Source organism: Cryptomeria japonica, chromosome 4 (genome assembly GCF_030272615.1).
Source record: "Cryptomeria japonica chromosome 4, Sugi_1.0, whole genome shotgun sequence".
Classification (NCBI taxonomy): Eukaryota; Viridiplantae; Streptophyta; class Pinopsida; order Cupressales; family Cupressaceae; genus Cryptomeria; species Cryptomeria japonica.
In genome coordinates this window covers 47881211-47953299 of record NC_081408.1, presented here as the reverse complement: position 1 = coordinate 47953299, position 72089 = coordinate 47881211, and the positions used below count along the sequence as shown (strand labels likewise).

The following is a 72089-nucleotide window of genomic DNA, read 5'->3' as shown; positions in this document are numbered from 1 at the left end:
ATTGTCGATTCATATTCCGGAGATCAATATGGCGGCAAGTGGTAACCACTAATGGGCCAACCATTTCAATGGAAATTAATAGTCACTAAAGGTGATACACACGAGGAGCCCACATAGGTGGAATCTAGGGAGGGTCAACTAACGAGGGATTTGGTGGAACTGTGGGACTTTTTCATCACCCAGTACATGCAGAGGGAAGCTCGGGAGAGAGCAGTCCCTGAGGGCACGATACATGAGGAACTCGTAGTAAATTTTATCATGTTTAATCTTTTGGGGAGCTTTCCTAGACTATTGGCACGGAACCTCATTGAACGAGAAGAGAAGAGGTAAGAAACCAGTTCTTATCCCTCTCATCGGATCGAGGAGATCCCTCCTGTCCACCCATCACCCTACCAGAACCAGCAAGGTGACCTGGCAACAACTAGAATTCCCTCGGGGTGGGTGGGTGGATATAGTTGTAGGAATGTTGTCGATAGAAAATCCTATAGCAGTACAAAGAAAGGAGCCATAGGGAAGAAGAAGAGAGGGATACGAGCAGACATTGTACCCCCCACTATTAATGCCCCTACATCCCAACAAGGATCGATGGTGTACTATTACCCAAGGAGAGGTAGGTGATGGGTCCGTACAGAGATCCCTACGGATCAGAGAACAAAATGAATGCAGATGTCAGCTGTGAGAGATTGTCGAAGGGTCAAAGAGTCTGGAAAGGTGAAGCAAGAGTCAGAGTTGTAGTCAAGAGAGACAGAAACCGTGTACGTGGAACGAGTTGGTAGGATTTTCCAGGACCTTGCCACTGTCAGACGTATCGGAGGACGATCTCACCGACTAGGTCGCTCACTCAACATCTAGTGAAGAGTCTTGAACTTAGTACAAGAGCAATCTATCAGAGCACTTTGACCGCGATGAAGGGATCATACAGGACTTGCAGGGTGATTCCATAGAACTCTTGCTGAATAATCTGTACCGAATTGGAAATCTATCGCTCAGGGAAGACTCAAAAATAGGAGGTTCAAACCCAGAAACCCCAGGAAGGAGGGAATATAGGACTGAGGGTGACCAAGGCACGGAGGACGTGGGTGGACGCGTAGAAGGATCATGGACAAAACAATACTATATGATCCAGTCGAATGCGCACGGTAACTTCCAAACATATAATACCTTCCAGGCAGTACATAAAACTCTCCAAATGAAGATAATGACACACACCCTCTAGAAATAGAAGCTTCCAAAATTCATGGGAGACAAGTTGGAGGACCCCATATGACATTGCAAGACATGCATAACCATCTAGGATGCAAATGGCCAAGATGACCAGGATTACTAGCTGAAGGCATTTCCGGCCACCCTTCGAGGGATAGCAATTGACTAATACACGGACCTTGATGCTCAGCATAAAACATCATGGAATAATTTGAACAAGGCCTTCCAGGAGGAATTCAAACTCCTACGTGACGACAATGAAATTTTAGCAGAGATTTACAATATCCAGAGGGAAAAAGTGAAAGTGTCTGGAGTTATAACCGAAGGTTGAAGGAACTACTGAACAAAATGGAGAACCAGCCAGCAGACGGGCTAAAGAAGAGATGGTTTGTCGAAGGGTTGGTACCATCCCTTAGATAGAAGATGAAGGTGATCCCTCTGCCATCATATGATGAAGCTTACATCCACGCGATGGATATTGAAGTGAGAGTAAAACATCGAAGGGGAAACAGAGGGCAAGTGACGATGACAGTATGGACGAAAGTAGAGACAACGAGTCCAAAACCATACAAGCTCTTTGGAAGGACATGTTGTGAATGATGAAGGAGTTGAAAGCTGATAAAGAAAGTGGCAGAGATGGCAAGGAACTTTGGTGCACCAACTATAAGGCAAAAGGGCATATGAAGGGGACATGTTCAAAGAAATATTTTTGTGACATCTGTCAGGTACTAGGCCATTCCACCAAGGAATGCTCGTACAATTTAAAAACACGGAGCACACAAGTTCTCTACACTCAAGGAGAGAAAACTACTCCACCAGTCACACCACCTAAAGAATCAACAAACTCGGAGGCTTCGCCAGGAGGATACCGTAATAATCGGCATGGAAACAACCGTTCCAATAGTAACACGCCAAGGAGTAAAATTCAGTACGATGCAAAAGGGTGGCCCATGATCCAATGTCGAAAATGTAATGAGTGGGGCCACTTTTCTTAGGAATGTCAGAACGGGAACAATGGTGGAGGATTGTTGAGAAAATGGTGTGGTCCTGGAAACCATTAGGACACTGACTACCCCAAACAGAATGGAGTAAACATGTTGGACGTAAAGGAGGTACTGACAATCACAAGGTTGCAAAGTAAGAAGGCGGTATACCCCAATCACTGTACGGAGAAGGAGAGACTCTGGGAAGAAAAGGATGATATGGAGCGGGCAATGGTGGAGGAGCGTAGGGCCTCACACAATACTGTTAGTACCCCACTCAGGTCAGAGCTCAAGAAAACCATCATCAAACAGATGTTGCAAACCACCGTACCTGTACGCGTGTCTAACCTTCTGCAAACAATGCCACAATTGAAGATGGCTATTACAAACATAGTTAATGCCAACACTGCCAACTAGGAACATCTTCAGATGGCAGCAAAACCATCTGGAACAGACCCCATGCTACTCACTGTAAGCATTGGTCAAAATTTGATCGTGATCGAGATGGAGATAAAGAAAGGAGTTGTGAATGATGAAGGAGTTGAAGGCTAATAAAGAAAGTGTCAGAGACAGCAAGGAACTTTGGTGCACCAACTGTAAGGCAGAAGGGCATACAAAGGGGACATGTTCAAAGAAATCTTTTTGTGACATCTCTCAAGTACTGGGCCATTCCACCAAGGAATGCCTGTACAATTTTAAAATATGGAGCACACAAGTTCTCTACACTTAAGGCGGTCAAACTACTCCACTAGTCACACCACCTAAACAATTAGCAAACTTGGAGGCTTCACCAGGAGGATACCATAATAATTGACGTGAAAACAACCATTCCAATAGTAACACACCAAGGAGTAAAATTTAGTTTGATGCAAAAGGGCGACCCATGATCCAATGTCAGAAATGTAACGAGTGGGGCCACTTTTCTCAAGAATGTCAGAATGGGAATAATGGTGGAGGATTGTTGAGAAAATGGTGTGGTCCTGGAAACCATGAGGACACTGACTACCCCAAACGGAAGGGAGTAAACATGTTGGACATAAAGGAGCTAGACAATGAGGTACTAGCAATCACAAGGTTGCAAAGTAAGAAGGCGATATATCCCAATCCCTGTACGGAGAAGAGACTCTGGGAAGCAAAGACTGATGTGGAGCGAGCGATGGCGGAGGAGCGTAGGGCCTCACACAATACTATCAGTACCCCACTCCGTTCAAAGCTCGAGAAAACCATCATCAAATAAATGATGCAAACCATTGTACCCATACACGTGTCTGACCTTCTACAAACAATGCCACAATTGAAGATAGCTATTACAAACATAGTCAATTGCAACACTGCCAACTAGGAACATCTTCATATGGCAACAAAACCATCTAGTACAGACCCCATTGTGGCAATAGAATTACATGGTACGTCTACTACACACCCCATGCTACTCATCGTAAGCATTGGTCAAAATTCGATCGTGGTCGAGATGGAGATAATGGGACTGAAATTGATGAACACCATCATTGATGATGGCTCCAGAGTGAATGTGTTACTGGAGGAGACATGGAGGGGTCAGGGAAATACAACTCTCAGGCCACCAACATTTCACCTAGTCGGTGTCGACCAACATGGAATCAATAACCTGAGGATACTCATGGCACAAAAATTTGTTGTTGGTACCCAACACTTTTTCCTTTACTTCATGGTCATGTCGTTGGAGAAGAAGGCCTATGACACACTTCTGGGAAGGGGTTGGCTAATTATGGTGAAGGCGAACCACAAATGGAAGAAAAACACACTGTCCATCAAGAGTGAAGGCTAAAAGTACGTGATCGACTTGAGGAATCAAATCATAAGCGATGAATTAGCATCATCCGATTCAGACTCAGATGACTCTCGCAATTGGGAATGGGGCTCACAAAACGGTCGGGAAATGATGGAACCTGATGATGAGGGGGTTTTGGAACTGGAGGAATTCTTAGAGGATGAAACAAGTTCCCTCACCGGACTCTTCCATTGGTAGATGGAAGACTATGAAGTATTTCACCCTGATTGCCACATGTTGCAAATCTGTGAGATCGGGGAATCAAGTGCAAGTACAAAAGATGCAACTTTTCCTCTAGAGTATGGGGAGTACCATGAAGGGGTAGCACAAGTGGATGATACACCCACACACCAGTTGGAAAGGGACAAAGTCATCAAGTATGAGGATCCCAACGTGAAAAAAGTGATATTGGGAAATGATGTCAATCTAAAGGTAATTCTAGTTAGGGATGATTGGAACCCCATGCTGAAAGCAACGACATTTTAAATCTTCCTGGAGTACAAGAATGTGTTCACGTGGACATACAAGGACCTGAAAGGATACCCCCAAAATTGTGTGTACATAGAATACCTCTCGTACTAGGTGCCCAACCCATACGAAGGAGGCCGTACAAAATGAATAAGAACTATGCAATAAAGGTAAATGAAGAAATTGAAAAGATGTTGGAGGCCGAAATCATCTTTGAGGTAGAAACCAGCAAATGGGTATTGCCAATTATCATCTCCCTAAAGAAGGAGGAAAATCAGATCAGGATATGTGTGGAGTTTCAATGCTTGAATGTCGTGACTATCAAGGATCCATTCCCAATTCCGTTCACTGACAGCATTTTGGAGGAGGTAGCAGGCCACAAGATTTACTCATTCCTGGATGAATTTTCTAGATATGACCAGATCAGCATTGTCGAAGAAGATAAACTAAAAACATTTATAATGGAGGATGGAGTATATGCATACAATCACATGTCGTTCAGACTGTGTAATGCTCCGGCCACCTTCAGTTGATTATATTGCACATCTTTGATGGGATGTCGGTCGGAAGCTATAAGGCATTTTTGGATGATTGGTCTATTTACAACAAGAAGGAAACTCATTTGAACGCACTTGAGGAGTGCATGGAGAGGTGTAGGAGGGCCTGGCTGGCCCTGAATCCCAAGAAGTGTCGATTCATGGTATCACAAGGTAAGTTGTTGGGGCACATTTTGTGCAAGGAAGGGTTGAAGATGGACCCCGACAAGGTAGGGGTAATTGTAAATATGGAGAGTCCAACGAATGTCATAGGGGTAAAAACCTTCCTGGGACATGTAGGTTATTACAAGAGATTTATCAAATGTTTTGCACAGGTGTCATGCCCTCTGGATAAGTTAACGAGAAAAGGTGAACCATTCACATGGGGAGCAAAACAGGAGGAAGCATTCAAGGAATTGAAATCTCGATTGGTGAGTGCACCAATCCTAGCATACTCGAATTGGAACAAGGAGTTTCATGTCCACGTGGATGCCACAAACTTCACCATTGGTGCCACTCTGGCACAAGTAGGCAAATAGGGGCTAGACCACCCTATTTTCTTCACTAGTCGCCTGCTCTCCAAGGCCAAATAAACTATAGTATGACAAAGAGGGAGGCACTTGAGATGGTGTACTTAGTGCAGAAGTTTTGCCACTACTTCTTGGCAACACCATTCACCTTCTACGTAGACCAACAAGCCTTGATGTACCAGGTGAACAAACTGATAATCCAAGGACAAGTAAGTCGATGGTTGTTACTGCTCCAAGAATTCACCTTTACAATCATCATATGCTCTGGGAAGAGTCGTGTCATAGTAGAACAACTATCAAGAATCAAATCCAGAGAGTATGGGGAAGGAGTAAATGAGGATTTTCTCGATGCCCACTTGTTCCAAATAGTCGAACTACCTCCTTGGTATGAGAGCATTGACGAGTACCTATCTACCTCTATGTTTCTACGGGACATGCCACCAAAGGAATGGTGTAAGTTGGCACTAAAAAGTAAAACCTTTCAGCTGATCAATGGCCTACTGGACAAGATCGGACCAGACCAAATCTTGCGAAGATGCGTGATGTAGGAAGAAATTCCAAGTGTACTGAAGGAATCTCACGACGGATTGGTCGGAGGCCACATCGGGTTTGATGCTACCACATGTAAGGTTTGTTGGTAGGACAAAGGTGGTCAACCTTGCACACTGATGTGCGGGAATGGGTGGTTGGATGTGACACATACCAGCGTACGAGGAAGCCTCTTAAATGGGACTTCATGCCCCTATTCCCCTCCCAGCCGCAAGAACTATTTGAAAGATGGAGATTGGATTTCATAGAACCTCTTAAGGTAAGCAATATGCATAGATGTCGGTACATTGTGCTAGCCACGGAGTACTTGACAAAGTGGGTCAAGGCTCGAGCTTTGTTAGACAACACTGCCATAAGTATGGCAAGGTTCCTGTACGAACAGATTGTGACCAGGTTCAGGATTCCAATTCAAATCACAAGTGATAGATGGGTTCACTTTGTTAACTAGGTCATCTGGACAATGACAGTCAAGTTTAAAATTCTTCACTACCTTTCAAGCCCCTACTACCCTCGAGCGAATGGCCAGGCGGAAGCCACAAATAATGTGCTCATGTCTATCATTTATAAATCATGTGGAGTGGAACGGGAGGATTGGGAAAAACATCTACCAGTGGTACTATGGGCATACTGTACCACATACAAGGTGGCCACGGGCCATACACCGTTCTAGCTCATGTACGTCCAAGAGGCAGTGGTACCGATGGAGTACACCGTGCCAAGCCTACAGATTAATGTTGATAATCGATTGGGAGATGCAGAAAGTTTGCATGCTCGACTTATAAACCTCACCAAGATAGATGAACGTCGGATGATGGCCCAATGGGTGACAAAAGTGGCCCAACATCAATGGAAGCACTGGCACGGCAAACATCTCCGGTGGACAAACTTTCATCCCGGATAGTTGGTCCTCAAGTATAACGGTCGCAACGAACTTCATCCTAGGAAGTTAAAAGTTTGTTGGTTGTGGCCCTATAAGATCAGGGAAGTGGGGAAGAATGGAGCGGTAAAACTATCTACCCTGGATGATAATCCCTGTCAACGGCTCAAAGTTGAAATTGTATCGAGAGTGTGATAAGCCAGTCCTATCAATCAAAATGTTGGGATATGTCATAAAAGGAGAGTGAACTATTCGAAGAAGGAAAGAAATAGAGGAGGACCCTGTAGCTGCTATAGAACCTTATAGACATGACGAAGACTGGGCTAAGCCATTTATGTTCATAGAAGAGTGACTAGTATCGAAGCAAGTTGAAGGCATCGCAGTGCCCATAATTCACAAGCACCTAAAAAACGCCCATTTTGGTGATCCAGCAACATGGATAAGGATCACAAGACACTAGAGAAAGAGGGCCCCATATGAAGGACTCTGTGAAGGATATATTGTGTATGATATTGATGAAGAAGCAGAGGCCAAACGGAAGGCAGAACTTCCTAGAAAGGAAGAGGAGCTAGTTGACCTGGAGGAGGAGGTAGACTTGGAGGAATACGATGCAACCTTGGGACCATGCCTGAAAATGGTACTAAAATCTGAAGATCTATTTGTGATAGCGCTACAACCTAGCGAGCTGGAAGTCACCCCAATGCACTCTACCGGGTGATCCCCAACCCCACGGGCCCACTGCAGGTGGATGGCAAAAAATTAACATGGTACTAACTGTATGGAGGTCGGTACATAGATGGAAGATATAAAGGGGTGGGACCGGCACCATTGGTAGATAAAATATGGGACCTGGAATATGTGGGCACATGTTGTCCCGAGGAATTTTACAGGAGACTACCGCACGTGTGTGCATGGCTCCACGACGCAGATATTAAAGTCTAGCCTCAGGAAGATCCGATCGGGGTAAAGAGGAAAATGGAGGATTCTAATGATGAAAGTGATACTAAAACATCTAGCAAAAAGACAAAAAAAGGAGAAGTAGACAATTGGATAAAACCAAGTAGAAGAGCCAAACATCCAACAATAAAAGCCAAATTGTGTAAGCTAAGGATGATAGTAAAGACACCAGAAAAAGAGGTGGGACCCTCAAATGTACAGAAAAGCAAAAAAGGCAAGCAATCGGGGGATCCAGTACCATGACCACTTAAAGGTATGAGAATTGAAATTTAAATATATTTGCCAAGATACAAAATTAAAAATGTATTTTAAAAGAATAATACTAAAAATAGAAAAAGTAAGGTGTGACTTGAAAATTAAAGAGAAGGGGTTAGAAAAAATTCAAAAATTAAAACAAAGGACAATTATTATAAAGTTACAAAAAGAAAAGGTGTATGAAGTGGGAAAAAGATTATTTTATAAAAAATTGACAAAGTATGCCCTAACCCTAAATATCAAAAAGTTGTATAAGAATATCTACCCAGCCATTCCAAGCACATTGCATAGGAAAGAAGTAGGAGGAATTGGGAAGCAAGACGATTTCTTTCTACGCAACATTGGGAAGGTAGCTTTGTACGGATCCGTACAACCTGAACCAGCATGATGCAAGCAATCGTACATATTCCATACAAAAAAGACAGCGGCAGAAGAATACCTGTACGAGACTTTCCGTACAGAATTTGGCACACGGGGACATTCGTATGGGTTTTGTACGACCTGCATTGCAGGGGGAGAAACTCAAAAGGACTCATACAGTGATCATACAAGGAGGACGGAGAGAGGTAAATTGCATAGCATGAAAAAAACCGAACACTTTAGCACAACTTTCGTACAACCACTACCAAAGACAGAAGTTAGTACAATGTCCATACGACAATGCAGGAGGTAGAGGTCAAGGGAATTTGTACAGTTCCCGTACGAAAATCGCAAAGGAAGGGCATAGTCTATCTTAAGAAATTCATACAGATTTCGTACAGAGATAGCTAAAGGTCATACGACTATCTAGATCAAATGCGAGGAGGTAAGGAGACACGTTGAAAAGATTCGTGCAAAACTAGGTGAAATCCGTACGTGGTTGGTCGAAGAAGGAAGATCGTACACTGCAAATTTGTACATGCAACATATGTACAGGGAGTGCACACTGTATGATTGAAGGCAAGAAAAAATTCAGTGCGCCAAAAACAATTGGCAGAATTCAATCGGTTACGAAAACAGTTGGACTAACGGATTTGACAGCGACAGGGTAGGTTCGAAGGGAGAATTGAACAAGGAATTGCAACTTATACAAATTGATCCAAGTATGTCACGAATGAGTTTTGGAAACCCCAGTGACAAAGGCACGATCATTTTCCTAGGGAAGATGGCCACACTAGGAAGCAGCAAAGGGAAGAAGGTGCGAGCGCATGTGCAGAGAGATGAGCCCATGACTATGCAATCTTTGACATAGGAGGGGTTGAATGGCAACGACTACAAGACATGGTGGGAGGAGACGGACGACAACAATATTATTAAAATGAATTTGAAGAGGGCAGGAGTCAACCACATTCTAACCATGCCAATCTTCAACATTAAGGAATTTGATCCTGTACTGAAGGGAAGGGTGGCAGGATATGATCTGCATACACATAGGTCTATGGTACTCTATGGTGGATATCATCTCACCATTTCTTATTCTGCCCCTAAGTTTGCCAGAATTTTTGGGATTTCCAACAAGGACATCCCTGTCATTAAAAGTAAGATGACATTAGAATAAAATCAACAATTGGTTCGACGAGTTTGTCGAGGGGACCTGACACAAGGCAAACAAGACAATATATGGAAATCTGGCAGTAGTCGTAGTGTGAAGCAGACATTTCTGGCGAATGCAGAGTGGTGATGTATCATGGACATCATCAAAAGAAGACTAACAAGAGTCAGTCGGGGGTCAAACATCGTCGTGTGGATGTTGTATTTCATGAACGGGTTGCAGAATGGCACAGTCTTCAATTGGGCATCATTCCTTGTTGAGCACATCCACGAATGCTTAGGGCTACAACACAAGGTTTTTTATATGTCACATCATGCCATTGCCATGTTTTTAGATGTTGTTCATATAGGAGTGCCACCTGAGAAGAGGGGTTACTTGTAACCGTTAGCCAGACTAGAGCCATACAAACCCCCCATCTTTTACTGGATGCATTTGGGCATCATGACAGTCGGCGAGGAACCACAAACGAAGAGGTGATGGAAAGATGTGGGGAAATATCCCAGTGTAGGCAGCGGGGATAGTGAGGAAGATGTCATGGAGGCATCCTTGTCAGATGATGAGAATGGAGATGATGACACTTTTCGCTTGGCTCCAGCCTTAGGCTAACTGCCAGTCAAGGTTGGAACAGGGGGTGGTGATAATTCAGTGTCCAAGGAGGTGACGGAAGGGGTAGGAGATAGTAGCATGGTCATGGAAGTGATGGTGGTCGAGAACCCTCTTGACAGATCATATGTGGTTGAGCAAACGAAGGATGTACCAACCCAGGTGATTGATGTAGTGGATGTGGAGGCATCACCGCCACCACCACCGCCACCTAGGGTGACCTCTAGACAAGAGGAGGTCATCCCATAGTTGAGTCCCACTCATGTTGATGACCACCAGGAGAAGACAATTGATTCTTGGCTGCTAGAGATCCTAAGGGTACAGGTGGAGAAATCGCTAGAACTGTCGCTGTCACCTAGCGGGGATGGAGGACTTGATACCAGCAATCTACAAATTGGTGGTGTGAAATATGACGGAGGGAGGGATCTCCAGACTCATAAGATTGTTGGAGAGCTTGCATTGCACATGGAAGTTCAGGAAGGGAGGGGGGAATCTTCCTCTCCTCACATAGAAGAACTGATACTTTAGTTGGAGAAGCACGACCCATTTGGTACTTTGTAGTGATGTGCGTTCCAGTTGGAGGGAATGGTGAATTTCTTGAGTGTCGTTGGCCATGTTGTGAAGAGTGTGGAAGTTGGATAGGATTTGAGGATAGCTTAAGTGGTCGAGCACCTTTTGTCCTTTGTCAAGGAGGACTATGAGGGGGGATTTTTTCTATGCTTCACGGCCAAAGGATGGCCGAAGTCAGAGACCTCGGAGATGACGGATGCCTAGATGAGGAACATGATTGTGAGAGAAGAGACTGGGATTTATTGTTCCATGTGTGGAATGGAGATGGCCTTCTGGGACCTAGTCTTAAAGTATCGAAGGACGGCAGTGGTAAAGATGGAAGCTATGAAGGCCCAACAAGATCAGGCAGTGTGAGAAGCAAAGGGTGTCAGGAAAACATTGGCCCACCACATTTAGCAAAGTCAGTCACAACTGGCTCAGGAGCACTCTCAGATTACTGTGTTGGAGGAGACAGACGCCAAGAATGTGCAAGAGTTGGAAGTAAGTGGCAAGGCAAAGGATGAGATGACAGCTAAGGTAGAAGGCTTGGAGGCTAGAGTGGCCGAGAAGGAGCATCAGGGACAGAAGCTTCAGAGAGACCGCAATAAAATTGTTGAGGCTGCTCATATGGTTAAGTTGGCACGAGAGTGAAAACTGGTAGCCACACAGCGACTCCAGTGAGTAGGCACATCTGAGTCATCTGTACTTCGAGGGATGCCCTCTCATCCCTCTTCACATTATTTTCAGTTGCTTCCATCAGCTTCCATATTTTTGTCATTTGGAAGACAACTTCTTTTTGGGGGGGCTGATGTTCGGCCGTAATTAGGAATAAACTTTTAAATTATTTTTATGTCCTTTTGTTATGTTTTGGAGTTAGCCTTGTGGGTTCTCGTGTCAGTTACGGCAGTTGGTACCTTGGCCAACCACCAGATAGTATATATTGCCATGTAAGGGAACCTTGACAATAATGTTGATGTACTGAACATTTTGGGATGCAATAAAAGAACATCTTCCTGCTATCGAATTGTTACTTCCATGCTTTGTAGATAATTGAACTATTATCATATGTTATGTGCTTATTTCTTGTTCATTCTGGAAACTTAATTAACTTGCGGTAGGGAGTAAACAGGTATCTCTCTCCCTTGTAATGGTGTGTCATGAATTTTCATTTTGTTGATGATAATATGTTTTTTCTTCAAAATTCAGAAGAAGAGATTTCAAATGCTATGGATTTTATTAACCTTTATTGCCTATTTTCAAGGTCTAAATTAGCATATCATAAAACTAAATTCCTCATGACACAAATTGATAAAGCTCCTGCTTGGATCCCCTCATAATGGAAGAAAACTAAACATGGTCAAATCTCTCAATACCTGGATATCCCTTTTAGTTTGGGTGTACATCTCTTTATGAGATGTCAAAATGGTTCCTTAATAAATTGAGAACTAAGTTGTTTTCCTCTGCCGGTCGGCAAGATTCAAGTGGTCACTCATCTTCTTGAATTCCCTCATAAAAAGGTTGTTGAAGATTTATAGTTGTGATAGAGATCTAAGATAATATCTAACTCCTCCTCTCCACCATGGAGTCTCTTCACTTTCCTGTCGCTGACTCTTCCTCTCCATCATGGAGTCTCTTCACTTCTCTGTTGTTGACTCTTCATGTCTATGTGGTTGATTGTGTAGTTGTGGTTGTCGGTGAAGATGTAATTGTTGGTGTCTTTTATTCTTCCTTCATGGTGTCTCTTCACTTGCAATTCCAATTCTTTATATTCATTGCTCTTCTTCTTCGGCAAATGGATAAATATATGTTGTTGGCTTCTATTGTTTTTCTGTAGCAAGTTGAGAAAATTGTGTATGTAGTCTGTCATATCAAATATACTATATGTTTTATGTGTTCTGAATTTTCAGACTCTTGAAGGTTTATAGAATGTATAAGAGATGTATCATTTGACTTCATTGTCAAGATTGATTTGTGGAGAATCAAACTTATCTTATTGAGATTGATAGTAATTTGAAACTATCAACAATTGTATTCATTTTCAGAGATATAATAAAGTTCATTTTTGAGTGGGTTGGGTTTTTCACCCTTAAGTGGAGGGTTTTCCCAAGATAAATTTTGTGTATTTTGTTTCAGATTTATGTGTTGCTAAAACATTAACATGGTATCAGAGCCAGATTACTTCTATAGATCCTAACCGCTTGAAGGTAGATCATGTGCTTCAGAGGGAGTCTGACATATCGTCATAAGTAACCTTGGACGAAGAGGTCAGAAGATTGATTTCAGCTTCAAAGGGAGCTTGTGGAAGCCTTACATTTCAACTTCGGAGGGAGTTTGGCATTTCAACTACAGAGAGAGCCTGACACTTCAGCTTCAAAGGGAGCCACATTATCATGAAAATTTGGTTAATGCATTTGTCTGTGATGGAGAAATTTGAGGTGAAATCCCTTGTTAATGAGTTTGTTGGTATTATGGATGTGTTGCATTGGTTTTGTCATTGATGTTAACACTTGTCAACACTTGAGAAACACTTGAAGATCCTTGGTTATGTTCACCGGCATGATCATTGACTTATGCACAGTCATCGGTATCTAGTTCACCGACAGGTTATATTGTTCACCAGCACTGAGGATGATCGGTTATCATCTGGATATTACTTGGTTATGTCGAAGACATTGTTTGGACACTTGGTTTTGGTGATTTGTTCATTGGTCTAATCGTGTTTGCATATTTGTTGTTATCGGCAAATAGGTCCAGGATATGCACCGGCAAGCATATCTATTCCAGATCAGCACGGCACGTCATGAAGATGATTTGTTATTATTGTAAATGCATTGAGTCGACATCATGCATCGCATACTAATTCATTTGTAATTGATTTTATTGTAATATCTTAGTGAGCCGACCTAAACATTTGGTCTTAGGTTTTGGTATATATGTAAGATCTCATTTATGAGATTGTGTGGTAGAAGTGGAAAAGGATTGTAATAAGGTATATGCGAATATAAGCAGAGCTATACGCACGGACATCATTTGAAGATTCAAGGAAGGTTTGAAGAAGGCAATCAGAGCTTAACCGGTACTGAATCCAGCATATGAAGATGTTATTTTGAGCAGTACATTATCATTGGATTTAACCATCCAATTGTAGTCAGCGTGACTCTCATTTTGTGATTGAGCAGTGAGCTCTAGCAGTTGGCCTTTCTGCATGTGCAGACTCCATATTGTACACACATACTATCTGCAATAGTATCATCTGATTGTGGGTAAGGTTTCCCACCGTGGGTTTTCCCCTTACAAATAATTGTGTTATGTGTTGTGTATGTTATTTGTCTTTCTATTTCATGCATTAAACTTTACCGATACTGCAATTAACTGATAAAACTGTCTACCGGAATTAAATTTTGGTTTACCAGTATTAAGCATTAAGTTTGGTTAAGTTAGTTTTGGTTTGTATTTATTGACAATTGATTCACCCCCCCCCCTCCCCTCTTAGTTGCCTCCGGGACCTAACAATTGGTATCAGAGCCTAGTCCTGTTTTTGCATAAGCTTAACAACTTGAGGAGATCCAATGTCTTCTAACTATTTCAGGAAGGACAGTCTGAAACGTGATGGAACCAATTATGGCATATGGAAGATCAGGATGGAAACACATCTGAATTGCATTGGGAAGGACATATGGGATATTACAAAGAATGGCTATGTTGTTCCTATTCAAGGTCAACCTATTCCACCAACCTTGGCTAAAGATGAGGAAAATGATTGCAAAGCAAGAGAAGCACTTTTGAGCGCATTGTCAGATCAGAAAGTTATGGGATTATCAGCCCAATCTACTACTAAAGTTATTTGGGACAAATTGGAAACATTGAATGAAGGTGATACCACAGTCAAAATTGCAAAACTGGAATGCTTCTGGGTCAGGAATGAAAATCTGAAAAATGGAAGAAGATGAAAGGATTTCTGCTTTATGGAAAGAGTAAATGAAATTTTTTTGGGCATACAATATTGTGGAGGAACCTTAAGTGAAGATGACATTGTTTCTAAAGTTTTAAGAGTTTTGCCACCGGCATATAAAATGAAAGTTACTACTATAAATGAATTGAGAACAATGCCTAATACATCACTATCTAGAGACACTTTGGTTGGAAAACTTTCAGCTTTTGAACTTAAGGAATTTGGACCTATTGCTACTATTAAGATAGATTTAGCTTTCAAGGCATCATCTTCATCTGCAGCATCATCATCATCATCTGAGAAATCTGATTGGAAAGTCTTTTATGCAAGAGAACTTGAAGAAATTAGAAAGGAGAATGAAGAACTGGAAGAGCTTAAAGCACTATTTGAAAGGGAAATGCCTAAAGGTCCAGTTGGAAGTAAGTATGAAGGTAAAGCACCATTTAAATGGTTTAACTGCAATAAGATTGGCCATATGGCATCTAGGTGTCCTGATAGACATGCAAGATTGAAAGAAGCTAAAAGAACATACAAGCCTAACCCTGAATATCAAAGGTACAGATTTAAGAAGAATAGAGGCAAATCATGTTACTATGTTGATGAAGGAGTTACTGATGATTCTGATGAGGAACCGGCAGACAATGGATGGGCTTTTGTTGCTATAACAGAAGATCAATTGGCACCTACTATTCAACTGGTAGAGCAGGCCCTGGCAGCTAAAATTGAAGATAAGGATGAATGGATTATTGATTCTGGATGTTCATATCATATGATTGGTGATAAGAGTAAATTTTTAACCTTTCAGGAATACAATGGAGGTCTAGTAAGATTTGGAGATGACAAATCTTGTTTGATCAGAGGAAAAGGCACTATATCTTTTGATGGTAAGCATAATACTGATAATGTTTACTATGTTGAAAATTTGAAGCACAATCTTTTGAGTGTTGGTCAATTAGTTGAAAAAGGTTTTCAGTTACAATTCAAGAATGGTAAATGAAAAATCATGAACAGAACTGACTTAGAAATTGCAACCAGTAATCAGACTAGAGGTAATATCTTTCATTTGAATAACAATGAGAAGACATGCTTGATTGCACATATTGATGAAAGTTGGCTATGGCATAAGAGACTTTGTCATATAAATTTTGATTGCATTGTGAAAATCAGTACAACTAAGGCAATAAGAGATTTACCTAAGATTGTTAAGCCTCACAATCCGGTATGTAAGGAATGTCAATTTGGAAAGCAAGTTAGAGCATCTTTTAAGAGTATACCAGAAAAATCCAATAATGTTCTTGACTTAATTCATACTGATTTATGTGGTGCAGCAAGAACTAAAAGTTTACAAGGAGATGGGTTATTTATGCTAATCATTGATGACTATTCTAGAATGTGTTGGGTTACTTTTCTCAGGGAGAAATCAGAAGCTTTTGGGAAGTTCAAACTATTCAAGGTGATGGTAGAGAATGAAACCGGTAAGAAAATCAAATGCTTGAGATCAGATCAAGGAGGTGAATTCACATCTAAGGAATTTAATACATTCTGTGAAGTGAATGGAATTAAAAGATAGTTATCGACACCTCGGACACCCCAGCAGAATGGAGTTGTGGAAAGAAAGAACAAAACTATTTTGGATGCAACTAGAAGCATGATATCAGAAGCAAATCTACCTCATGTGTATTGGAGAGAAGCAGTCAATACAGTTGTGTATACATTCAACAGAAAGAAGGAATTGATTATAATGAAACCTTTGCACAGGTAGCTAGAATTGAGGCAGTCAGATTATTCTTAGCTTTTGCAGCACACAAAAACTTTAAAGTATATCAAATGGATGTTAAATGTGTATTTTTGAATGGTGATCTGGAAGAAGAAGTTTACATTGAACAACCTAATGGATTTTCATTGACAAATGACAAAGATGTGGTTTGCAGGTTAAGGAAAGCTTTATATGGACTAAAGCAAGCTCTTAGAGCTCGGTATGCTAGATTGGACAAATATTTTTTGAAGATTGGTTTCACTAAAGGTAATGCTGACAGCAATCTATATTACAAAGTGACTAATGAAGACATCTTGGTTATAGAAATTTTTGTTGATGATATAATCTTTGGAGGAGAAGATGGATTGTGCAAAGACTTTTCTAATAAGATGCAGGAAGAATTTGAAATGTCTATGATTGGGGAGATAAAATTATTCTTAGGATTGCAGATCTCACAGACTAATAAAGGTATATTCTTAAATCAATCAAAGTACATGAAGAAATTACTAAATAAATTTGGCATGAAAAACTCTAAACCGGTAAGCACGCCTATGATTACAACTGATAAACTATCTTTGAAGGATGAATCAGCACCTGTTAATCCGACTAGGTACAAGTCTATGATAGGAGGTTTGTTGTATTTGACTCAATCCAGACTTGATATTATGAATGCAGTATGTATTGTTTCAATATTTTAGAGTAATCCTAAAGAAAATCATGAATCAGCAGTAAAAAGGATTTTCCGGTATCTACAGGGAACTACAAATCTTGGTTTATGGTATCCTAGAGATGAAAACTTTGATTTATGTGCATACACCGATGCAAATTGGGCAGGAGATGTAGATGACAGAAAAAGCACCACTGGTGGAGCAATCTTTCTTGGTAGCAGATTAATCTCTTGGTTGAGCAAGAAACAAAGTTGCACATCTTTATCAATAGCAGAATCAGATTATGTTGCAGCAGCAACTAACTGTACACAAGTATTATGGATTAAGCAAATGTTGAAGGACATAAAGGTAAAGTGCAAGGAACCTATAATCATTTACTGTGACAATATGGCAGCAATTGATATATCAAAGAATCCGGTATTTCACTCAAAAATTAAACATGTTTCTATCAAATTCAATTTTCTCAAAGAGAATGTTGAAGCAAAAGAAGTGAAATTGGTTTATGTGAATACTAAAGAGCAGATTGCAAATATCTTTACTAAACCTTTGCCCAAGTAAACTTTTGAATATCTTAGGGAGCAGCTTGGAGTTATACCCTCACTGGTAGAAACTTAGACAATTGGAGCATGGCATCAGACCGACAGAATTAACAGAGAAAAAAAATTTCCGGCTTTGATGAAGGAGAGCTATTTCTCAAGGGGAGTAGATTGAATAAATGTGGTTATAAAAATTGGTATCTGTAACAAGATTGTATTTGGTTTTGTATTGTTTTGGCATTTGATGTCAAATGGGGAGAGATATCTATGGAAAAACACATTATCTTTTAAGGAGATATTATTCATTGGGGAAAAGATTGTTACTCTCTGTATCTGTATTTTGATGATCTCTTTAGGAGATTGTTGGTTTTTGGTTTTTGGCATTTCTACTTTGGCACTAAGATGGTTTTTCCATCTTGTGTTGCCATCAATGCCAAAGGGGGAGATTGTTGGTATTATGGATGTGTTGCATTGGTTTTGTCATTGATGTCAACACTTGAGAAACACTTGAAGATCTTTGGTTATGTTCACCGGCATGATCATTGACTTATGCATAGTCACCGGTATCTGGTTCACCGGCACTGAGGATGATCTGTTATCATCTGGAGATTACTTAGTTGTGTCGAAGACATTGTTTGGACACTTGGTTTTGGTGATTTGTTCATTGGTCTAATCAGGTTTGCATATTTGTTATTACCGGCAAATAGGTCCAGGATATGCACCGGCAAGCATATCTATTCCAGATCAGCATGGCACGTCATGAAGATGATTTGTTATTATTGTAAATGCATTGAGCCGACATCATGCATCGCATATTGATTCATTTGTAATTGATTTTATTGTTATATCTTAGTGGGCCGACCTACACATTTGGTCTTAGGTTTTGGTATATATGTAAGATCTCATTTATGAGATTGTGTGGTAGAAGTGGAAAAGGATTGTAATAAGGTATATATGAATATAAGCAGAGCTATACACACAGACATCATTTGAAGATTCAAAGAAGGTTTGAAGAAGGCAATCAGAGCTTTAACTGGTACTGAATCCAGCATATAAAGATGTCATTTTGAGCAGTACATTATCATTGGATTTAACCATCCAATTGTAGTCAGTGTGACTCCCATTTTGTGATTAAGCAGTGAGTTCTAGGCAATTGGCCTTTCTGCATGTGCAGACTCCATATTGTACACACAGACTATCTATAGTAGTATCATCTGATTGTGGGTAAGGTTTCCCACCATGGTTTTTCCCCTTACAGGGTTTCCACGTACAAATAATTGTGTTATGTGGTGTGTATGTTATTTGTCTTTCTGTTTCATGCATTAAACTTTACCGGTACTGCAATTAACTGATAAAATTGTCTACCGGCATTAAAGTTTGGTTTACCGATATTAAGCATTAAGTTAGTTTTGGTTTGTATTTATTGACAACTGATTCACCACCCCCCCCCCCCCCTCTTAGTTGCCTCCGCGACCTAACAAAGTTCTTCTCTGTGAGGGAGAGGCTCGAGGTGAAATCCCTTGTTAATGAGTTCTTCTCTACAAGAGAAGTTCGAGATGAAATCCCTTGGTCCCTTGGTTAATGAGTTCTTCTCTGCGAAAGAAGATCAAGGTGAAATCCCTTGCTAACGAATTCTTATTTGAGAGAGAAGTTCGAGGTGAAATCCCTTGTTCCACCCTCTGGGAGTAGCTATGGTGGATCCACCCTCTGGGAGTAGCCATGGTGGAAGTCGTGTGTGTGACTTCATGATTTTATTTTCTGTTTTTCTAATTCACCCTCTAGGAGTAGCTATGGTGAATATTGTTATGCTGAGATAACATTTTTTATTTGAGAAAATTTGTGATGAGATTTTTTTTTTTTGTTGACATTCTTTTGGTTGCAGCTATGTGTACTTGTCATGTGATGACATTTTGAGGATCTCTCTCTTGCTAAGAGGGAGTATTGAAGATTTATAGTTGGGATAGAGATCTAAGATATTATCTAACTCCTCTCATCGTGGAGACTCTTCACTTTCCCGTCGGTGACTCTTCCTGTCTATGTGGCTGACAGTGTAGTTGTGGTTGTCGGTGACTCTTCATGTCCATATGGTTGTCAGTGAAGATGTAACTGTTGGTGTCTTTTCTTCTTCCTTTGTGGTGTCTCTTCACTTGCAATTCTGATTCTTTATATTCATTGTTCTTCTTCTTCAGCAGATGGATAGATATATATTGTTGGCTTCTTTCGTTTGTCTGTAGCAAGTTGAGAATATTGTGTATCTATCAGATCAGATATATTATATGTTTTTTGTGCTCTGAATTTTCAGACTGTTGAAGGTTTATAGAATGTATAAGAGATGTATCATTTGACATCATTGTCAAGATTGATTTGTGGAGAATCAAACTTATCTTATTGAGATTAATAGTAATCTAAAACTATCAACAATTGTATTCATTTTCAAAGATATAATAAAGTTCATTTTTTAGTGGGCTGGGCTTTTCACCCTCAAGTGGAGGGTTTTCCCGGGATAAATTGTGTATTTTGTTTCAGATTTATGTGTTGCTAAAACATTAACAAAGGTTATGCTGACCTTATCAAACTTGTGTGTCATTTCTTTTGGTCTAATTGGAATGGTACTACTAATTTCAAATACACTTTGTGGTTACATTGCATTCAACCAAAAGCTAAGGGTGGGTTGGGCATATTGGATCCCATTACACAAGGAATTTGTCTAGCAACAAAATGGATAGTTTGGGCTATTGTTGGAGATGAACAATCGAAAATCCTGGTTTGTTTCATATTAACCAGGTGTCGGTTAAAAGCAAATGGCAAACTATCATGTGGGAAGACAAAATCTTGATGGCTCATTTCTTGCATATTAGAGCTTCACCTTCTTTGTAGTCTATTTGGAAGGCATGGCAGCAAGTGTATAAATACTTAAATTGGGAATTCAATTCACTTCAGTATGGTTTTAGTTTTAGCTCCACTTATATCTGGTGGAATAGATTGGTCCAATATCAAGGACAACTTCTTGCTATTTCTTTTAAAAGGCAAACTTATATTTTATTTAAGAAAGGAGTTCGTCAGTTTGGAGATATGTGGGATTTTGTTGCTATAGAATGGGAAAATTGGCCAAATATTCAAAGCAAGTTTGGTTTAAGTAACAAGCTCAAAGGGCTTATTAGCTTTCTGGCCCCTTTAAAATGTAATTTTTTCAAAGATTGGTGGTGACTGTCAAAGCATCAGTTTGTCTTTTTCCCATTAAAAGAAATATATATAAGGCTTTTACCTATCTTATCTTTAAACTTAGACTAAATCAAAAATGGAAATGTGAACTTCAAGAGAAAACTTGAAAAAAGTTAAGTGTACAAATATGGCGGTCTAAAGCAAAAGCTAACGCTCAAGTTTGAGCCTGGAAGATCTTACATTTCAAACTTCTCATGGGTGACAAGTTGAGATGTATGATGATCCAACTAGAAAAATGTATATTTTGTCATCAAAATGAAAATATGAAACATATTTTTTGGGATTATGTGTGGACCAAGAGAAAGTGGTATGTTATTTGTAAATATATCTATGCCATTTTTTATCATACTCTATGCTGGAAAGAACTAGTTTTGGGTTTACATCTTCAAAAGAACATTGTGACTAATTCTATGAGGCATATTATTTTACTTAATATTGGAAAAGTAGATGTATGGCTGTCTTTTCAAACCATGAGATTCATCATGAAAGTGAAATGCTAAGGTTTTATTTTGACTTTATATTTCGGGTTGTGTTTTTGTGCTCTCAGCTGTAGGAAAGACATAAAGAACATCTCAAGATCAACAATCACTTGGATGGTATCAAATTCCAACTGCTTCAGCTTCACAGTTTTGACACTTCATGTTCAAAACAGCTACAACAAATGCTTAAATTCCACATTTGGAGTTATGTTACGCCATAGGCTTATTTTTTCAGCTGCTTATGTTTGTTCAAGCTGATACAGCCATAATATTGTATCTTTTCAGCATTGTTTAGTCTTTGTAAGTTGTGCTTGCTTACAACTGTAATTGTTCTATTTTTGGAACGATTTTGCCTATTGATCTTGTCAATTTATTCCTCACAACTAGTGGTTGCCTTCTTTTTTAATTATACCATTCATTTGCTTGATTCAATATATAAAAAATAGTAAATTAGACATCTAGAAATTGGAACCAATTCCTTGGAATGAATGATGAAGAGAAAAGGTTAAAGATTGTGACCTCAATTTAATCAAAAATATGCTACTCATAGACTTGTTATTGCAACATGTAGCTCAATACATATAGACATGGGTATATAATTTTTACAATTATAATATTATATATTAGGATAAGTCCTCTCTAGCATCCGCATGAACAAAGAATTGTAATATTTATATTCAGCTACTACAAGAATAGGCACCGATGGCAAAAAATAGATCACCAGAAAAACTTCATAGTAAACTCACAATTTGTAAATTTAATGTGATTGATTTCATGCTTCCAAAAATACAGTATACAAAGTAGTATTGGAAACAATTTGAGGTTCTTTTCATTTCACACATACACCCAGTGAAACTTGGTACTTATTATCTGTAAGCTATCTCAATTTAGCCAACAGCACTAGTAGTATCGAGTGAGAAAAAAGTCAGTCTTATCTTGGCAGTCTGATTAACATTTCCAATTAAAAAAAAACATTTAAGGCAAAGTCCCATGCAGCTACCTAGCTTATTTTGGTTAGCAGTTCAAATTTTTCAAGAGTAATTTGTAAAACCGGTGGCCCCATACAGCTACTAATTTTGATGCTTATTTTTAAGGAGTCATTTTAATTCTAACAGTATTTGTATTAATTTTTCACATAAAATTTGAAAGTAAAATTTGATGGTAGATAAATGGGAAAATTTGATGGCGAATAAAAAAGGGAAAGAAAATTATGAAGACATCTCACTTTTTTTTCAATACATAATTCCTGATTATTTTCAGTCCCATCATTTTTTTCGCCACCTAGTTTTATTTCCTAAACAATAGATACTCTACAAAAATTAAAAAAGATTCTATATTATCCTTTTTTCCATTTCAATGAAAATCCTATAACTACTTAAATTAAACAGAAAATACACCTAAACAATAACATATGAAAACATGAGATTATTCTCTACTCTCCATATTCCAGTATTCCTATAACTACTTAAATTTAAACAGAAATACACCTAAACAATAACATATGAAAACGTGAGGTTATTCCCTACTCTCCATATTCCAGTATTCTTCAGCAGAATGTGTGTAACTGTCTTAATAATCCGAAGCCATTACCAGAAAACATTATTAAAACTTCCGAAATATAAAATAGTGTTGTTCTCTACTTCTCTAATTGCGAAAATATTTTACATTCCAAGGCACATGGAGTGTTTTGGGCCAGTGTTACGTATTTCTATTATTGTGAAAAGCATTCCCTATCATATTTGCTCAACTATTTTTTTCCAAAACTTATGGGATTATTCACTCGACTCGAAAACTCATAGTTTATGGGATTATTCACTCGACTCGTGGAACGTTTACAGCCTACTGTCCATATTTAAAGTCATCGTTCAGAATCCAGATAACATCAAAGTTTTATCATTAGCTAATTTTGGCAGATCGAGTAGTCTGGACACTGAATCGGGAATAAAGAGTCATTTGAACTCTTTCTAGCCATGCGATAATATCATATGTGGCTAGTCTCAGTACTACCTCTTTTGCGTTGAATACAATTGTTTCCAAACTTGCAAGAGGATTCCCAACATTTTGCGTTATCACAAACTGCCACCGACTTATTAGAATAAATTAATTAACGCTGTGAGCACAGACCAGCCGACGTTTCATGTGCAACGGTTTGCAACCGTTTCACATATGAGCCCCTATTTTTTTAGATCGGTAAATTTAAGGAGGTGAAAAGAGGGTGATGTTAGAAATTTCTTATTAATTTAAAAATATTTTATGTCACTTGTCAATCATCTGAATTTTACAGGCAAAACTAAATTGATTTACCACTAACTTGCTTAAGAGCTTAAATTTGAGCTAATCTGTACTACAAAATTAATAGGACGGCATCCTTAAATTTAAGAACTTAAACTTTTAAGCTGAACTACAATACAAAATTCATAAGACCACCAAACTTAAAAAATGAACTCTGAGATTGTATTGGGAGTACATCACATAATTAATTATATGCTCCTATGGATAGGAGTTAGCTAATACGTTAATGGTGGACAAATGAAATAGTGCACACATGAATAACCTGGACTGCGTGAGAGAGCTGGGTCGGTGCATGGTCAGCTGGTCTGTGCCCACAGACCATAATTAATTTACTCATTCTAACACGACTTCATCGGAACCAATTCCAATTGAAGTCCCCAATTGCTTATCTAATCTAATGGTCCCATGGAGAGGGGAGCATCCTGTTTACTTTGACATGCTGCTAAGGCAATATAGCATCCATTTTCAATAATATTATTCAATTGGAGATGAGTAGCAAAATGATGTGAACCATTGGCATAGATCACAAACCAGCAGCTACGTCTGGAAAATAAAAGTAACATTCTACCTTTAAAAAGCACAAGAAGTATTTTCTGATTCAAAATGCCTCAATAGCAGAGAACTAGAATTTAAACTGCCAAAGTACCAATGTCTGCAAACAATCCAGGAATGTAAAGAGGCAAGAACAAGACTAAAGTTACCATAACAATAAATGTTAAAAAAGGGCATGTGCCTGGTACTTTTTTTTTCTGTAAACAAAATTCAGAAAACAACAGTTCCCTCCCATGATGGTGCATTGTCACCAGTTTATGGTGGAACTCCCAGTCATGTAACAGTTAAATAAAATGGTTTATATAAAAACACTGTTTATAATGAGGACAAAAATAAGGAAGAGACACGTGGCTAAAGGTATGGAACTCATCTCACAAAACCCTGTTTTCCTCTCCTTGAGCAAAATGTATATATCATATATCGGCCTTCAGTTCTATTGATAACGGAAACAAATTTCCCAACTGAGTTCAGGTCATTCAAAGTACATACTGTATTACAAAAATATAACTCTGATCAATTAGGAAGTCAAGACCAGACACTGAGACTTATTTACAAGGTATCCTCAAATGTACTAATATTGAGGAAGTCTATTCTATTAACAATAACACCGTATTTGTCATAAAACCTAGATAACATAGCAATAAATATTTATAAAAGATCAATGCATTATATATTTACCCGACAAGCAAGGTATGACACAGAAAATCGTTACCCAAATTAAATTACATGTTGCACAGGGCTGTGGCTACTGGAAAATGATCACTGATACACGTCTTGCAAAACGCCAGATACCCCGTAACAGAGAGGAAAACCTCAGCAAAAATGCTGCTCCCAGAACGCAAGCCATGACAAGCATCCTGTTAGAGCCTGTAGGTCCAGTTCTGTTTAGGTAATAAGATAAGCGATTGAGAGTGCTGGATGTTTGCTCCAAATTTCCAAGAGCGCCACTAATATGCTGATCTACACAACAATCACAAAACTCCTGTGATGATATGATCTTAGATTCAGCGAGCTCTGCTCTTTCTTTCATGCAGGTGCAAGTCAGCATGGTACCTTTGATGTGAGTACTAACAGTAGCAGCCTTCTTCGAACTACTTGTAACTTTTGAAGGGCGAATAGCTTTTACTAATTTTAACTGACTTAGATACTCCATCACAGAAGAAGCATAAGAAGGAATTCGCTGCCACAATTTTGAAATTCCTATTGAGGGTTTTGGTTCTCCAGCTAAATCCACTTCTGATTTGTTTTGGATTAATGCTGTCTTTTCTGGATGAAGCTCCCCAGATGAAGTTCTTGGACTGACTAGTACCTCAGATCCAGGTGCTGAAGCCTCAATTTTATAATGATACAGGCCTTGCAGCTCTGAATCACTTTTTGATGATTCAACATAATATTTTGGAATTCCAGTGTTATCAGTTGTAGTTGAGTTCTTATCAACATCTGATATACATTGTCCCACCTGAATTTGACCAACTACGTTAGGAATTGACACGCCAAATTCATTTAGTGAAATCATCATCTGGTCCTGTAACTGCTGCTTATCTACACCATTGCTCACAGGTTTGGATGTTGTAACTGAGGAATTTGCAGACATCTCAACTATCTCTGAGATCTTAGCATTCATAAAAAGCTCATACGTGGAAGTCTGTGAGCGCATAGGGGACAGATCATGATTAATTATAAATCTATTTTGAATATCAACAGTATCTTGCAGTAAATCAGGATCAACAATGTGCTCAATTTTGTTCACTGGCACATTTCCTTCAACCAAATCAGGAGGGACATTGTTAATTCTATGTACATTCGACTGTACTGAATCTGCTCTACAATTTTCAGGCTGAATGTCATCTCCAGGCAATGACCTGTCTCTGCCTCCAAGAGAACTGGCTTTGCAAAGCTTCATATCAAGCCCACCTTCATAATGGCCATGAGGAGGACCTGCAGTATAAGACCATAAACAGTGAGCAAGCAGGATAAATTTCTTAATCTATCATGAAAATTGCAGTGCACCGGTAAGTCAGGTGCCTATGCAAAGGGATAATTGAGGCTTCCAGCCAAGACATTACCCTCTCTGAAGCTGCCCATCTCCCTTGACACAGTTTCTCGTGCAGGCTCGTGAAGAGGTGTTCCAGCCTGTCCCATATGCATTATAGAAAAATAAGAAGACGTAAAGCAAAAGGAAAACCAGGTTGGCATTGCTAATTTGGAAAAATGAGGGCAGTCAAGAATGCAGCCAGAACATAATTCAGACAGCTAAAAGAGTAACATAACTTCTACCCTAATTTTCAAGTAAATTATTCAGAAAGTAGTTTTGCATACCTCTGGGTTCTCATTCTTCCTGTTTAGGGTATCAAGAAGCACTTTCTGCTCTTTTGGATCATACATAGAATCACTGATATCCAGATTGTCTAATCCTGTCTGAGAGCGGCTTACATACATATCTTCTTGGTATTGATCAGCATAATCTTCATGGTAAATCTGCAAACGGATCCTTTTCTTGGCAGTGTACTGACTAAGCAAATCCTGTGGCCCTGTCTCCTGCCAATATTTCTCTTTTGGTGGACGTATTTGGACTTCAGTAGGATGACAATCAACCTGCACTAGAGAAGAATTATTATTCTCTAGCTCCTCTGGAGAAATTAAGAAATCATCAAGTTCAAGATACTCCCCATCCAAAACTTGATTAAATTCACTAAGGTTATCGAGATCAAGTAAATAATCCAGTTGGTGAGAATTCTCTGCCTGGGGAGCTTCTGCAGCATATGCTAATTCTTCTATAACTTCTGATTCTTCAAAAGGTCCATCTACAGTCTTAAAGAACTGACATTCATCCACAATACCAGACTCTACAAAATTTGAGCTGCCTAAATTCTGCTTGTCTACCTGTGGATATGCAGCAATTTGTTGCAAATCTGAACCTTCCCAGTTAAAATCAACCTGAAAAAAAATCCAAGATAAGGATATATTGACGATCCTTTTCCCTTCTATTGAGTTGAGGATTTGTAGAACAAAATGTTTCAACAGAATTTAAACAAAATGTTTCAACAGAATTTAAAACATATACAACATTGTCAAACAAATAAGCTTCATTCATTAGAAAAATTAAATGATTACAAGAATTGTTCAGCTGAAAATATCTTTTGTTCCATAGGAAGAGTCTGCGAGGGTCCAGATAATGTTCCGGACAGCCCAGGGACTTGGGACTTGGAGGAGACATGGCGTTTTCAGGACTGAATAGCCTACACCAATTGATGAATGAAAATTTATGAAGGTAACTCTCTAAACTATAGGATATTAAAAATCCCTAAAAGGATAAATGGGGAGAACTGTAATTGCAAACTCAGCACATTGTATTTACTCTCCAAAATGTCGGCTTCTTTTAATTTGTTTAAACTATTCATATAGCCATCACCAAAATTTGGGATAAATTTTGCCATGCCCAAAACTGCATACCTGTCTTAGTAAATTTAAGAAACATAAAATATATCCATTACTCTCTTAAGTAATCAAAGACTACCAGCCTTGGTAAGCATAGGAAGAAAGAGTTTAAGTCCCAACAGTGGGTCATGCAGACTTCTATGTCTCCTGCAACCTGTACCTTGAAAAAGTCGCGAGGGGTTTGTACCAAACCCTTTGTGCAATAAGTTACTGATATGAATCCTACACTTTAGAGCATATGTTCAGTAATTTGCATCCAGATATTTGGGAAACTGCAGGATTGGCTTACTTTTTCTCACATGGACATGATTTAACTGTATATCAGTATCAGTTTAACTTATGTTCAAGTACCTACATAATAAATTTTACTTTCGCAAGAGCTTTTAGGCAATGGAAGAATTTTTTGGAGATTATCTTGTAATCATAGGAAAGGATTTCAATATAGTGGTGTATCCACAGGAAAATACAGGTACAACAAGTTTCTCAAAAGCACACATCAGAAACTTTTTCAGACTTCATAAAGTCAAAAACTGAAAGTTGAAGTAAAACAAGCAGATTTGCCATAAAATATCTCATCAACACGGAACAAGTCAAATGCAGTTTGAGCAGATGCAGTGGAACATCTTGGATAATCGTACACAGCAGGATAAAATAAAATAAAATGTTGTTCCTCTTACTTTTTAATTCAGACTCAAGTTTTAATTGGTTTAAACATGGTTCCACAGTTATATAGCAGATTGGGCCTAAACAGAATGTTGAGCTTGCCACAAATGGGGAACACCGGAGACCAAGCAAAGGGCCCACATAATTACAGTTATCTTCCATGTACACACCATATTGTATACATAGATTCATGATCAACTAGCATTCCTATGATGTTCAATTTGTTCATCTCAAAAATGTGGATTGAATATTTATTTATCTTCTCCAAAAAGGGTACTTCTCCAAAGAGGGTACAATGTCCTAAAAACTCCGCATCTAATATGGCAGATGCAACTATAACCATGTTTTATTACAGTAAACTTTGAAGCTTTTAGTTGGACTTAAAATGCTTGTATGTCTTGTTTCAGTGATTCTACCCTATGAGGAAATTATTTGGACTACAAAGTTTTAGATTCACTGTCAAGCAGAGAAAAATTGATTGAGCATTGTTCGCTCTTAGCATTCAAGACCCATTCTAAAATGCAATTGCACCACACAAATTGAGGAAAGAGTAATAAGGCAGTTCTTCAAATAAACAATCCTGCAATTCTTTCACAGAGAAAACAGTGTAACTCATAACCATAAGTTAGAAAGACAAATGCCAGAATGGGTTGTGATTTACTAGAATGGTAACATGCATATAGATGGGAAGCACAGTATGACAGAAACAAATTTGCAGAATAGTTTATTTAATAAAAGGTATTTGCGGATATTGAGGGTCATTATTGTTTTATGATAAATTTCTTCCATCTTAAATAAAGGAATAGTTTTATGAATGAAGAGCTGGTTGTCCGTCTGCTCGATCAATTTATAAACTCACTATTAGTCCGCCGTTTCTTTAATATTATCGTAGGAGCCTTGGGAGTGATTGTCCTCAAAGAAATAAAGAAAATGTTCATTGAAATCCGATTTATCGGCATCGTGACTAAGCATATGCTTGAGTCGTGAGTTGGGATGAATCGTTGATACTAAAAAGAAAATAAACAAAGGTTCGATTTTATAGAGTCGTGGGTCTGATAAATCGATGTTCTGAAGGAAATAAAGAATATATCTATCGGTAATTGGATCTTATGTTCATAGCGGAGTATTCAATTGTTTCTATCAGTTTCATTCACCCATACTGCCCAAGGCAAATATTAATAGTGGCCGTGGGTAAATGTTTTTGGAGAATATGAATATTTGAATCAATTCCAAAGGTTTGGTGATTTTATATCGGACTTCCCTTGTTCACCGCGGCACTTATAAGTTAGATATACAAAGGCCAAGTTCTTCTGGGAAGGCGTCTTTACTGGAGGAATAGAGAAGTAAGCAAGCATACAGAGGATGCTACGGTTAGAGGAATTCGTATTCTTCATATTGACCTGTCGAGAGCAGCTTGTTGCAGAGATATTTCCACATATCGAGAAACCGCTGGAGCTAGTGTATTTGTGGCGTGGAAAGTCTGAGTTTGGCGACTTCCGACGCCAAACCATATCTATTGCTGTGTCTTTTCAGCCATTGCCAGGAAGGAATTACAAGGAACACAAACCGATGGAGATGTTGTGTTAGTCTGCTCTGTAACTGATAAGCTGTAATTTTGAAATTCTCTGATAATAAATCATCGATTTCCCAATTCTGTGCCATTGTTGGTTGCAAATCTGTGATTGATCATTGTGGTATAGAATGATATCAAATTTAGTTGTGATCTGAAAATTTGTTAAAGTCTATGTTATTGGTGAACATTCTGGACACAGAAGGAAGTCTGTTACAAATTGGCCAGGAATATTTCAACAGGCTTGGAATTTGAACTTGTATACTCTCAATCAGATGTCAAATTGGTTGCTCACGGGTAATTTGTAAGCAATGGAACAGAAAATGTTATCCCGAAACCTAAGTTACTTTCTAGGAAGTTAACCCTAAGGTGATCCATTGTAAACATATTGGTATAAATATCTTTATCAGAAAGTGTGAATACAGTTCTTTTGATGAATTCCATTCCCTTATTTGATTCCCCAACAAGGAACTTACAATTAATAACAGGACAGTCTTGGAATTATTTCTCTCAGAGGCTTTTCACATTATTTGGAGCATTCCCTCACATTATTAATCTCATTTACTGATGATGTTGGTCCGAGGACAGGAGAAAGGAAAAAAAAGTAACTTTTCATAGAGACAATTAAAGGATGTGTATTGGGAGGTACAATATAACATAAGCACAGATGTTAGTAGCAATCAACATTAAAGGCCTAGAGATAAAATGCAAATGCAAATTTAAGGATTATGGCCATTTGACAATGCTACATGAAGCTTAACAATGGCATTAATTCACAAATAGAACATGTCTTGATGAATATTGGTAGTAGCATACCTTTGTATTATCTATAAATTCATCTTCGAATGGCAAAGTAGAATTTTGCTCAGGGTCATCCAGTACCATATCCAACCACTCATTGATATCCATACCATCTTCAAGAATATCATTGCCAGCAACATTGTAGGATTCTGGGAGCAGTTGTAGATTCACTTTAGCATCATTGTTCTGCAAAACATGTTGTGGCATTTCTTTAGGCTGATCTTCAACAGGGTAAGGCACTGCCACTGTGCCAGGGGAGGAATCATTCTTTGTGGACGATGACTCATCATTATTCTCAATCGTTGGAAGACATTTTTCATCATCCTTTGTCTCTAAACCATTCTTCTTGAAAACACGGCATAACACAAAGGCATCCTGCAAAAATTTACCAATTGCCATAAATGCTTGCAATTGGGTTTGTCTCTATGTGACCATTACAATAATCTAAATAGAAGATTGAAGAAATGTCTCAGCAGACAATCAGAAAGGGAATTGAAAATCTTCCTTATGGTAGAGGCTCTGAGATAAGTGATAACATATGTAGCAAACTTAATGTGACAAGATTAACAGCTCTTAGGGATCGCTAATACAAAATGAATAGAAGCAAAAAAGTAGTACCTGCAAACCTGCCCCTCGGCACTCCTTTTCATCCAACCGATATTCATGCATAACCCAATCTGTCCGTTCTCCAGAAGGAGCACGGCCTAGATAAAAGACGAGAGTCTTCTTTGTTCCAATCAAGCGTTGTTGCGAAGTGACTTTGCGGTCCTTCCCTGTGGCTTTCCAATAACCAGCTTCAGTTGCTCTATTAGTACGTGAACCGTTTGGGTACTTTCTATCACGTGGACTAAAGAAATGCCACTGTAGATCCTTGCTTGGCATGTACGACTTTTCTGAAAAAATACAAGACATTCGAATCAGCCAGCCAACAAAAATATTTGTTAAGAGTGCTACTGCCTCTAAAGAATGGCCATCCAAAAATGAAGAAAATAAAACCAAACTCCACCAAACCAATTCCTTCATGAAATCTAGGGGGAAAATGCAAGGTTTGTAATACCGAGATAAAGAAATGCCCAAGTACATCTTTGCTTGGCAAGTAAGATTTGTCTTGAAATAGAAGAAATTCAAATCAACCAACAAACCAAAATGTTTGTCATCGGCTCTAAAGAATGACCATCCAAAATTATGAAACAATGAAACTACATCAAACTAACTCCTTATTAGAATGTACGAGGAAAAGGCAAGTTGTATCATCTGAACAACATTAAGCTGCAAAGAGAATGCACCTCTACTTTAACATATATAAAGATATACATAAAAATATAAATATTAAAACATAGAGAAACACATGCATATATATAAATGCACATAGTGAGAAAGAGGAGAAGGAGAAAGGTGGAGTGGGGGAGTAGGGGGGCAGGGATGTATACAAGCAGCTTAAAGTAGAATATCACTGGAGTGCTTAAACATTAAAATAGAATTCCGAAGGTTCTTAATATTATGGAAAAAGGAAAAAGAACAATCAGCAAACTTGAAATAACTAGAAAATTTACAAATTGAACTAAGAAAATTTAGCTGATGGAAACAACACACAACCCACCGGGTAGATCCCAAGGTTCACATTTGTAAAGGTCCACCTCAGGAATAACCTCCAGTTCAATCTTATAGCCATGCACTTTCCTCTTCAAGTAATAAGCAACGAGTTCTTCATCCGTTGGGTGGAACCCAAAGCCAGGAGGTAATGAAATTGGTGCCATCAAATTGAAAATAACCTACCTGTATAAAACTGACAGTGGGTAAGCCATTGATAAAGTTCAATAATGTAAAGGAGAATTAAAATCAAACCACTCAGAAAATAGAGTTCAAAAATTTCAGCATAATTTGACCCCAATGAGAAAAATTTGTTCTGCAAACCACAACGAGCTGCATTTCTTGCCAATATCCATAAATTGGAGAAGCTTCAAGCTCAACATCCACATTACGAAATAAATCTAGCTAATGGTTCTTTGCAACTCGTCAAAATCTAAACCTTTCTTCTTTTTTAGCAAAGCTTATAAGAAATTTCACTTCAGACATCATTAAAAGACAACTGTAGTTCCCATACCTACAAAATATTTACTGATTTCCAAAGTTCCTACTCAATCTCTATCCTGGAAATAAAATCAGGAAGCTTGCCTAAAACTGGCAAACCCAAAGAATTCACCAATCCATTTGATAGAAAAGAATTTTGAGACTATCATTTACATCTCAAATCAAAATATGACAGATACTTCACTTTCCTTTAAAACATGGTATTACCTATCTCAATCTAAATATCATACGCATGACAAAGATGGTTCTACTGAATGTAAAATCGATGGACCATGAAATGTGAACTTCAATTCAAAAAATTATTGACAGTGGCTTTATAAGTTTTTCACCCAATTATAGTCATATTTTGGAACTCTACAAGCAAAATCATTATCTCTTTACCCAAATCAGCACTCTAGAAGATTAATATTATATTTAGTCAAATCTATTTTCAAGCATGGAAGAATAATTAACACAATTATTGCAATATTGTAAGACAAAAAACTTGAGCCCTTAAATATAAATTAGCAACAAAAACCAAGTAAATTATTTTCAAAAGTCAGCGGTTTCAATAACTTCCACATCACTCTAGACTCTACATTGGAAATTACCATTGGTTAACAAAATTATGAAATGAAACAAATTCTTAGATTTTTTAATTTGGTCTTTGTTAAACATCAAGGCTAACTTTGCAAAGTTCAACACATTTCTGCAAGAGACTACAGATCAATAAACTACTTAAGTACACGTGCTATAACTAAACAAATGATGCAGGAGAATCCATGGTGTATAGGAGTTTTTAATTTGAAATTGGTGTTTTCAACCACCAAATATGGAAACAAAGCCAGTATCCTTACCAGACTATGGATCAGTTTGTGAAGCCGATCCATGCAAGGGAGTGATAGGCAAATCAGCTATCGGCAGAGAGAGAAAAGGAAAGAGGAAACCATGGGTGATGAGGGTGAAGAGGAAAACCTTCAAGAAATCATCAGTCGTGAAAATAGGGAGTTGACCAGGGAATTTCAGTCTTTTATGAGAGAGTCAATGGCAGATATAGCTCAGATTTTGAAGAAAATGAATAAGCAATGGACTGCTGCCAAGCCAGATCAGACTATGGCAAACGGAAGCAACTCAGCTAATGATAGTCTTAATTAATCCCCCTTCAAAGATATTCCAGACCAAATTTTTGCAAAGAGAAAATGAAGATCCATTTGAAAAGAGCAACAATTGCCACCCAAACAAGAGAATAGGATGGCAAGGTTTGATGCATAATACAGTGCTTTAAGCCCAGGCCCAGCAATCTGCTGTGGTGTGTCTTTTATTTAGTATTATGAGATGAAAACAAGGAATGAGCATAGACAGCAAAGGAGATATCATCAGAAGCAGCCCCAAAAAGACATACAACATTGATTAGGGAAGATCAGTATAACTCTACTTATAATGGAATGAATAATTGTTTAGATAGAGCATGGTTGCAAAAATCGAATACCTAATTTTCATTGAATCCTATGTACGAGGAGTAAGCAATTAAGTTCACTACCTTACACCTAGAAGGTGTTGCTCATGAATGGTGGTACCATGGCTTGGTGACACAAGGGCATGGTTTTATTACTACTCTAGAAGAATTTAGCCAAAGATTAATAGACAAGTTTGACAAGAAGAATCCACAGATTCATTTCAAAAAATTAACACAGTTGAGGCAAGAGGGTATAGTTGAGCATTATGTGGAAAATTTTAAAAGGTTATTGATGCTATTTCCAAATGTGTCGGAGAGAAGACTCGTAGTTTTGTTTGTGGAGAGTCTAACCGAACAACTTAAGGGTTTGGTAAGGGCATTTGATCCAGAATCTTTCTAGGAGGCCATTAAAAGAGCTTTGAATTCAGAGGATTCGATGGCTAAAAACAAGTCTTAATCCAAAGCTCTCCCAATAGGAGTACAAAAGAAACATTTTTCAAAGAGCTTTCCTCAAACAAATGCGTTTACTCCAAAGACAAACAAGAATGAGGATTTGAAAAATGAACCCTAGAGGGAAAAAATGTGTTTTTCAAGCAGATAGCCTTTGGAGCCTAGGCATAGGTGTTTAGTAGTTTCAAATGATGATTCAGAGGCTGAGGTACCAAAGCCCAAGGTTCTAATCAATAAGATAGAGCAAGAAGACAATGAAGAAGGAAGAGTTGCAATGGGCACACTTGCTACTCTTTTAAGTACAGCTACATATTTAAAAGGTAAGGTGTGATCCTCTAAGGGCGTAAAATAATAAATAAAAAATGAACAGAAGCAGCGATTAGAATACATAAGCAGGCAGCACCAGTCTTAACCTCATTATTTATTTATTAAAGCAGTGGTCTGCTTATTTATAAGGTGGCGATCTTAGTCTGAATAAGGCAGTGATCCATATAATACAAAGTACAAACAATGGTCAGCGATAACACCAATAATCAGATTCGATAATCAGCAGAGAAATTAGTTAAGTCAAAGACTTTGTATGAGTCGCCACCTTGCAAGAAGGGTATTCGTTGAAAAAGGAGGGCACCCAGACATCGTAGAGATCAGATTTGATATTGATAATAAATTAAGGCATACAGCAGTTCAGTCAAATACTGTGATTTTGGTATGAGTTTCTTGTGATAAACATAGTATAATACCTCTTGTTTATGACTGCTCACTGCTGATTAACGTGCATACCGTTTAGAAATATAATATCTGTTAACGATTGTTTTATATATATATATATAAAATGCATGCCATAATGTAAGATTCTTTATATGTTTTGCAGCTTTTGCTTAAATGTTATAATCAGCCATGATAGGGGTTTTAAGGGCTTACAAAGAGGGGAAACAGCATTGGGATCCTCTTCTAAGTACGCCACATCATGGTGGTGACCAGGGGTCCCATGAGGCCAGGGGTACAAGGAGTGCTACCCTTGGGCTTAGAAGGAAAAGGTTTCCGGGACACCCTATTGTAAATGTAGCCCAACCCTCTATCGTGGTGGATCAATGCTAAAGAATCCAATCATAGGAAAAGGAAACGGATGTCAAGATGAAGGGAAATGGTTATAGGACACCTCACTAGGTACACCACGTCATATGAATGGCAAGGTCCACATAAGGCCAAGAGGGATGCTATATCCGCTCTTGAGCCTAGGAAAGAGGATCTGTAAGGCACCCTATCAAGTCACCTTATTCTAGCTTCCCTATGTTTGAGATTTCCCCAATAAATTAGAGATATCCTATGATTAACTTTATGTTCCTAACCCTTGTAGGAAAGATTATATTTTATGGATTACATTTTCAAAGAGCTTGGAATCAAGATTTTAGGGCAAAACTAGGGTATTTACAAAAGCGGACATTACAAAAGATTTAGTGTTATTGTAGAAGATGGATTCACTATCCCTTGCACTAAGAGGATTCATCATCTTGATGTCACTTTAGGGAGACATTGAGTATGGGATGATTTTTATGTGGTTAGTATTGGTGAGACAAATATGGTTCTAAGTGTGCAATGGCTGGCACTCACTTGGCAAGTTTACCCAAACTATGGAGTTGAAATTCACATCTAAAGGAAAAGAGGTGATTCTTCAAGGCTTATCCAACAGAGCTCCTAGGATTGTTTTGGCCAAAGGAATGGAGAGGAGTTTTCAAAGAGATCAAGTAGCTTGCGTAGCAAAATGTTTGATTACAAATACAAGTTCATTCAAGGATGAGAGACAGTACCATGTTGACATCCAATCCATCCTGGATAGGCATAGCATGGTGTTCAACAATATTTCTCTAGGGTTGATACCAAATAGAGGATTTTAGCATGTCATTGAATTGGAAGAAAAATCAAAGCAAGTCATCACTACACCTTCTTGTCATCCCAAGAAGCATAAAGAAGAAATTCAGAAGGTGATTAACAAGTTGTTGGATATGGGGCACAAACGACTAAGGTCTAGCCCATTAGCTTCTTCTATGGTATTGGTCAGCAAGAAGAATAGTACCATGAGGATGTGCATTGATTATAGTGTTCAACAAAAAGACAATCAGGAACTGCTACCCTATTTCCGGGATCAATTATTAGCTGATAGATGAACTTCATGGTGTTATGTATTCAGTTTTATATTTTTTAGATAAAATGAACTCGTGCAATTTTTAAATCACCCTACAAATCTAAAGAAACTCCTAAAAACATCCTTCCAAGTAACGAAACTTGCCAGATCACAGCAGATGCCATTAAAAATTCTACCTCTTAATATCCTTCAACTCAACAGATTTCAGTCGCATGCTCTAATCTTGAAAATCTTCAGCTATTCGCCTAATAATTTAGGTTTTCTTACTATTATTCATCTTATTTCAACAGATTTCACTCGCAAGCTTCTTAATCGTGACAATCTTCTGGAGCTTTCCTATTAGTTTACATAATCCTACTCTAATCTCAGCTGATTTCACTAGCATAATCCTTGATCTGAACAACGTTCTAGTATTTGCATTTTCTTCCTAACATGCTTTTCTTCTTAATTAACATCCTCTAATTTCAACAGATTTCACTCCTTGTAAGCATCCTCTATTTTCTACAGATTTCAGTTAAATCTCCTTAATCCTGATTCCTAACAATCTTCTAGTACTCGCCTACTATAAACCTCTAATTTCAACAGATTTGCCTACATTACCCCAATTTCTACAGAAGTCGGTTGAAGGTCCTTAATACTAACAATCTTCTATTTGCCTACTATAATCCTCTAATTTCAACAGATTTGCCTACTATAATCCTCTAATTTTAACAGATTTCACTTTGCTCCTCAATCCTGATAATCCTGTTAATTTTCACGCATTACAGCCTTCATCGCCTTTTTTTTCCTACACAATAAAATCCTCAAATTACATTCGAACGTGAGCAACTACAGAAATTTCGGCAGTCATAAAAGACAAAATTTGGGTAGTTACAGGATCCTGGTGATCATAAAAGACAAAAGACAGCCAAAACGTTAAAATAATTAGAAAAGAACACTAAAAAACATTCAGATCTTCCATGGTCATGCAACGAACACATAGAATTTCGTTAATGTCATAATTTCATTAAAAAGCCAAAAAAACTGCCTACCAGTTGGATGTCTTCCTTTTCCGCCCGTCGGCTTGGCAAATAATAGAAGTTCCCTCAAAAAGCTCTCAAATCTACCAGTGAAAGCGAGAAACCCGCAAACTCTCACCAATCCGCCGGGAAATATGAAACAAAACACTCAAGTTCTCTCAAATCAACGGCCCGATCCCGGCGGAGAAAGAAAGATAAATAATTAATAATCTCACACAGAGGCGATCAAGGCTCTGTCATGGCCAAACCCGCCGCAAAAATCGACATGTTTTGCAGCATTTCATTCACTCTGACTTTCAAGCAAACCCTCGCATCTTAACTCGACAGGCGTTAAAGCGCTCAAAGATATTCCGAGAAATAGCCTTCCTAACACACATTCCTATACCAATACGCTCTCCATTATACAGTACGTGAGTCTGTATATACTGCCATGTCATCCATGGTAGCCCAGCCCTTCCGAACGAATTTTCTACGCGTGGCTTCACTACCACTGAAAAAATAAATTTATTTTTCGTTCATTTTTACTTTTTCTTTTTGGACGGGGGAAATGAGAACGGGGAAACAAAATTTACGTGTTTTCAACGCGCTTTCTGACGCCATGGGACCCGCCTGCAACATCAACTTTTTACGCGGACGGTAGACCAATCTCTTGTAGTCAATTTGAGGTCGCAAGTTCGAATCACGCGCGAGGCCGTGGTTTCATTTACGAGAGGCCTGCATTTCAACAGTGCCGCCGGATTGTGACGTCTCTCAGGACACGCATTCAGCCATTAAAATATAGGATGGAAAGTTCTTTTGTAATAATTTCTCGGAAAGTCCGTCTGTTTATGGTCAAATTTACAATGGGAATTGTGTCAGGTTGTAGTTGTAGTTCGGATAAGGATTAGCTACATTCTTGCACTTGAACTTTGAAAAAGCACCAATGGCATAATTATGTTGCTTTTGTACCAGTTGTGACATATTTTTTCAGGTTGTAATAATGAGATTTTTTTGGGGGTGTTTTATTTTTTTAAAGGTAAATTAGTAAATTATTTCTATTGTAGCCTCATTTTTATTAATGTTGAATTGTATTAGGGTTATAAATTAAGTTTTTTAATTAATGTGGGATTCATTTTTAAATTAGGTAAGGTGAGAGATATTTTAAGTCTAGTTGAAGTAGGCACAGTTTTTTGGATGTTAGTTCGAAAGGGATTTGTTTATATTTTTCAACCATCAAATAAGAAGAGGTAAGACTAGACAAACAAACAACTACATGGAATGTCAATTATTTGTTAGTAAGGTGGTCACTTCCATTGTGACTCGTACCATTGGCATAAGGATCATGGTATATTAGATATGTATGTTTTTTCTACCAAAAGGAAGAGGTAAGGCTAGACAAACAAACACATGGAATTAATCAACTAGTATGTTAGGAAGAGGGTCACTTTCATTGTGACATCATCCCATTAGCATAAGACTCATAGTACATTGGATTATATATTTTATTATTATTATTTATTAACATTGGAGTGTATGTCGTTTGTGGTTTGGATGAGGATCAAATTCTTCGACTTGAACTTTAAAAAAGCGCCAATGTGGCCATTATGCTTACTTTTGTACTAGTTATGAGAATTTTAACATATTTTTAAAGTTTGTAGTAATGAGATTTTTGGGGGTGTTTTGTTTTTTAATGATAAGATAGTAAATTGTTTTTGGTGTGGCATCATTTTCATTGAATGGTATTTGTGCTTGTAAATTAAGCTTTTCAATTGATGTGGGATTCACCTTTTTGGATTAGGTAGATGAAAGATATTTTTAGTCATACATATTTTTGGGTGTGTTTAAATTAAGGGTAGGTGCATTGTTTTCAATGTTAGTTGGAAAGGGATTTTTTAAGATTTTTTTACCATAAAAAAAGAAGAGGTAAGACTAGAGAAACAAACAAATGCATCCAATGTCAATTATTATGTTAGTAAGAAGGTCACTTCCATCTTGAGATCATTCTATTGGCTTAAGGTTCATGGTGCAATAGATTATGCATCTTTTTTCCACCAAAATGAAGAGGTAGCAAACAAATGCATGGAATTAATCAATTATTATGTTAGTAAGTGGGTCACTTTCATTGTGACATCATCTCATTAGCACAAAGATCATGATACGTTAGATTTTGTATGTTTTTTAATTATTTATTAATTTTAGATTATGTATATTGTCACAAACTAAGTCTTCTAAATATTGGGTGACTAATTTTTTTGGATGTAGATATAAAGATTATTTAGTTGTGGAATCAATTGTAAGGTGCACATTTTTTAGGTGTATCTAACTTGGAGAAAACACGTATCTTATAAGCTTATCGAATGAGGATTTCTAAAAGATTTTTTTAGGGGTGTGGGTACTCTAAATTATATCTTAATATTCTAGATAGTGCAATTCGGGATCTAAACCAAGGAATTTAAGGTCAATTTAGCTTGACAATACAAAATTTATGATCAAACAACGAGAAATCATGAACCAACAGACAAGAGCATGCAATTCTTCTACACTTCTAGATGTACTAGAATGGTGAGGATATTCAGAGAAATGAAAAACAAATAAATCATATAACTTACCACACCCTTTACATAAGAATATCCCAAACATTATTGAACACCCTTACACGGACTCAATCTCTTAATAATAAATTAATATTAGATTATATATTCAACTCGAAATATAAAGAGAACTCATATTTTTCAATGTAATATCATTTATAATATCATACTTTTTTCATTAACAATATCAGACAATATTAGATTATATATTCAACTCGAAATATAAAGAGAACTCATATTTTTCAATGTAATATCATTTATAATATCATACTTTTTTCATTAACAATATCAGACTTCCATGTATAATCCTTCAACCTCAAAACATGTGGAGCTCTTTAGGAATAGTATAAGTGAAAGCTCAATCAAGATATGCCAAAAGGTGAAAGTACTCATGCATACTAGCAGTAGACACCTACTAAACTAAATAATATATTCCATCAAAGGTGGGACCAGCTACTAAAATGACCGGTGCATTGCCACTTTTATTTTAAAACCCAGAAACTAAATATTTTGATTTCCATCCTCAATCAACGACAAAGATTGATCTGCCTCTAAATCGATGGCTACGAGCATTTAGTGAGTCCTCAAGATGCTCGTTGCTTTGCTAGCTGGCCCCTCCACAAACCAAGGGCTGCTAAATATTTTGTGTGGCGCTTCTCACATGAAATATTCCACGCGCATCTCTGAAATCTACGCCTCGGGAAAATCACAAGAGAATGATGATCTCCCAATATGACCTGTAGAAAAGACTTTGGGCCCACCAACAAGGAGGGTTGCTACTAACTTCTTTGTCAACCCTAGAATATAGGGTGAACCCCTTTATAGAATAGGTAATGATGGAAGTTAAGCCATGGTCTATTTAGTAATTCATGTCTTGTCCTTTTGTCTTGATAAAATTGTGAAGATGATTAATCAAATCAATGAGTCGAATTAAACTATGGTAGGGGAAAGGATCCATTAGTTGTGCACCCTAACTTCACGCTTCTCAAAATCCTATTTGGAAATTTCAAATCACTTTGATTTTTTTACAGCAGCTTACTAGGCAAGTCCCCTGCTTATAACTAAGGTTTCAGGACCACATCATCAAATATGATGCCACATCAGCATGTTTTTTGCCAAGGTGTCCAAAACAGCCCCAAAACAAAGAGCGACCAATAGGCGTGCAAAAGAGACCCCAATAGTTGTGCAGCTGATATGGCATCACCTGATTGGTTACTTTTTACAATATTAGTACATTTCTTAACAACTATTGGTACATTTCCTAACGACTGTTGGTACATTTCCTAACAAAAATTGATATTTTTTGTTTCAAACAATACGTTTTATTTGTTCAATTTTTGGAACAAAAGGTATCAACAACCCTCACAACAATTGGTACGTGCTCAACTACTGGGTCCTTTCCCCTAAGTTCTATTATGTTTGATTAATCAATAATATCAATTATTTCTAATGAACATTGATTAAGTTGACATGTCACATTTGATGATCAAGAAAAAAATTGTATTATTTGATGGTTATTTTATCTTGACATGTCTGTTTCATCGATTAGATTCAGTCGAAAGTTCATGGCTTGAAATCTTTGTGATTATTGTCAATGGATAAACTAAAACATGCCCTAAGATCAATTATGATCAATGACCATAATGATCAAGTCAATACATTTGCATACACACGGTCAAAGCTTTGTTAGCACAAACAAAATGAAAGGTTAAGATAAATATTTTTAGTCAATCCACCATGTATCCAAACCATGAGCTTAACAAGGCATCAAACAAGGAAACGTTGCATGGGATAAAGTAGTCATCTAGCTAGATCTCATTGAAGTACTCTCGGCAAAATTATTTGATCAAGGTAACAATCATGTACCTAAAACATAGGGTGTGGAACTTTAATTGTAAGGATATAAGGTCAAGGGATTAATAAGGCAAAATCATAGGGTTTTAATTAAAAATCCTCGTTCAAGCCATATAAAGCCATATAAGAGGAGAACCTTGTAATATAGTCATTTTTAGAAATTTAGAAGCATGCTAGAAAATATAAGCAAGTTACATCTATTTATGAGTGCAAATTATATTGAATGTGGTTTTTCAATAAGCATTATTATAGTTCATGAGTGTGAGTTGTTGAATGGCTCTTATACTACTAGTTAAGTGTAATTTATTTAATGGTTGTGGATCTCGCATCAATAGTAACATAGATTGTGTGAGTAAATTATATTAGATCTGGCTTGCATTAAAGTTAACATAGCGTAAATTATATTAGATGTGACTTCTATGAAAGTTAACATTTAGATTTTGCTTGCACTCAAAAGTTTATTATTCATGTGTGGTTTGAGCTAGCAAGAATAAGATACATTACTTCAATGTGATTCATCTAGAAATAAGTTGTGTTACTTTTTATTCATATTAGCTTAGACATTACATAATATTATATTACTTATATTTGGGTGTACCTCTTGTATTAACATTATTCATTATCTTTGATTTAAATAGGAATTATATTTTAGTTTATAAAAGTTACATCTAAGTTGGATTAGCATATAAAAGATACATTATTTAAGTTCATGGCTTACATAGAAATAAGTTGGGCCTCTACTTATAGTTCAAATTAAAGTGGATATAAAATCTAATGCAAGTTGCCATTATTTAAGCCTCATTTAAATTGAAATAAGTCATACCTTCTTATGACTCAATTTATTGCAATGATTGGCTTTTCAATTAATATTATCAATTATTGTTGATTTCTATAAAGTTGTATTAGGTTCAACGTGTACAATAAACTTACATTATTTATGTGTGAAATAGAAAAGTGTTGCACCTATTGATTCTTTGCATTAGCATAGCTATCAAATGTGAGTAAGTTGTATATAACTATAACTCTTTGTTCAATATCACCAATTACTATAGACTTGAGTGAAAAATACATTTAAGTTTGTCTGCCATGTGAAATTTATTCATTATGTGTGGCTTTCATAAAGCTAACTTCCACCTTTTGACTCACATTAATATGGTTGCCAATCAAAGAATGTTAATAAATTAATGCCATCAATTTCATATTTAAAGTAAATTAAAGTCAATAATTTTAAAATATATAGAGAGAGAAGTTAAATAATTATTGTCAAATTAGTGTGATTGATTTAGGAGCATATTCAATGTGATCCGTTCCTTTTGAATCAAGTATCTTTCTAGTTGAGTTATGGTAAAATTATTTTAAAACTAGCATAGTGGGAATGTAGTACATATTTCACTCCCAACTTTCTTATTAGGTTACAAAATATAATTTAGTTATGTCATAGATATGTTAGTTAAATAAAAGTTTGCACCTTCTTAATGATAAATATGTGAATGAATAATAACCTAAATAATATGTACAATAGTTTTAAGGTATGTGAGAAACAAAAATTGATCTAAGTTATAGGCAAATCACATATGTAAGTTCAAATATAATTAATATGGTTGAGGTTAGATGATAAATATGGGAAAACTTAATTAAATATTGTCTTTGTCATATTATTTAAATAGGTTAACGATTCGAGTTAATTCATGGTATACTTAGTAATTCATGTCATACCCTTTTGCCTTGATTATATTGTGAATATGATCAAGGGATCGCGAGCTCCCCCCATACAAATCAATGGCTTCAATTAAACTATAGTGGGCTCTTTTCTATATGATCAACCAATGACATGAGTTCTTTCTAATGGTCCTTTTATAATCATCCCATAATTCATATTGCACATCGATTAAGTTGATGTGTCACATTTGACGATCAAGAAAAAAAGTTTACATTTTTTATGGTCATTCTATATTAAAGTGTGTGCTTCGTTGATTAGATTTGTTCAATAGATGACATTACTTGAATTGTTGCAATGTATCGTCAATGGATGAACCAAAACATGCCCTAAGATCAATTATGATCAACAACCATAGTGCATCACACCTATCAAGTCAATAGATTTGCATACACAGTCAAAAACTTTGGTAACAAAAACAAAACAAAACAAAACATAAAGGTAAATATTTTGAATCAATCCACCATGAATCCAAATCATGAGCTCAACATAGTATCAAATAAGGAAAAGTCACATGGGAAAAAGTAGTCATTTTGCTAGATCTCATTGAAGTACTCTTGGCAAAATTATTTGATCACTTGGTAACAATCATGTAACTAAAACATAAGGCATGGAACAAAATGTAAGGAAATAAGGCAAATTGTAAGGTCATACATAACAATTCTCATTCAAGCCATATAAGAGGAGAACCTTGTAGTAAAGTGATTTTTACAATTTTTAGAAGCATGTAAGAAAATAAAAGTAAGTTGCATCTATTTATGAGCGTAAATTTCATAAAGTTAATTTGCAATAACTAATCTTGTAAAGTTCATCTGTTTATGGTCAAATTTACAGTGGGAATTGTGTCAGTTGTAGTTCGGATAAGGATTACCTACATTCTTGCACTTGAACTTTGAAAAAGCACCAATATCATAATTATGCTTGCTTTTGTACCAGGTGTGAGGATTTATAACATATTTTTTTCAAGTTGTAGTAATGAGATTTTTGCGGGGTGTGTTTTTTTAAGGGTAAATTAGAAAATTATTATTTCTATTATAACATCATTTTCATTGATGGAACAGGACTCGATTCACCCGAATCCTCTTTTAAATTAATGTGGAATTCACCTTTTTTGATTGGGTAGATGGGAGATATTTTAAGTCTAATTAAGGGTAGTTGTATTTTATTATACAAACAAACAAATGCATCAAATTAATCTACTATTACATTAGTAAGGCCACTTGCATCATGACATCATCCTATTGACATAAGGATCATGATACATTAGATATGTATGTTTTTTCCACCAAAAAGAAGAGATAAGGCTAGACAAACAAATACATACATTGAATTAATCAACTATTATGTTAGTAAGAGGGTCACTTTATGTAGCATCCTAAAATTGCACCCCTTGCAATTTTGACCGTATTTTGGGACCTCACCTTATCGGTCTCATCCTCATGCTTGATCGGGACCTGTTTTTGCCTCCCCTGTGCAACCAAACTTCATTTTTCTATCTTACAACTTGCATAGCCCCTTGTTACTGGCCTAAATTAGGGTAGGACCAAGGCACCATGTCCTAGTTCTCCCTAATGAGGACCTATTTTGGCCCCTAGGCCCTATCTCAAATTTGAGCAGGAAATTACTTCCCCATCTCGACCTATGTCAGAAAATTAAATAATTGACTATGGGAAAGTATATAAGGAGTTCTTCCTCTCTCATTTAAAAAAGCAACACACAATCATAAGGTGAGAGCATGACAAGGTGGAGAAGGAAAAGAGACAACATTCAAGCATCAAGCATTCAAGCATTCATCATCTAGCATTCCTCAAGGCTACATTTCTCCATTGGAGCAACATTACATCGTTCATTTGCAATCATGTGTGTGTGTGTGTGTTAGGGTTTCTTCATGTCCATGCCATTTCATACAACATATGTGATTACATCCAAGAAGCAAAGCATCATCATCATCTATTGCAGATTTGAAGGTATACCTTTCCATCATTTATTTCAAGCATTTGTAGTATTTCATTCAAGGTTGATTCCAAACCGGGGTTTGACTTAGGCAAACCCCTATTCCCAACCCCTTTCTTCTTCTTTTTTGTGTATAGGAAGCAGGTGCGCAGCTGTACTTCTAGAATTAAGCTTTATTTGTAGAGATGGAAAAACCCTTTTCGACGCACAGAAAGTTCAGAGGATCGATAGGAGGGCGACCTCATCCGGACACATGGTCCCTGCAGCTTTTGGCAAATTTCGTAGAGCAGCTCCAAATCATCTCAAACTTCTCAAATTCAGGTGCACGACTGAATCTAGAATCTATAGCTCACTATTTCTGCCTATTTTGTCTTCAATTTAAGCACTTTACTTATTCAACTTACAAAAGAGGGTCAAACATATTCCAGACATCAATCAATCTACTTAGTATTCAGTCCCTACATCATTTAGGATTGGATCTAGTTGATTTGTCCGCTCTTTTAAATGTAAAGTTCTCCAAGTGAAAATCAGCTTGATGATTTCCCCCTTTCATGTGGTCAATTTGCTAAGCCCCAAATTTTCCACTTTACACTTTCATCGTGACATCATCCCATTAACATAAAGATCATGGTACATTGGATTATGTTATTATTATTATTTATCAACATTGGAATATGTATGTCGTTTGTGGTTTGGATAAGGATTCACGTTCTTGCACTTGAAGTTTAAAAAAGCACCAATATGGTCATTGTGCTAACTTTTGTACTAGTCATGAGGATTTTAACATATTTTAAAGTTTGTAGTAATGAGATTTTTGGGGTTGTTTTGTTTTTTAATGATAAATTAGAAAAATATTTCTATTGTGGCACTATTTTCATTAATGTTGAATTGTATTTGTGGTTGGAAATTAAGCTTTTCAATTAGTGTGGGATTCACCTTTTTGGATTAGGTAAATGAGAGATGTTGTGTTTAAATTGAGGGTAGGTGTGTTGTTTTGGATGTTAGCTGGAAAGAGAATTTTTTTAGATTTTTCAACCATCAAAAAGAAGATAAACAAACAAATGCATCGAATTAATCAATTATTATGTTAGTAAGAAGGTCACTTCCATCATGACATCATCCTATTGGCATAAGGTTCATGGTACAATAGATTATGTATGTTATCTCCACTAAAAAGAAGAGTTAAGGCTAAACAAACAAATATATGCATAGAATCAATCAACTATTATGTTAGTAAGAGGGTTACTTTCATTGTGACATCATCCCATTAGCACAAGGATCATGGTACATTGGATTATGTACATGATTTTTATTATTTATTAACATTGAACTATGTATGTTGTTACAAACTAAGTCTTCTAAATGTTGGGTGACTAATTCTTTTGGATGTAGATATGAATATTGTTTATTTGTTGAATCTATTGTAAGGTGCTCATTTTTTAGGTGTATCTAACTTCAAGAGAACACATATCTTATAACCTTATCGAATGAGGGTTTTTAAAAGATTATTTTAGGGGTGTGGGTGCTCCAAATTGTATCTTATGATTCTAGATAATATACTCTGGGATCTAAACTAGGGAGCTTAAGGTCAATTTAGATTGACAACACAAGATTCATGATCAAACAATAAGGAATTATTGACCAATTGACAAGACAGACAATTATTTTGCACTTCTACCTATATAAGACAATGAGGGCATTTCTATACATATTTACAAGATCATTAAAGAGAAATGAAGAACAAATAGAGCATACAACTTGAACACACCCTTTACATAAGAATATACCAAACATTATTGTGCATAACTTGCATTGACTTATTAATCTTAGTGAATTAAAAATCTCTTAATAATAAATTACTATTGAATTACAAATTCAACTCAAAATATAAACAAGTTTCATATTTCTAAATGAAATATCATTTATAATATCATTACTTATTCGTTTACAATATCATACTTCCATGTATAATCCTTCAACCTTAAACCATGTAGATCTCACTCAAGGTATGACAAAAGGTCAATATAACTAAGTCATGCACACTAGTAGGACACCTACTAAATTTATTGCATTCCATGTAAGGTAGGACAAATTACTAGACTAAATATTGTGTGGCACTTCTCACATGGAATGATTATATATATTCCATGAGCATCTTTGAAATCTACACCTCATGAAAATCACATAGGAATGATGATCACCCTATATAACTTGTAGACAATCAACAATCCATGGACCTTTGAATTGTTTAAAGCAGGGAAGCTAGGTATGTTGAAAAGATTTTGGGCCCACCAACAAGAAGGTGGGCTCCTACTAATGTCTTTGTCAACCCTAGAATATAGGGTGAACCCCTTATATAGGATAGGTCACTAATGCAAGTTAAGCCATGGTCTACTTAGTAATTCATGTCTTGCCCTTTTGTCTTGATAATATTGTGAAGATGATCAAGGGCTCATGAGCTATTGGCATACAAATCAATGATTTGGATTAAACTACGGCGGGTTCTATTATGTTTGATTAATCAATAACCTAAGTTATTTCTAATGGCTCTTTATAAGTCACCTAATATTTGCATTGATCATTGTTAAGTTGACCTATTATATTTGACGATCAAGGAAAAATTTTGCATTGTTTGATGGTATTCTATCTTGACATGTGTGCTTTGTCAAATAGATTTGAATGATAGTTGTCATGGCTTGAAATATTGGACGGCTGTGTATGGTTGACGTAACCCAATTTGGGTGAACCATATTAAATCTTTGTGTTATATATGTCCTATTTTATTCCTTTATCTTTTGTATTTAAATCTGCATATAATTGTTAGTTCATATTTGCTTCGGATCTGCTTGAAACCCTAACAATTGGTATCAGAGCGAGGTTTTCTGTAAATTGGCAGGACTTTCAGATTTGAGTGGGAGCAATGGAGGATTCCAAATTCAAGGTCGGAAAGTTTAACGACCAGAATTATCAGTTATGGAAAATGCAGATGGAGGATTACCTGTATCAAAAGGATTTGTGGCGGCCATTAGAAGGAAAGACAAAGAAAGCAACCACAATGTCAGATGAAGAACGGGACATTTTAGATAGAAAGGCATTGGGATCCATTAGATTGTGACTTACACCATCTGTAGCTTTCATATAACAGAAGCAAAAACAACTGTAGATTTGATGGCGACATTGGCTAAGCTGTATGAGAAACCCTCGGCTTTGAATAAGGTATTTATTAGGAAGCGTTTGCTTAATTTGAAAATGAGTGAGGGAGGATGTGTAGCGGAGCACTTAAATGAATTTAATACAATTACCAGTCAATTGTCTTTGGTAAAAATTACTTTTGCAGAAGAGGTTAGGGCTTTCTTGATTTTATGTTCTTTGTCAGAAAGCTGGAATAGCTTGGTTATGGCTGTAAGTAACTCTGTCTCTGGAAAAAATACTTTGGTATTTGATGATATTATTGGTGTTATCCTAAGCGAGGAAATGCGAAAGAAAAGCACAGGTGAGACTCCAACATCATCAAGTAGTGTTTTGAATGTGGAGAACAGAGGAAGATCAAAGGAAAGAGGAAAATGCCCTTGGAATGAGAAGTTGCAAGGGAAGTAAAAGAAAGGATGCTCTCAATCTAGAGGAAAGAAAGATTGATGGTACTACGGAAAGCCTGGCCATCTAAAGAAAGACTGTTGGTCTTGGAAAAACAAAGAAGGAGACAAAAATGAAAATTGCAATAAGGAAGCTAATATTGCAAGTAATACTTTACAAGATGCTTTAATCTTATTGTAGCGTCGTAAATTGTACGCACTTGCTAGGGTGGTACAATTTCACACCTAGTTTAGCACCCGCCTTGGCGCATTTTGCATTTTGCATTGCATTTCCCCTTTAGCACTTAATTAATTAAATTAATTAGGTCTAAGGTCCTATTTTATCATCTCCCATATCATAAAGTTGGGCCCTTTCATTAAAGTGTGCCCCTTTCATTTTATTCTTCCAATACATCATTTAATCAAAAACCCTAATTAAGTCCTATTTTGAACTTGGGGGCTTGATTTCGGGGGTCAAAACATCTCGAAATCACCTGTAACTTCGGGATTCTCTCTAAAATCATCATATCTGACGGCCCTGAAAATTTGGTGAAAAGTTGTCGGGACCATGGCGCCCGTGCAACATGGTCCTGGACATTTTTCCCGAAATTTTGGGAGCACGATCCAATCATAAAATAAAGCTTAACCCCAAGAAATTGGCGGGATATTCAATCTCTAGGTCGGCCAAAAGTCGAAATTAAGACCTAGGGTTTCATACATAAGAGCTCTCTTTCTTCATTTGAAAGGATGGGATTTTTGGCTTTCAAGGACCTTCTATGCAGCGAAAGAGCAAATCTTTGAAGACTTCAACAACATTCAACATTCCTCTATCAAGAACTTATCAAATTCATTCATCCACTTAGGGCTTGGAAGACATTGAAGAACAATAGGAAATTACCGACTGAAGATTGGCTTGTACTCCTCCCTTGAGGGTTGGGTATGATTTCATGTTGTTTTCATGTCTTTGCATAAGCTTCAATATATCCTTTATTCATGCTTTAGATCACTTTGCATCTTGATTTAGAGCATTTACATTATCATTTACAAGCAATTAGGGTTTACTTTCTAGGTTGCTCTAGTTTGCTTTCTTGCATTTAAGGACCTTGCACACACACTAGGTCTGCACACACAATACATTTTACAATACAACTTGGCTATTCGTGGAGGTGGAAATCACCGAAGCGAGGGTTTGACTAAGGCAAAACCCTATATAGCCGCCCAAACACCTTTTCAGATATAAGTGTAGGTTTCGGGACTCGGACGACGCCGCAGGTTGCAGATCCGGGAGAAGCAGACTGAGACCGACCTTCCCACCAAATTTCAGAGAAAAAGACCAGGACAGGGGCGTGGGGCGCCCTGGTCCTGCCAGGACAGGGGCGTTGGGCGCCCTGGTCCCTTCTGGGCGCCCTGGTCCCTACTGGGCGCCCTGGTCCTTGGGACAGGGGCGCTGGGCGCCCTGGTCCGACAGCATTTTCAGCATTTTTGACAGCTTTTTCCAAAGTGCAAAAACAGCAGTTTCCGGAGCAGTTTTAGGGGCAGAATCAGGACAGTGGCGCCCGCACCTCCGTCCCGAACATTTTCAGTCAGATTTTAACTCCGGGTACGCACCTGCATTCTTATTTCATCCTTGTATTTACAGCTTTCCATTGTTTAAGTTCAATTCCGCAATCTTGTTATTAGTTCATACTTGCACTTTGGGGTTAGGGATTGAACTTGCATCATTTGATCTTCCAATTTCAACAAAGGAATAGAAATCCTAATAGATATCCCGTGGCTCTCTCTTTCACAAAAAGAAGTAGCCAATTGTGCGATATCTCTAGGCTCTTTCGTATTCTGTAATGTGTGTCAAAAGGTAGGATTAGGGCATGTTAACCTAGTCTCGCTTTTTCCCCTACACACTTATGTTTGGATAATGTTAATGATTCCTGGGTAATAGATTCTGGGGCTTCATTTCATGCTACACCCCATAGAAAATATTTTCTAGATTATGTTCAAGGTGATTTTGGACAGGTATATTTGGGTGATGATGAGCCCTGTCAAATTGTTGGAAAAGGAAAGATAAAGATCAAGTTGCAAAATGGTAATGACTGGTTTCTGCAGGAGGTAAGACATGTTCCTAACTTAAGAAGAAATTTAATTTCTGCAGGGCAACTAGGTAGTGAAGATTGCATAGTTACCTTCTCAGACAGTATCTGGAAGGTGAGTAAAGGATCATTAGTAGTAGCTAAAGGTGCGAATGTAGGCATATTATATATGTGTACTGGTAACACTTACTCTACCTTAGCTGCTACAGATAAAGTTACTGCAGGGACAACAACAATAGATGTTGCAAGAATAGATTCGATAATGTGGCACCATAGGCTTGGACACATGAGTGAGAAAGGGATGAAAATCCTTCACTCCAAAAATCTATTGCCAGGACTAAAGAAGATTGATTTAGAGTTCTGTGAAAACTGTGTTTATGGCAAACAGAAAAGAGTCAGATTTCTCAAGGTTGGGAAAGAGAAGAAGAGTGAGAAGTTAGAGCTTGTGCATTCAGATGTATGGGAACCGGCTCAAGTATCATCTCTTGGTGGCTCTTGTTATTATGTTATTTTTATTGATGACTCAACCAGAAAAACATGGATATATTTCCTAAAACAAAAATCAAATGTTTTTGAAACTTTTAAGAAATGGAAAGTTTTGGTTGAGAATGAGATAAGAAAAAGGTTGGAGTGTCTCAGATCGAATAATGGAGGTGAGTATTGCAACAAGGCATTTGAAGATTACTGCTCCTTAAATGGGATTAGAAAGCAGAAGACAGTTCCAGGAACTCCACAGGAAAATGGTGTGTAAGAGAGAATGAATAGGACTATCATGGAATGCGCGAGGAGCATGAGATTGCATGCTAGATTGCCCTTACATTTTTGGGCAGATGTTGTACATACTGTTGTCTATTTGATAAATAGAGGACCTTCAACCCCTTTGGATGGTGGTATTCCAGAGGAGGCATGGACTGGTAAAAAGGTAAATTATTCTTTTCTGAAAACCTTTGGTTGTGAAGCTTTTGTCCATGTTGATAAAAAAAACATAACCAAGCTTGATGCTAAATCTCAAAAATGTACCTTCATTGGATATGGGATAGATGAATATGGCTATCAGTTATGGGATTTTGAAAATAAGAAAATAACTAGAAGTAGAGATGTTATATTCAATGAGAAGGTTATGTATAAAGAACAGATGCAAGAAAAGAAGCATGAATAGGACAAGTAAGAATATGTGGTGTTGGATGAGATTCCTGAAAATGAAATGCCATAGGTACCTGATGCTCAGCAACAATAGAATGTCCCACAAACTCCTGCAAGTGTTAGATGTTCTACGAGGTCAAGCAGACCCCCTGAAAGATTTTCTCCTTCTTTGTATTCTATATTATTAACTGATTCTGGTGAACCAGAAGAATATGAAGAAGCAATAAAGGTGGATGCCAAACAACAGTGGGAGCTAGGCATGAAAGAGGAGATGGACTCCTTGATGAAAAATAAGACTTGGGACTTAGTCCCTTTACCTGCAAAAAAAAAAAACATTGCCTAACAAATGGGTTTATCGGCTAAAGGAGGAGGAAGGAGGTCAGAAAAGATATAAGGCCAGAATTGTGGTAAAAGGTTTTGCACAGAAAAAGGGTATAGATTATGATGAAATATTTTCTCCAGTTGTAAAAATGACTTCAATTAGAATTGTACTTAGTCTTGTCACTGCAGATGATTTATATCTTGAACAATTATATGTGAAAACAACTTTTCTCCATGGAGTTTTGGAGGAGGAAATTTACATGTTGCAACCACAAGGATATGAGGTCAAAGGTAAGGAGAACTTGGTGTGCAGGTTGAAGAAAAATTTGTATGGCCTAAAGCAAGCACCCCGACAATGGTATTTAAAATTTGATAGTTTCATGGCTGAACATGATTATCATAGATGTCATTCTGATCATTGTGTATATTTTAAGAGATTGGATAATGGCAGTTATATTATCATGTTGCTTTATGTTGATGACATGCTTGTTGTTGGGTCTAACATGGAACACATAAATGATCTTAAACATAAATTAGTCAGGTCATTTGCTATGAAGGATTTGGGTGCAACTAAGCAAATTCTGGGTATGAGGATTACACGGGACAAAAAAAATAGAACCTTGAATTTGTCCCAAAGTGAGTATATAAAGAAGGTGTTGAAAAGATTTAACATGCAGGATGCAAAAGCAGTTAGTACACCTTTGGCTAGTCATTTCAAATTGACCAAGGAGATGTGCCCAAAGGCGCAAGAAGAGGTAAATAAAATGTCTAACATCCCATATTCATCAGCTGTTGGCAGTCTGATGTATGCAAAGGTATGCACAAGGCCAGATATTGCACATGCAGTGGGAGTTGTGAGTAGGTTTATGAGTAATCCGGGTATGGAACATTGGAATGTTGTGAAATGGATCCTTCGGTATTTGAAAGGAACCACTACGAAGGCATTATGTTTCAAAAGATCTAATGTTGCTTTGAGTGGATTTGTTGACTTTCATCTGGCAGGTGATATTGATTCACGAAGGAGCACTACAGGGTATGTTTTACTATAGGGGGAACTGCAGTCAGTTGGATTTCTAGGCTGCAAAAGGTTTTTGCACTTTCAACCACTGAAGCTGAGTATGTTGCTACTATAGAACCCAACAAGGAGATGATTTGGTTACAATGTTTTCTGGAGGAATTGGGTCAGACACAGGAGGATCGCCCATTGTATACTAATAGCCAGAGTGTCAATCATCTTGCGAAGAACTCTGCTTTTCATTCAAGGAAAAAGCACATTCAACTCAGGTACCACTTCATCCGGACTATTTTGGAGGAGGGTCAGTTACGGCTTGAGAAGATTCACACAAGTGAGAATCCTGTCGATATGTTCACGAAGGCAGTTCCACAGGAGAAGCTGATTTCTTCATCAGTTTATGTTGGTCTTCTTGATTGATAATTATGGAATTTATACTAGTCGAGTCCTAGTGTTTTATCCAGCGGATGTTGCATGTACAGTGGTGTCGTGTAGTATCAGTCTCCAAGTAGGAGATTGTTGAAATATGGTGACTGATCAGCAAAGTACTGTACACTAAGCACGTATCTTTATCGGGGTCCAGGGTCAGGTCGGGCCCCGGGTGGGGGTTTGGGGGCGGCAGCCCCCGAGAAAAAAAATTTTGCCATTTTTTTGTTGATGAAAACCGACATTGTAATAAAACCCTAAAAAGGCCGACTTTGTTTGTTCCCCCTAAAAAAACGCATGTTATAAGCGGCTGGGATGCTTAAGGCATGGGAAGGTTGATGTACTTTTTTTGGCTGGATAATAAGAAAGATTAGACGGTTGTGTATGGTGGACATAACCCATTTTGGGTGAACCACGTTAAATCTTTATGTTATCTGTGTCCTATTTTATTCCTTTATCTTTTGTATTTAAATCTGCATATAATTGTTGTAGACACCCAAAATTGTCCAGTCTAATTTATTTATTTAATTATCTAAGCTTAATTCTTCTATTAATTAAATAAATCTTTATTTATTTAATTAATTCATTTAACCTCTTCTAGCCTTATTTCTCATTTAAATAAATACATTTATTTGTTTAAATTATCCTTTTCCTAAATTAAATAAATATCTTATTTATTTAATTGATCCCACTTCTTCTATTAATTAATTAAATCTTTATTTATTTAATTAATTCATTAACCTTTTCTACCCATGACACATGTCATTCATCTCTTAATTCATACACTACCTACCCCTTTCATTATTTTATTATTTCTTTTACCTACCCTCTAATCATGGCCGACCTCCTTTTACACCTCTCAATCTTATCCCTCCATTTCATATAGTGTCTTCTATATAAGGAGATGCTTCCTTCATTATCAAACCCTGGCTAATCAATTATTCTAACTACTTGATCAATTGACTACTTGGCATATGCGATCCTACTTGCAACCACATTCCGTTCTTTATTGAGCTCTTGTGCACATAAAATCTGAGAGCAAATACATCAAACAAGATCAATGGAGATAGGAAGAATGGAGATCAAAACCCTATTGGACATGTGATGGTATAATCTTTGTGATTTCGTTTGATTTGCATTGTCTTAGGTAATCTTCATATGTTATGGTGGATCTTTGTTGTTGTTAGGCTAAGGTTTTGTGGTTGAATTCATTTAGCCTTTCAATATCGTTATTATTGTTATCCATTTTCACCGGTGGGACTTTTGTCCCTTTTTGCATTTAACATCTTTGTTGCAGATTTTGTGTTTTGAAGTTGCAAATCTGACATTTTCGACAGTATTTTGATATTTTCGCGTCTGCGTACTTTCGGATCGCGTTTTTTATTTTCTGGCGCGTCTACGACATCTGGAATCACGTCTATGTTATCGACAGCATTTATTTTGTACATTTTGGAAACTGCGTTTGTGTTCATCAGTCGCGTCTGCGGTGTTTTTAGACGTGTGTGTCCAGAAGTCGCGTTTGGGTTCTAGAGCTGCGTCTATGTCTCACAAAACCGTGTCTGAGTCAGGAAGTCGCGATTGTGTCAAAGGTAACCGCGTCTGTGTGCATCGGTTTCAATTTTTTTTTTGGTTTATTGACTTGGTTTTGGGTTTTGCATTTAATGTTTCAGATCTGGTTTATTTTGAGCTAACATTTTCAGATCTAGCTAACGAAATTGGTGCAACTTGTCTTGAAAGCAAAATCGTTTTGTTGAAGGCCCCTATTTTCACAAAGTCTTTTGGATTTAAAATTTACCTAACTTATGTGCTTGCAGGAAGGGGTGATTATTTGAAACAATCCAAACTACTAATAAATCTTTGTTGCAGGTCCTTGGCAAGGATTTTTGGATTTTTATTGTGTGTCTTGTTTTCATAGACTAGCAAACACTTCAATTGGTGCACTAAAATTGAATCATTGTCTTTTGTGTCTTGAGCAATAGGCTCTTTTTGTTTAATCTCTAAAGGGTCTGTCTTCCCGTGTGGTCATTAGGACTACTAGTGAGAAGAGAACGACTCAAGTGGTAGCAAAAGAAAAGCCATCTTCTTCCAAACCACTATAAATAACTGTATTCATGGTGAAAACTATGGATAACATGTGTTGATTAGTTCATACTGACACTATGTCTCCCCATAAACCCGTTTGATCAAATTTATTTGATCATTTGTAGGGCGTAACCCCTACCGGCTGGGAGCCTTCTGTATTTACAGAGCTGAAAGTGTCGCATGTATGGCCACACGAGCGGATGCCCTTACTAGCACCTTTTTGTTTTAGAAGCCCAAATCCTTCTAGTTGTTGAGGCAAGAGGTCAGACCTCTGGTAGCGGCCCACACACATACGGTTCTTAGTAGAGATACAAAGTTTGTCATGGGGAGTTTTCGTGGGGACTGATGCTTGGCTGACCCGAGAAGTGAGTGCCGAGGGTGGAGCTAGTGAGGTCAAGCATCTAAGTATCCGCTCTGAATAGCGTAGCCTCGGGGGTAAAACCTCATGTGGGATCAACAACTATTGTCTTGGCCAGCCATAAGAATTGTGCTTGACTTATGTTAAACATTCAAAGCATTCAAGACCAAACAACAAAACATTGTGTCTTTTGTTTCTTCAAGTGTATGCAAAACAATTCTACATCAAACAACACATTTTTCTTGGAGTCATTTTTGAGTTTAGACACTTGCAAACATTGGGTCTTCATCAACATTGTGTCCTCTTGTCACGAAAAACAGTCAAACAGTCAAATTGATCACAACAAAACAACTTCACAGATTGGAAAAAATTGCTCAAATTTTGCAGAAACGCGTATGTGTCAGACATAATAGCATCTATGTTGTATAACCGCGTCTGTGAAGGGCAGAAACACGTATGTGTTTCCAAAATCAACAGTGCATTTTACAAAATTCTCAGAAATGCGTCTGTGTTAAACAGAACCACGTCTGTGTTAGGAAATCACGTCTGTGCAGTATACAGGCGCGTCTGTGATCAGAATTGAAAAAAAAAAATTGTTACAGTCCAACAAACAAACACAGTCAGTTTCGGAATTCTTGAGTTTCCTAGGTTATTTCTCCAGGTTTCATTTAGCATTCAACCTGTCTTTGGGTCTCACACAATCCATCATTGCTTCACACCTCACATTACATTCACATTTGTCTAAACTTCAGTCAAAAGGTCACTTGCTTGTCCTCATCATACTTTGTCAACACACTACATACAACAACACTTTGCTAAGTGGTCCCTCATCAAAGTCTCTCACCTTTGGGTCTCATTTGGTCTTACTTAGAGTCAAGGTCAACTTACCTCATCAAGAGAAACTATCCTCTCTTTGGAAGTCACACCTACTCTACTACATACATACTTGGTCTTACACTTTGGACATTACAAGTACACCTCAGATTCATTTACATTCCATCCATTTCTTGGTCTTCCATACTTTTTTCCATTTTCATGTAGTCCAACACATCTTGGTCAATACCTAGTTCATGGTTGAAACCCGTCTTCAAAAATCTAGGAGAGAAACTAAAGAGGCTCAAGAGTCCGCAAACATGAGTGTCTATGAGTATGACAATGATGTCTTTTTCAATACTGATCATAACACATTACCTGACATGGATGCCTATAGAAACATTCCAAATGTTGAGAACATGGACACTACAAACAACAATGATACACACAATGACAATATGGACAACTTTTTCGTACATTCAGTAGATGTGGAAGAATTCATTATGGATCCCCGTTTCAATCGATTGGTTGAGGAAATAATGAGGAGAGATAGACAATACTTCTTACAAATGATGGCACAAAGTGGAGCCAAGATACCTCATGATTTTGACATGTCTCAAATAATGGAAAATCGACCTTTGCAACAAACTCACTCCAACATGGATCAAAGGAGGCCTAATAGTGGAGAAAATAGAGGACCACATATGGTGCCTGAGTCACCATCATCTTTGTTTCAAAAACCAGAGGTCCCACATACACATGGTCAAGCATATGATACTCACCTTCGCAGACCATTCTGGAAGTCTTATGTAGAGAAATATGCTCAATCACATATCAACGCTAAGGATCAACCACCAATGCAATTGGATATTCAAAGGCATGCTTAAAATTTGGACACAAGGAAACCCCATGTCAAATTTGGGGGCAACACATTAGAACATGATATGCCTGTAGAGTATGGTATACATGGACAAAATAGATATGGCGTTCCTCAACATGAATCTATACCAAGTGGTCCATATATGCAGCATCACTATAGACCTCCTCCATATGAACATGTGTATGATCAATATCATACATATATGCAACATGCTCCTCCTCCAATTGGTGCCTCAAGCATGGGGTATGGTCCAAGAAGTCGATCTCCACCTAAGAGCAATTTGGAGCAACAAATCAGGGACTTACAAAAGAAAATGGAGGACATAAATACACCGAAGCCAACATACACAATCAGAGACATATGTCCTTATCCATTTGACAAGAGCATTCCAATGCCTCCATTTCCTACACACTTTGTGACACCTAAGTTTGATAAGTATAGAGGAAAAGGGGATCCTAAGGCACACATAAGACAATTTTTCACAGCTTGCATTGAGGTAGCAGCAGAAGAGACATATTTGATGAGATTATTCCCACAAAGCTTAGGTGATCAAGTTATGGAATGGTTCTCCCAACTCCCACCTGTTATTAAGTCATGGGGTGACTTAGCAGAGGCATTTATTCAACATTTCTCCTACAACATAGAGACAGACATATCAGTCACTACTTTGTGCAACACCAAGCAAAAAGAGGGAGAGTCTTTTGCATCATTTTTACAAAGATGGAGAAATCTAGCCAGCAGATGCTCTTGTGAAATTCCACAAAAACAAATGGTAGAGATGTTCACCCAAAATGTTAACAAAGACATTGGCTATGATCTAAGGAAAGCTTGTTTGTCCACCTTCAAGGATGTCATTGAAAAAGGCTTAGCAACAGAGAAGGTCCTAATTGAACAAGGAGTTATTAAGATATTCAAGGAAAACAAAGATGACTTTAAAGGAAAAGACAAGCCAAGATTTTGGAATAAAAACAAGAACACAGTCAATGATGGTGTTGTTGATGCCAACACAGTGCGACCCAAATTCATCTTTTCAGGATCAAGTTCTACAAACAATCAAGTGAATACTCAAACAACTTCCAGATCACGAAGGAAGTACACCCCATTGGGAGAACCACTTGAGTCAGTTTTCAAAAAGATAGTGGCAAACAAGGTAATCACTATTCCAGATTTTCCTCCATATGAGCCAAAGGTCAAACCAAATTGGTGGAATGATGATGAATATTGTGAATTTCATAAGAGCAAGGGTCATAAGATAGGAAATTGTCATCGACTGAAGAACATCATACAAGATCTCATTGATAGGGGTGACATTGAGATTGAAGGACACTCATCCAATCAAGAAGATGAGATGTTTAAGGAACCATTCCCAAAACATGACAAAGGAAAAGCTAAAGTCACAGATGATCAAACCAACTATACCAGAGCATCCTACAACTATGATTCAACTATCAATCACATCTCGATAGACAATTACATCTCTACCATTATCATCAAGGACAAAAACCCTGAGAATTCTACCCAGAGACCCAAGATTGTCTTAAAAGGCGTTGGATCTTTTTCCGAACCTACCTCTGAATGTCATGTTACAACTCATCGAGGTAAATTCACTTTGCAGTTTGCTCTAGCCAAAAACACCCCTTCTTCATCAACCAATCCTGAGTACGACCTTGTAGAACAGTTAGGGAAGACACATGCGCTCATCTCCATACTTGAGCTCCTACGCATATCCCCCGCACATAAATCCATTCTTGACAAAATCTTGAGAGAAACTACCGTTCCTACTGATCTGAATGTGGACCAGTTTCAAGCCATGGTGGGATACCTTTCCATTCCACACTCTCTTACATTCACAGAAGCCAATGACGCCTTCGTGAGTCAGCCACATAATGCACCTTTACACATTGAAGCCTTCATACACAAACATCGAATAAAACGAGTCCTAATAGATGGAGGAGTTGGTCTGAACATTTGTACATTGAGCACTATTAAACAATTAGGATATTCTGATAAAGTTGTGAATTCTACAAACAAAATTACTATCAAAGCATATGATGATGAAGAGCATTCATCCAAAGGTACAATCACCTTACCTCTCAGAGTTGGGCCAGTTACAAAGGATGTGGTTTGTCAAGTACTTGATCTTGATCTCACATACAACATATTGCTAGGACATCCTTGGATTCATGAAATGAGCGTAGTCCCATCTACATATCATTGATGTATCAAGTTCCCTCACAATGGAGTTGAAGTGACCATCAAAGTGGATCCAAATCCATTCATATATTGCAACAATCTACAACCTCGATCAGAAATAACAATCCCAGTCAATCGAGAAGCTATTCCTTCATCGGCATATGTGGATCCAGAATCCTTGAAAGCTTCTACATCAAAACAAGCAGAGCACAAAGAAAATCTCAAGTTTAAAGACATGGGATGTGGGGAGTATATCTTTCATGTTGATCAACTCCCACTATCTCCTAAGGTATTCAGTCGACATGAACAATCTATAAACAATTTGAAAGGAATTGGGTGTGAACCACCTAGTGTTGTGGCTACTAAGTCTAAATGCAAATCTCCTCCAGTGGTGCAAGCAACTCTTGATATCAATAGTCCTAAGAGCGGTTCCAACGAAGAATCTATTGAGCGTATCGTCAGACCTCTTGAGAACTCACATAGCTTTACTATATCATCCGCTCATTCCATTTCAACTTCTTTCCTAGACTTGGATCAACAAGAATTAAAAAAGCCCTTACTCATTGGGGATCAAGAATCAAGATTTGAAAAGAAAAATCTAAAAGTCAAAAATAGAGAGAAGTCCTTTAGTTCAAATCAAAATCAAAAGCTATTGGACTCTGCAAAAATCAGAGTCAAGGATAAAAATCCTATGAAAGAAAAAGAACAAGAGTTGATCTCCCCTAATATCAAAATAACTGGGGACAAAATTTCTAAAATTTCAAATCAAAAAGCATACTTGTTGATCCTAAGTCTCCATCATGTCATCATACTTTCACTTCTTTTCACAATCATAAGCCTTCATCACTCATCCACTTGTTCCGCACATCCTTTCCCTTATGGCGATACATCATGGACCTTTAATGGAGCTTCCTTGAAGGGCTTTGTTATCAGGGATGCCCAAACTTCTTTAGGTGACACGCATACAGGCAAACATAGTCCACACATTAGTAATTATATCTCAGTTCCTTTATCAAGGAAGACAGCCACTCGAGCTACACATCATTCAATCAAGAAACAATACAGTTACAATCATAAAGTCAAGCCTCGCACATTTGAGGTAGGGGACTTGGTTCTTAGAGAAAACCCCAAAAATCAGCAAGATAGAGAGAAGAAGGGCAAGTTCGAACCAAATTGGCTTGGTCCTTACATCATTACAGCGGCATATGGATCTGGGGCATATCAGCTCTCAACTACAGAAGGTGAACCTTTGGAGGATCCTATCAACAGCATGCACCTTCGCAGATTTTACACATAGCTCTTTGGAGTATCCTAATTCAAAAATACAAAAAAAAAAAAAAAAAAAATTTCAAAAATACAAAAAAAAAAAAAAAAATTTCAAAAAAAAAAAAAAAAAAAGTAAAGAAAAATAATTTTGTCCAACGGTGAAAACCACTTCGGTGGCACCCTGGGCAAGTACCATGGTGAAAACTGGGTCACCAGCGCCATGTGTAGAGACATTGCTCCTCCCTCCTTCAAGATTCCATTTCATCCTTTCACTTTGCACACACTCACAACCTATTCGTTCATAATAAACTTACCCATTCCCATCATGGCTTGTTATTGATCTACCCAAGATTGGTTAGACATTCATAATAAACCTCCCTTTCCATCCATAATAAATCAGATCCTATCTGTGGCTAAGGCAAATCCTACGTCCAGTGATGGGTGTGGAACTGAGAGCATCACATGTTTCGAGGAGTACAGTTTCTTCCAGCTTCCTTCAGTCTATCCGCGCACAATCCGCAATAAAGCAACATTTGCATCACATATCCACAATAAAGTTTCATCTTCTCCACAATAAAGTATCAGTTTCATGGATTCAGTCAGTTTCAGATGAGACACAACAACAACAATGGGCTTCAACAAATCAAATCTTTCAATAGACTTAGACAACATTATGGTTCAGTGCTATCTATCCTTTCTGTGAAAGTAAACATTGTGACCACAATCAAATAAGACTTATACAAGTGACAAGAGACACTAAACTTGAGGACTACAGTGGATGTTGGTGTCCAGTCTTGGTTTTCTTTTGATTTTTTTGGTGACATGTCTTTTAGCTTTTCCAAGATGTCTTTGATTAGAGATTCTATCTCCAAGATGTCTTTGACTAGAAAGGCAAGGATGGGGTATCATCACCTATTTGTATTTATTGTCTATGGATTGTCTCTTAGTAATGCTATGACTTGTCCAAGGATATGAGGACACTGTGAGTCTAATATGAACTGGGGCATTCCTTGTTTGTGACTGTCTTATCTCCATGCAAACAGGTACAATGACTTTCTGGGTCAAACATATGCCTCGATTGTCATAACCTACTTGCCATAATAAAGCTCAATGATGATAACGCACAAGAAGCTCTTTCACTTTCATATCTTCTATCTTCCATCCCCCTTTCTTGATTGACTTCCATCGTTCTTCTTGAGTCTGTGTAGCCTGCTATCACATGACTGAGTATAATGACACGCCAAAAACATTTGCATTTCATGTAGTTGCACCTGCATTACCACATATAAGCATTTCATACATACATATCGATATCACAACTGCATCACATCCTGCACACAACACATGTTAGCACATTTTGCATTTTCATCATCAATTTCATCTGCATTACATACATTCACATTTGCATCATGCATACACATATAAAACATAAAAGAACAAAAAAAATTATTGCATTGCATCATATACATATTTGCATCCATATCATAAGCATCACATAAGAACATCTCATCACATAGGTACACATGCATATGGCTGCCGCAAAGATGAATCATCTCATATATATATAAAGTGTCATGATACAATGATGTCAAAATCATATGGCTACAATCACCCGAAGGTGTCTACATCATCATACAAAAATGATACAATACTGATACATAGGGAGCCCTCTACAGCTATGATGAACTCCCTCCCTCGGAGCCACCTGGCCTCGACGAAATCTGAGCCCCCGAGGGACCCGCCCCAAGATCATCCCTCCTGTCCCCTCTATTTGGTGGTGGTGGAGGACCCATAACCCCACCACTAGATGCCTGTCTCCTCTGGCTCCCTCCCATAGCTGTCGCTGTCCGCGATGGTCTATGGAAGCTCCTCGCCCGCTGATCAGCTTGCACCGCACCAAAATAGAGATCCCGTCAGTAACCGATCTCCTTCCCTGCCCGCAGGACATAGGCATATCCAGCCCCTGTGTCCTCTGCCGCCTGCCTCTTAACCCTCAGTGTTGTCTCAGCCTCTATGTAGCGTTGAATGGCCTGATCCCGCTCCCACTCAGTATCTCTAAGCCGCCTCCTAAGCCTATCCCTCTCCCTCTCCAGGTCCTGGATCTCATCTGCCTGTCCTTGGCAGATCTCCCTCAGCTTCGTTAGCTCATCCTCCTCTGCCTCAGCCCCCTGTGGCTCCCCCTGTACGGGTGCCTACCCCTGTGCCTGTGCCTGTACTAGTGCCTATCCCAGTATCTGTCCCAGTACTTGTCCCTGTACCTGCACCTGTCTGGGACCTTGTGCTGCTGGCACCTGTAGCGGTAATCCACCGCGACCCCTCACTACCCGAGCCTGCATGTCCTCTCCACCCTCCCTCCATGGTGCCACCCTCCTCTCTCCAACTGCTCCCCTCCTCCTCCGTCAGCCTCTACCCCCATCATCTCCATCATCATCCCCATCCCCACCACCATCTCCATCTAATAGCTCTCCTGGATCCATCAGGCGTGGGAATGGATGCTCGACCCAGTATGCTGTGTACTCGACATCCATGCCGACATCCTCGATCTCTAGCAACATTTCTCAGGGTAGGGGCATCAACTTTACTAGCTGTGTAACAGCCTGATCATATGATAATAAGGGCCCAAACTGCGCCCAAACTGCGCCTGATCCCTGATAGTCCGTGCATACATGCCTAAACCCCATGGCATTCGTTGAATCCTGTCGAATTGCCTGCCCACCCTGTCCACTAGCTACCTCTCCAGTACATAGGGCGTCCGCCCAATCAGATATCTGCTCTGGAAGGTGTAGGGCAGCTCTACCGCATCATCCTCCCACTGCTCACATCCCAGGTATGGCCTCCATACAACCATATCAATGTCATCAATCACCCGCCGCCAGTGCTCTAACCTGCCAATCCGTGGCTGCGAAGTGATCATGTCGTACAAGTGTACGAAACTGCATCTGTGACCTCTGCCCCTGAAATGTATCGGTCTCGTCACTGGCAGATGCTCATAGACCCACACCTGTAACAATGTGACCCCGCAACCCAATCCCACTGACCCATGGTACACAAACTGATGCAGCTCGTAATATAGGTGTGCTAGCATACACGGTCCCCAAGCATTTCTGGTGTGTTGTGTCACCAGTGTCTCCAATGCTCCTCCCTAGCCCACAGCCAACCCTCGTGTCACTCTATCAGGACACAAGAACCCACTGATCGCTCCTCCTATCACTGTTGGCAGCGCTAATCCTGTAGCTGTCATGATGTCCCAAGCCACGTGCCCTGCCCTCATCTCCAGTCCTGGGTCCTGGAACACTCGTCTCAGGGCCTCCCTGTCTCCATCTCAATCGTAAGGAATCAACTCCCCATCGATCGGTATCCGTAGAATCCTGTATACATCCTTGAGGGTGACTGTCATCTCCCCCATTGGCAAATGAAATGTGCATGTCTCAGAGTGCCACCTCTCTGCCAGTGCAGTCAACAGTCCCATGTTCACCCGAAACTCAGGCACATATAGAATATGTCTCAGACCCATAGCCTCAATAGCCGCTCGGTCCTCGAAGGTCAGCTCAGGTCGTAATCTCTGTGTCGACAGGAATCTCTCCTGTGACTCCAACATAGGCAAATACTCCTACAGTCAAGCAAATCAATCATGTCAGTCATCGTGGCATTCACTGTTCATCACAAAATGCTACCTTTTATCTAAGTGCATATGACATTCTATCCTAGTGACACTCACTGTTCATCACAAAGTGTTGCTATCTATCCTAGTGACACTCACTGTTCATCACAAAGTGTTGCTTCTATCCTAGTGGTACTCCCTGTTCATCACAAAGTACTACGTGTGTGGCACTCACTGTTCATCACAAAGTGCTGCTCACATTTGCACTCCCTATTCATCACAAAGTGCTGCTCATATTTTAGTACTCCATGTTCATCACAAAGTACTATATCTTGGTACTCACTGTTCATCACAAAGTGCCTTGATCTATCCTATCCTAGAGCCTCTGCTTGAGTGAATCCTCTTGAGTAGTTTCCTAATTGGCAACGTATGTTCTATCATAGAATTGTCAATCTTAGCCCTATTTGCAATCCTAGTCTTCCCTAGAGGACCTGCTTGAGTGTATCCTCTCAGCAGCTTATCCAATCGACAACGTATGTTCATCACAGAACTGCCAATTTGACCTAGAAGATAGACATTCATATTTTTTGGACACAAATGCGCTTTCTTGACATAAATGCGCTTGAAGACTGCATAAACGTGCCTGTTTTACATAAACGCGCCTGAAACACACAGACGTGCCTATGCTCTGCACAGACGTGCCTGGGTGACACAGACGTGCCTTTTTGGCATAGACGCGCCTACACAGCACAGACGCAGCCGCATTCGGCACAGACGTGTTTTCATCACAGACGCGCCTGGCACAAACACAGATGCACTTGGACGTTTTTGACATTTTTTGGACCCTAACCTAGAGCGTATTTATTACCCTATCTAGCATGCATTAATGACAACAATAAATGCATCAAAGTACGAGGAGGTTTTGTGGTACTTACCGGCTCTCCTGCCTCTACTGGCCTCTGGAATTGGCAAACACGGTCGAATCTGTGAACAAAGGCCATCGCTGCTGACTGTTGCTGCTCTATTCTCGCTTTGCACTCTGATCTCTTGGATGTGTGGATGACAATGAGGATGTCTTTCTCTCGTGGTCTATCTTATAGACTACCCTAGCCCTAGCCCTCGTCTCCCGAGTCAGTATTCATTATCCCGTGACTTTGTCACTCTATCCGGTCAGTCCATTCTATCTCGTCTTTCTTATCGAGAGATTGTCTGCAATCTTTTCAGACATTTTTTCATCCAATCTCTCAAGGGGGCATATCATTCCCATCTTGGGGCAACTCTGTATCAGTTCATCTTATTTTTTTTGAAACAACGCGACAAGCCGCATTGTCTCAAAGAGGGGCAAAATGTAGACACCCAAAATTGTCTAGTCTAATTAAATAAATATTTATTTATTTAATTATCTAAGCTTAATTCTTCTATTAATTAAATAAATCTTTATTTATTTAATTAATTCATTTATCCTCTTCTAGCCTTATTTCTCATTTAAATAAATACATTTATTTGTTTAAATTATCCTTTTCCTAAATTAAATAAATATCTTATTTATTTAATTCATCCCACTTCTTCTATTAATTAAATAAATCTTTATTTATTTAATTAATTCATTAACCTTTTCTACCCATGACACATGTCATTCATCTCTTAATTCATACAGTACCTACTCCTTTCATTATTTTATTATTTCTTTTACCTACCCTCTAATCATAACCGACCTCCTTTTACACCTCTCAATCTTATCCCTCCATTTCATATTGTGTCTTCTATATAAGGAGATGCTTCCTTCATTATCAAACCCTGGCTAATCAATTATTCTAACTACTTGATCAGTTGACTACTTGGCATATGCGATCCTACTTGCAACCACATTCCGTTCTTTGTTGAGCTCTTGTGCACATAAAATCTGAGAGCAAATACATCAAACAAGATCAATGGAGAAAGGAAGAATGGAGATCAAAACCCTATTGGACATGTGATGGTATAATCTTTGTGATTTCGTTTGATTTGCATTGTCTTAAGTAATCTTCATATGTTATGGTGGATCTTTGTTGTTGTTAGGCTAAGGTTTTATGGTTGAATTCATTTAGCCTTTCAATATCATTATTATTGTTATCCATTTTCACCATATACAATTGTTAGTTCATATTTGCTTCGGATCTGCTTGAAACCCTAACACATCACACATTTCAAGTCAACAGATTTGCATACAAAGTCAAAGCTTTGTCAACACAAACAAAATGAAAGATTAAGATAAATACTTTTGGTCAATCCACCATGTATACAAACCATGAGCTCAATAAGGCATCAAACAAGGAAACGTCGCATGGGATAAAGTAGTCATCTTGCTAGATCTCATTGAATTACTCTTGACAACATTATTTGATCAAGGTAATAATCATGTACCTAAAACATAGGGTGTGGAACTTGAATTGTAAGGAAATAAGGTTAAAGGTTAATAAGGGAATATCGTAGGGTCATAATTAAAAATTCCCATTCAAACCATATAAGAGGAGAGCCTTGTAGTACAATCATTTTTATAAATTTTAGAAGCATATAAGAAATTATAAGCAAGTTGCATATATTTATGAGTGTAAATAATATCAACATAATTATAGTTCATTAGTGTGAGTCTCTTGAATGGTTCTTATACTACTAGTTAAGTGTAAGTTATAATGGGTGTGGATCTTGCATCAATAGTAACATAGATTGTGTGTGTAAGTTATATTAGATGTGACTCTTGCATTAAAGTTAACATAGTGTAAGTTATGCTAGAGGCGACGTCATTGTAATTCATATAGAAATAAGTTGTGTTACTTTCGATACATATCAGCATAGCCAATGCATAATATTATTGCTTATATTTGGATGTACCCCTTGTATTAACAATATTAATTATTTTTTATTTAAATAAAAGTTATATTTTAGTTTATAGAAGTTGCATCTAAGTTGGATTTGCACATAAAAGATACGTTATTTAAGTGTGGCTTACATAAAAATAAGTTGCCTCTACTTATAATGCAAATAAAAGTGGATATAAAATTTAGTGCAAGTTGCATTATTTAAACATGTTTTACATTGAAATAAGTTACACCTACTTATGACTCACTTTATTGCAACTATTGACTTTTCAATTAATATTATCAATTATCATCGATTCCAATAAAGTTGTATTTAGGTTCAACATGCACAATAAACTTACATAAATATATGAATTAGAAAAAAGTTGCACCTCTTGATGATTTATATTAACATATCTATCAAATGTGAGTAAATTGAATATAAATATAACTCTTGGATTAATATCACCAATTACTATAGACTTGAGTGGAAAATATATTTAAGTTTGTCTGCCATGTGAAATTTATGTTATGATATGTGACTTTCAGAAAGCTAACTTCCACCTTTTGACTCACATTGATATGGTTGTCAATTAAAGAATGTTAATAAATCAATGCCATCAATTTAATGTTTAAAGTAAATTAAAGTCAACAATTTAAAAACTTATAAATAAAAAATTTAAATAATTATTGTTAAATTAGTGTAAATGGTTTAGGAGCATATTTAATGTGATGGGCTCCATGTGAATCAAGTATTTTTCTAGTTGAGTCATGGTATTTTTCTAGTTGAGTCATGGTAAAATGTCAGTACATATTTCACTCCCAACCTTCTCATAAGGTCACAAAATATAATTTAGTTATGTCATAGATATGTTAATTAAATAAAAGTTTTTACCTTCTTAATGTAAATTATATGAATGAATCATATCCCAAATAATACATACAATAGTTTTAAGGTATGCGAGAACCAAAAATTGATCTTAAATTATAGGCATTTACCACATATGTAAGTTCAAATATAATTAATATGATCGAGGTTAGATGTTAAATATGAGAAAACTTAATTAAATATTGTGTTTATCATATCATTTAAATAGGTTAATGATTCAAGTTAATTCGTTGTCAACTTAGTAATTCATGTCTTGCCCTTTTGCCTTGATTATATTATGAAGATGATCAAGGGCTCGCAAGCTCCTACCCATACAAATCAATGACTTGGATTAAACTATAGTGGGCTCTTTTTTTGTTTGATTAAACAATTACATAAGTTGTTTCTAATGGTCCTTTTATATAATTACCCTAAAATTCATATTGCCATTGATTAAGTTGACATATCACATCCAATGATCAAGAAAAAAAGTTTAAGAATTCTCATTCAAGAAATATCAAAGGAGAACCTTGTAATAAAGTCATTTTTAGAATTTTTAGAATTGTGTAAGAAAATAGAAGCAAGTTGCATCTATTTATGAGCATAAATTAGATTGGATGTGGTTTTGGATCAACGTTATTATATTTCATGAGTGTGTGTCTATTGAATTACTCTTATATTACTAATTGAGTGTAAGTTATAATAGGTGTGACTCTCACATCAATAGTAACGTAGATTTGTGATTGTAAATTATACTAGATTTGACTAATGCATTAAAATTATTATAGTGTAAGTTATGTTAGAGGTGGCTGTCACATCCATTATCATAGCTTGTGAGTACATGTTGTATTGAAAGTGATTGGTATTTTGAGTGGAACTTACATTATTTAAGTGTGCCTTTTATAGAAATAAGTTGCCTCTACTTATAGTTCAAACTAAAGTGGATATAAAATCGAGTGCAAGTTGTATTGTTGAAACATGATTTACATTGAAATAAGTTACATCTACATATGCCTCATTTTATTGCAATTGTTGTCTTTTCAATTAATATCATCAATTACCATTGATTTCAATAAAGTTATATTTAGGTTTGAATTGCAATAAACTTGCATATTTTATGTGTGAATTAGAAACAAATTGCACCCACTGATGCTTTACATCAACATAGCTATCAAATGTGATTAAGTATAGCTCTTGGATTAATATCACCAATTACTATAGACTTGAGCGGAAAATATATTTAAGTTTGTCTACCATGTGAAAGTTATGTTATGATGTGTAACTTTCATAACACTAACTTCCACTTTTGAATGCTATTAATATGGTTTTTAATTAAAGAATGTTAATAAATTAATGTCATCAATTCAATATTTAAAGTAAATTAAAGTCAACAATTTGAAAATATATAGAAAGAAGTTAAATAAGAATTGTTAAATTAGCGTAATTAATTTAGGAGCATATTCAATGTGATAGACTTTGTGTGAATCAAGTATCTCTCTAGTTGGATTATGGTAAAATGATTTGAAATCTAGCATAGTGGGAATGCTGGTGCATATTTTACTCTCAATCTTCTTGTAAGATTACAAATTATAATTTAATTATGTTACTGATATCCTAATTAAATAACATTTTGCACCTTCTTAATAAAAAATATGTGAATAAATCATAGCCCAAATACAATCTACAATAGTTTTAAGGTATGCGAGAACCTAAAATTAATTTTAAATTGCAGGCTTGACCAAATATGTAAGCTCAAATATAATTAATATAATTAGGTTTAGGTATTAAATATGGGAAAACTTCTTTACCATATCATTTAAGCCAAACAAAGGCTCAAGTTTATAATTGTTGCATAAAACATCATGTTTGAATGTGGAACATGTTTGCAAATTTGTAATGGTATAAAGTGCATTTCATATGCTTTTCCCCTTTATTCTAGACCAAATTTGATTAGAATATCCCAAGTGACATGGTTTTGCATAAAAATTAGTAATTAACTTTAACCTAACCTAATTTTATATGCATACATCCTTATGTTCTATCCTAATCTATTATATATCAATTCTTTATGTTGAGTCAAATTCATAAGCACATAAATGGTGAACTATTCATTTTATGACATGGAAATGACCCCCTAATTTCTAAATTCAAAATTAAATTTAGGCTTAAGATTACTTCTTTCTAACTAGTCATTATTATTTACTTTATTGTTGAATGTCTTAGTTTGTGTCTAAGGTGTTGTATAAACAAAAATACCGTAATTTAATTTTATGCATGTGATTAATCCAAGATATATAACACATCCATAAGCAAGATTCTTAAACGGTGTTGCATCATTAGCTAAGATCAAAAAGAGTATTTTGTGATAGAATAGAGAATAATGCACGAGTGTTTGTGTCTTTAATATTTGTTTCAAGCCATCGATTTAGATATAGGTTTTTGACATAAAGAGAAGATCCTCTTTAGCGAAAGTTTGCAAAGATTAATTTAGATCCTCTTTAGCAAAGTTATTAAAGGTGTTCCTACACATTGTTTACTTCGTAAAAATGAGTTCCATAAAGGAAGCTAAATGCATTCTAATTGTTAAGAAGTGTGCAAATCATTTTCACAAACACAAAACA

General features: G+C 37.4%; 1 protein-coding gene across 4 annotated transcripts; it reads right to left on the bottom strand.

Moving 5' to 3' along the window:
* Positions 1–24703: 24703 nt before the first annotated feature.
* On the bottom strand, positions 24704–38390 carry LOC131056840 (NAC domain-containing protein 13). Of its 4 annotated transcripts, none has more exons than XM_057991108.2 (8): positions 37931–38316; positions 32381–32556; positions 31399–31673; positions 30796–31155; positions 27051–27245; positions 26628–26903; positions 26375–26441; positions 24704–26246 (listed from the first exon to the last, which is right to left on the bottom strand). In XM_057991108.2, exons 2-8 carry the CDS (start codon positions 32535–32537, stop codon positions 25054–25056), a joined length of 2523 nt encoding a protein of 840 aa, XP_057847091.2. In that variant the 5' UTR covers positions 32538–32556; positions 37931–38316; the 3' UTR covers positions 24704–25053. The 4 variants fall into 4 exon arrangements, with proteins under 4 accessions (XP_057847091.2, XP_057847092.2, XP_057847089.2 ...); XM_057991109.2 differs by having other exon boundaries at positions 27192–27245; positions 37931–38314; XM_057991106.2 differs by having other exon boundaries at positions 26628–27245; positions 37931–38390.
* Between the last annotated feature and the right edge of the window lie 33699 nt (positions 38391–72089).

Bases quoted from the DNA above. Each gene is read 5' to 3' on its own strand.
- LOC131056840 (XM_057991106.2), bottom strand. From the start codon at position 32,537: ATGGCACCAATTTCATTACCTCCTGGCTTTGGGTTCCACCCAACGGAT. The intron at 26,442-26,627 runs GTATGCAAAACT...CATATGGGACAG, and splicing joins GGAAGAATGAGAACCCAGAG to GCTGGAACACCTCTTCACGA. The intron at 26,247-26,374 runs GTAATGTCTTGG...CTTATACTGCAG, and splicing joins GATGGGCAGCTTCAGAGAGG to GTCCTCCTCATGGCCATTAT.